General features: G+C 42.8%; 1 protein-coding gene across 1 annotated transcript; it reads left to right on the plus strand.

Moving 5' to 3' along the window:
• Positions 1 to 9493: 9493 nt before the first annotated feature.
• On the plus strand, positions 9494 to 42309 carry LOC124561213 (vegetative cell wall protein gp1-like). Its single transcript, XM_047130935.1, has 3 exons — positions 9494 to 9536; positions 13004 to 13417; positions 41933 to 42309. Exons 1-3 carry the CDS (start codon positions 9494 to 9496, stop codon positions 42307 to 42309), a joined length of 834 nt encoding a protein of 277 aa, XP_046986891.1.
• Positions 42310 to 72089: the final 29780 nt, after the last annotated feature.

Genomic DNA, 72089 nt, shown 5'->3' on the forward strand with positions numbered 1-72089 from the left:
GTTACCAACTGTTCGTCTAAAATTGTGAGTCATATGTTTGTGACTATTACAGCCCCACCTATCACAAAGCGAAAAAAGTGATTCAACTAAAGCATTCATATTTCTTTACGTACTACACGAATATGTAATACAAAATGGGTGTTCCTATTGAAGAAAAAAACGCAGTTGATATCCGTTTACTTATTTCATGAGATATTTGGCCCGGTTACCATCAATGGACCACTGTGTATAATGTATTGCATATCAGGTACTTTTTAGCTGCGTTTTTAAATAAGTATATTTTTTTAATTTCTTTAATCTCTTTTGATAATTTGTTGTACAGTTTTTTTCCTTGGTAGAAAATGCTGTTTTCAGCCTTATGTTTATTTTTTCTTGGTAAATGTAAGTTGAGTCTATCTCTTGTTGCATGATCATGGACAGAGCTGTGTGTGCAGTAATTACCAATGTCATTTTTAGTGTTTACAACTGACTGGTAAATGTATTTACATGGAGCAGTTAAAATTCCCAGTGGTTTGACAGATCTTCACAATGAGCTCGCCTTGTATTTTTGGTTGTTATTCTTGTGACTCTTTTCTGGAGTTTGAAAATCGTGTTCATATTATGTGCGTTTGTTCCCCAAAAAAGAATGCGATTGCTAAGAATTGAGTGTACATACGAATAATAAGTAACTAAAACACACTGCATATTGCACACTGATGATAGGATTCTAAGGGCATAACATGCTGATAACTTCTGTTTGCAAGTATCTTTGTGTGATCAAACCACTTCGACTCAGAATCAATATTAATTACTAAAAATTTTGCATTCGTTACACAGTCTGTAATGGTGGCATCTACATTTAATTTAACATTGCCGTATTTCCTCTTCAAACTGACAATGTTAAATTAAATGTATACCAATGTCAGTCGATCATTCGTTTTGAGCGATAGAGAAGGTGTCACGCCTAGTTTGTGAACACCGGTTAGTGAGGTTGATGTGACATATCAGACAAACATTCCATCAATAGCAATGTCAGCGGAACTGCTGTGAAACATTAGGTATTAATGAGCACGGGCAGCCAGAGAGCCATAGCGCTCTGCAGGAGCTGCGGACACACGCGTGTTGCGCCGTATTGGCAGGCCGGGATTTGATTAGATGTTGCTGAGCGGCTCACCGGCTGCCTCTCAAGCGTCAAACAGCATTAGGCGTCGCCGGAGCACTGCCGACCCGTGCTAAGCCGTGCAGGGCTAATGAAACGAAATTACACGACACGACGCACAGCTGTGGATCAACCGCTATTGAATGTCGTACTGCAGTGGCATGACCGCTCCACATTCGCCTTAATTGAGTTAGAGAAATAACGGAAAACTTACTTGTGAACAGATGCACAGGTGTTTCAACACCACTTCTTAATCATTGCAGTTCATCTGTGGAAATGTACGGAAGGAGAAAAAAGTGTATTGATTTCTTATCGTCACCTGCGCGATTACTTTTATTTTGTTCTTTGAATGCTCTACTTAGAACAGTTAAAACATAGGTTTTATAGATTAAGCTGTGGTAATGTCACCTACTTAATACGTTAATATTAAAATGGTTCAGATGGCTCTAAGCACTATGGGACTTACCATCTGAGGTCATCAGTTCCCTAGAATTAGAACTACTTAAATCTGACTAGCCTAAGGACATCACACACATCCATGCCCGAGGCAGGATTCGAACCTGCGACCGTAGCAGCAGCGCATTTCCGGACTGAAGCGCCTAGAACCGCTCGGCTACAACGGCCGGCGTTTTTAATATTAACATGACCTCCTTTTACCGCGGCAGTAGAGTTACCTTTAGGTGGGAGTCATGCTTAGTAATAAACACTGATCAGACTTACGTCCGTTCTAAATAGCGGTTCTTTCCTCTAGGACTGGGCAAACGATACCCGTTTTCGATCGGGGTCGAAGTACCCCGATACGCCGCAAAGCTCCATACTGTATCGACATTGATCGAAGAATCAAGTGATGTTTGACGCACGTGGTGCATGTGTAAGCGGCTACGATAAATTACGGTGTAACTACAATAACAACAACAAGCTATGGCTCGGGTTACAATTTGATAGTTAGTGTAACGTTTGTGGACACAGCATTATATCCTCCCACTACGCCAACTCCTTTTTTATTTGAACAAATCTGCAATAAGTGTTCCCATACAGTAGGCAACCGGTATGCACGGACATACAATAAACATTGATGATGATTTTTCTGCAAAAGTAAAAGACAAAGGCGGAAATGTTGCCCTCCAAACAATATTACTCGGCTCAGTACAAAATTTAATTTGTTTATGAGAGGCGGTAAAGATTTGCCAGTTTGGTTGCAAATGAGCAGTTCAACTCCTTTTCACATGTTGCAATAAAAGATACAACGTTACCAAATTTTAATCAGTGTGAAAACAAGATATCAACATTGTGATGGAATGAAGAAAATAAATTGATCAATTATTACATGCCTAAGAAGAAAAATACGAGGGTATTTGAATAAGTAATGCCCCACACCTTTTTTTCTCAGAACGTATTTATTGTTAAGAGTGAGAATTTGGTAACCATGTACATCAGCATGTCTTGTCCATGTCCTATTTTTCTACATAGTCTCCATCACATTCTATGGCCGTACACCAACTTTGTAGAAGACCATGTATTCCCTGCTGGTAAAAGCTATTGTCATGTAGGCGAAGTCATGTTTTCACTACATAACTCATACTCTCGTCATCTTCAAAGTGTGTTCCCCGTTGGTTGGTCAAAAAACACTCCAAAAATTACTGCTACAAACGCACTTGTGTTGAAGCACATGAAGCAAACGATATTTATGTGATTAATTTCTTCTTAAAAGGAATCGATATGAATCCAACAATCTGAAATCGATCGTCTCAAACCTAGCCCTGAAGAGCTTTACTGGACGGCTCTGGACCACTAGAACTCTTTCTTCTCCAGCACAAGCGAATCTAGATACCATGGAGTGTTCAAGAAAGATCATTAGAGCACTCAGACTTAATAGCTTTCACGTTCCAGTCCCACTGACATTACGTTTGACCATGAGGCTCACATTAACAGTCAAACTTGGGCGCAACTCTTATGACAGTATCCGGAAGTACTGAGTACGTGAGAAAAGTATTGAGAAAAAGTAATGAGATTGGTAACACTGCTGGCGATCTGGAAACACTGTGTTCTTCTACTTACGTAGGCCGGTGTGTTCATTCTTTCCAGATCCTTAGACCGAGTTTCAGTCCCGTACAGCAATTATGTGATTTCTGAGAGCGTCATCATGGAAGTTGTGTTGTATGTTACTAATGAGGAAAAGTGGAATTTAGAGCAATGTTATGCCATCAAGTTTTGTGTTAATCTTGGGGTATCCGCGAATGTGAGCTTTGACAAGTTAAGGATTATATGGAAAATTCCTTACCAAAAACACAAGTTTTTGGCTTGCAAAAATCCCTTTTATCGAGAGCCGAGGACACGTTGAAGATGAACCTCACTCAGGGAGACCTTCAGGTTTAAAAACCGACGACAAAATCTACTGTGTGCGTGCTCTTGGGATGTCAGACCGACATTTATTAATAAGGATGATGGATGACCTGTTAAACACTTCACCGTACATCAAAGTTTGCTGAAAACTAGCACATATGAAAGGTTTGTGCCAAAATTAAGCCGAGAGACGCCACAACGGATCGATCACAAGGACAGTCGAAGAAACGTATAGGTTGAACTTCTTGAGAGGACTGCCGATGACCACAGGTTCGGTCGTGTGATGAATCCTGGATTTTTGGGTACCGTCTGAGACAAAGTGGCCAAGTGAGGAGTGCACACTGAGACATCATCTCTACAGAAGAAAGCTCGAATAAGCAACCTAAAGATTAAAACAATGCTGATATGCTTTTTTGAAATTGGGGCTATCGTGTATAAAGCTTTTTTTTCCAAGGACAAACTATCGACCGTTTGGTTTAGACTTCCTAGAAAGGCTTAGGACAAAGGCGAACGAATGAGACCGGGCATTGCAGGCAAGTGGATGCTGCATCATGACCACCCCCTTGTCACACGTCCAGTTTGATCACGGATTTTTTGACCTCAGAAGCCATTCTCGCTTTTCCGCAGGCTCCTATTCAAATGATCTGAGTTCTTGCTACATTCCTCTCTTTCTCAAATTGAAAAATGTCTCTGGAGGAAATTCAAAAGAATACGAATGACATCTTAAAGGCCCTATCAATATAACCCCTTCAGCACTGCTACCAAGAGGAAATAATATTTCCACCTGTTTATAGCTGCCGAAATGTACTACTTTGAAGGGGACCATATTGCTTTTTGGAAAAATAAAAATCTAAGTAGATAAAAATTCAGTTTCATAATTTTTCACACGATCTTCGTTTTCCCCACACACCCCGTTTACCTATACTGACGGCTCCAGAACTAGTGAGTGTTACGGACACGCGCACTGTGTACAAGCTATTGAACTTAACAACAGGATAACATGACCGTGGAAACTCTTGCGATGGTAGAAGCCTTAATTTTTGCTTCCGGATGACAGTATCTCTAGATTTATTTCTCAGTGGCTCTCCAAGTGCTCTAAGAGTACGTAAAAATTTTAGCTCCTTTTGGACCGAAAACCCCTTAAGTAAAACTGAATTTTATGGTACATTCATTAACTTTCTCGTATACAGTGCTGTTTGGCTTAAATTGATTATCGAAGTGCTGGCATGGATGCGTGAAGAACGCTACTCCGTTAATTTAGCTTGGATGAAATCAGACTATGGGATCCTTGGCAATGAAGCTATCGAGCGCATAGCCAAAGAAGCTGCTGTCATAGGACATTTATCCCAAGTACTGATTACCGATGTCCTACACAGACGCATAGTAGAAGACTGGCAATGGTAAAGGCAGTAAACAACAAGACTCAAAGGCATTAATCCACGAAGTCTCATGTAAACTCAATACCTAGACACCTGGCCTCTCTAATAGCCAAACTCACATTTAACACGGACTTTTCGATAAACATCTTTACTGTGCGCTCATCGTAGTGACACCTTTCTGCTCGGGCAGAGAGGAAGAGGACGCAGACCATCTCTTCTTTGGACGCACCAAACTGTACACAAGTATTGCAATCTTTTTGAAAGAACTTTGATCATCCCTTCCCAATCTTCATGAGTGGTTTGTTAGCGATACGGGATAACAGAATTTTATACGGCATGCATGGATTTAGTTTGCCGAAGGTATCCGCATCTAAGACCAACATATTACTGACAATGGACTACAAAGGTGTTCTATTATATTTGATTTTAGAGTGAACATCAGGTTTTCGTCTGAACTTTATTCACTCTAAGACAAAAAATAAGAAATAGAACGCACAATGAAGAAATTATCCGAACGAGACCGAACCTGGTAGATGTGATGTGATCAAAAATTCAATATAAATTTGAAAAGTCAATAAATCACGGAATAATGTAGATAGAGAGATACAAATTGACACACATGCTTGGAATGACATAGGGTTTTATTAGAACCGAAAAAATACAAAAGTTCAAAAAATGTCCGACAGATGGCGCTTCATCTGATCAGAATAGCAATAATTAGCATAACAAAGTAAGACAAAGCAAAATTGATGTTCTTATGTTCTTTACAGGAATATGTCCACCATCATTCCTCAACAATAGCTGTAGTCGAGGAATAATGTTGTGAACAGCACTGTAAAGCATGTCAGGAGTTATGGTGAGGCATTGGCGTGGATGTTGTCTTTCAGCATCCCTAGAGATGTCGGTCGATCACGATACACCTGCGACTTCAGGTATTCCCAAAGCCAATAATCGCACGGACTGAGGTCTAGGGACCTGGGAGGCCAAGCATGACGAAAGTGGCGGCTGAACACACGATCATCACCAAAACATGCGCGCAAGAGGTCTTTCACGCGTCTAGCAATATGGGGTGGAGCGCCATCCTGCATAAACATCGTACGTTCCAGCAGGTGTTTATCAGCCAGGCTGGGGATGATGCGATTCTGTAACATATCGGCGTACCTCTCACCCGTCACGGTAGCAGTTACAAAACCAGAATCACGCATTTCCTCGAAGAAAAAGGCCCATAACGGTTGATTTTTTTAGTTATAATAAAACCCCATGTCATTCCTAGCATGTGTGTCAATTTTTGCCTCTCTATCTACATTATTCCGTGGTTTATTATGTTTTCAAATATATACTGACTTCTTGATCTCCCGGTACATCTACAGACAAGCAAATCACAATAATTTCAGAAAAAATTGGATTCTCTAATGGTGACAAAGACCTTCACAAAGTGAGCAAGTCAATAGCCTGTCGATCCATCTCTGGCCCTTGTGGAAGCAGTTATTCGGTTTGGGACTGATTTATAGAGTTGGTGGATATCCTCCTAAGGTTCGCAGGAGAGCTTCTGTAAAGTTTGGAAGGTAGGAGACGAGATACTGGCAGAAGTAAAGCTGTGAGTACCGGGCGTGAGTCGTGCTTCGGTAGCTCAGATGGTAGAGCACTTGCCCGCGAAAGGCAAAGGTCCCGAGTTCGAGTCTCGGTCGGGCACACAGTTTTAATCTGCCAGGAAGTTTCATCCTCCTAAGAGATATCTTACCGAATTCCGCCGACCTGCTGGTTTAGATCGCCAGAATCCCGAGGTGGTTGGAAGGCCATGGCCGTAATCCTCTCAATTGGAGAGAGATCTGGCGACCTTGCAAGCCAAAGTTGGTTTTCGCAAGCACGAAGACAATTAGTAGATACTCTCTCCGTTTAAGTCTAGGATGACTTGCCATGAAGGGCAACAAAAAGTGGAATGCCGCCTACGTACCGCTGTAAGTGTACCGCATATGATAAGCAAAGAGGCCCTGCTACGGAAAGATATGGCACCCTAGACCACAATCCTAGCTGTCGGGCCATGTAGCGGGCGATAGTCAGGTTGGTATCCCACTGCAGTCTGAGGCGTCTCCCCACATGCCTTCACTGGTCATCGAAACTCAGTTCGAAGCGGGAGTCATCACTGAGGACAATTAGCTAGTCAATGAGATTACAGGCCGAAGATATGTCTGGGGACGCCCTAGATAGCGCCAGCGGTGGGATACAAAATTGACTGTCGCTTACATGTGATGGTCTGGGATGACGTTTCTTATCACAGCAGGATCCCTCTGGTTGTCACCTGCGGTAACCTTACAGCATGGCGGTATGTTGATGACATTCTACTTGCTATTCCGTTGGTGTTCGTGGCAAGCCGTCGTGTGCTTACATTTCAGCATGATAATGCTCACCCGCGCACTCCAAGATTCTTACTACTTGTCTTCAGACTAATTCTAACAAGAAATTTTCTGTCAGTGCCTGTTTAAATCATATGAGTATGACCTGGTTATCTATGGGAAATTAATGAATTCAGTTTTTAAGAAAAGGTTTGTAAGTTTCGTGACAGAGCAGTTTAAACACGAAATTCAAAATTGTATCATATCTGCAAATTGCAAGAAGTTGCGTAATATTCAGAGACAATTAAAAGATGGTTTTGAGAAGTATCATTTATTCAACAGATGCTGAAAGACAAAAGATCATATTTTACACATACGAGTGCAATTCAAGCGCACTGACTTAATTAATATTAGCAAATCATGAATCAGAATATTAAATGATTAAGACCTGGGAAATATGGTAGGCTCATGAAATCTGAGAACAGTTTTGGAATTAGGACCAAACTTCCTTTAGTAGTTTATACATAATTGCTCCTTCGTTTCAAATTAGTTAGTATTTTATGCTTCTCACATAGCAGACACATTTCTGCGAATAACTATAGGCTCAAATATATTTGCAATCACATTAATACAAAATCAAATAAATTTAATATGCTTCTCAAAAGTGCTATTTAGTTAATACGCATATAAATTATAGTAGTTCTAGCCTTCGAGCAGATTAATTCTAGTATTATATACATATTTATATTTCATTTTGTGACAAAACATTCGTTTATCTAGTGAGGACAGATACGTATTTAAATAGGATTGGCTGGACGCCGAGAGCAACTTCATGTTTTTATTTACTGACATTTACATCGCACATAGTTACAGAACTTGACAGCACAAGTGAATTTCAGCACCAGAGACCTGGAGAAAACTAAAGTCATCAAATTCGTCGCAGTACATTGATGAAATCTGCAACGTCCTGTGGTAGTCTATATCGAATGGGGCCTCAGCTATATTTTACTCGACCACCGACATACATAATGCCACAACTTCAAAGTAGGCCTACCATTATCGAACCAGATGGGACAGAAACACTTACGCATATGACTGGCAAACTTATGTTCTTCTTGTTATATCCTAGCCAGTAATGCCACCCGAGCCCGCTGCCAAAAGGTTGGCAGCATCAAAAGTCCGGACGCCGTCCGCATAAGCAGCGCCAGCGAGACAGGAAGTCGCCGCAAGTCTGCGCCACCGCTGGCTTCTGGTTTCTTAAGCGCTGGAGTCGCGAGCGCTAGGACAGTTCTGTATTCGCCGCTCAGTTGTATACTCGCCACCGAATTGTGTACTTGCTAGTCAGTTGTGTGTTCATCGCAGCAGAGTTGTTGTTTGTCGTCAGTCGACGCTGACCTAGCCGCTCCGACTCGAACTAGACAGATCTCTGTGGACACGGAGTTCACTACTGTGTTTCTGTATCTTCGTTAATGAAGATAAGTACCGACTTTTATTTAATCAGAGTGTTTGGGTTTTCATCTTTCTGTTCACTGTTCCAGCGGACCGGTCGGCCCGCTATTAAAAGTGTGGCGGTGACTTCGTAAGCCGTTTCTACAGCGAATTGCTTGTCGCTACGAACGCCGCCACAAAACTGGCGACGAGGGCTTCCGAACTCGTGTGCAGGGCTGGTTCAACTTGTTTCTGGTTATACTAATTATAGCGATAAAATTTTGGGGGCTGGTTTAATTTGTGTTCACTATGTCTGCCGAATTACAACAGTTGATCTTGTTACAGAGTCAGCAAATACAAAGTTTGGTGGAAGCAATCGCCAAACAAGCGGCTAATCCTCCAACACAAAAGGAACAAGCACAGGCAGCACCACCGTTCCGTGCTTTTGATGCATCATGAGAAGAATGGCGAGAATATTTCGCGCAGTTGCAGGCGCACATGACTGTCTACAAAATCACGGGTACTGAGCGGCAGCTTTATTTAATTTCCACTGCAGGCGTGGAAGTCTATCGATTACTTTGTAAGTTGTTCCCGGAATCCAAGCCTGAAGCTTTAGACTATGACGTTGTTGTTAACAAGCTTGCTGAGTATTTCGAGTCGCGAGTTCATGTGGCAGCCGCCAGATTCAAGTTCTTCAGATTAAACAGTGGTTAACAGATTCACGGGGCCTCACCCGTCAGTGCCAATTTAATTGTGTGTGTGGAGCTTCCTACAGTGATGTCATGTTACGAGACGCTATTACTCAAAACATTGCAGATTCTCGTATTCGTGCTGCTATCTTAAAGTTGCCTGACCCGTCATTAGAGACTGTGATGAACATCACTGAAGCCCAAGATACTTTTGACTATGCTGAGTGTGAGTTAGATCAGCCATGTATTTCTCAAATTGCCTGTGCTAAGCAAGTTATGTCACGCCCGCGGCCCCACCGGCAGAGTCAGACTGTAAACACTAGCCAGCCGCGTCATGTTAAACACATTCGTCAGCCGCGTGTGCAAAATGATAGAGTTAAGTCTTGCCCTAAGTGTGTTCTTGCTCATCCTCGTGAGCGTTGCCCGTTGAGAGACGCGGTTTGTCACTTTTGTCAAAGGAAAGGACACATCCAGACTGTTTGTTTGCGTAAACGCGAGAACAATTCTAGTGCTGCCCAGCCCATGGATATTCATGTTCTTCAAAGCCAGCCCGCCCAGGAGGTCGCGTTTAAAGACTCTTCCACGGTTCGTGTGGGTAATAAACTTGTTCGCAATAAGCCACCCACCCAGCCCTCTGCTATGCGACCCAGGCGTAATTCAAACGCTGTAAAAAGTAATGTGAAGCTGGAGTTGTTGTTCCATCCGCCCAACCCACGAGTTGTCGTAAGCAGCGAACACGCGCTAAACGCGCTGATTTTGTGTCTTCCGCCTCCACTGCACCGATCCAGAGGCAGTGTAATAAACTATTTGTGAAGCTACACATCCAGGATAAGACCTTCAATTTTCAATTAGACACTGGTGCGTCTGTGACTCTCATAAATAGTGCTACGTATGCGGCTATCGGCCGCCATAAACTTTCAGCGGCAAAACATTCTTTGGCTACTTATAGTGGAGAACAAATTCCTGTGTTAGGTGTATGTAGCGTGCCAGCCACATTCCGTGGCAATACAAAAACAGTTTCATTCACAGTGCTCCGCGCTACCGACAGTGTAAACATTTTCGGATTAGACTGTTTCGACTTGTTTGGCCTGTCTATCCAAGACAATGTGTTGCAAATTAATTCTGTTGTTGTTCCTCAAGACAGCATAACCGATTTGTGTAAACAATACAGTGACATATTTAAAGACGAACTAGGTTGTGCTGCGAACTTTGCCGCTCATATTACGTTAAAAGATATGCTCAGCCTCGATTTTTTCGTGCTCGTCTAGTGCCTCACGCCCTCCGGGCACCTGTAGCAGATGAACTTCGTCGTTGGCAAAACAACGATGTTATTCAACCCGTTTCAGCGAGCCAGTGGGCTTCTCCCTTAGTTATTATAAAGAAACCGTCTGGCAAGTTACGTTTGTGTGCTGATTTTAAGTCGACAGTTAATCCTCAGACTGTCATTGATTCTTTTCCTTTGCCTAGACCGGACGAGCTGATGGATAAGTTAGGGGAAGCTCGTTTCTTTTCCAAAATTGATCTCCGTGAAGCATATTTGCAATTGCCCCTCGACGAGCAATCACAACAGTATTTTGTCATAAACACGTCGTTGGGGTTGTTCCGTTTTCTGCGTTTGCCTTTTGGTTGTGCGTCAGCTCCAGCTGTTTTTCAGCGTTTTTTGTCACAACTTCTGGCTAATGTGCCATCGTGTTGCAACTATTTAGACGATATTGTTGTGTCCGGTCGGACGCCTGCTGAACATTTCCGTAATTTGGAGTGTTTGTTTACAGTGTTGTCTCAGGCAGGCCTACGTTGCAACATCGATAAATGTTCATTTTTCCTTACGGAGATGGAGTATCTGGGACATGTTATTAATGCTCAAGGCATTCATCCCTCCCAGTCACATTTAGCAGCTATTCGTGATTTGCCCGCCCCTCGCAATCTGCAGGAATTGCAAGCAGTTCTTGGCAAATTGACATATTATATTAGGTTTATACCTAATGCATCACAGATTGCTGCACCGTTGCATCGTCTCCGCCGTAAGAATGTTCCGTTTGCGTGGTCAGCTGATTGCCAATCAGCCTTTCAGCAGCTTAAAGAGGCTTTATTGAATGATCGTTGTCTGGTCCATTACGACCCTAACAAGCCTCTGGTGTTAGCTTGTGATGCCTCTTCTTTCGGCCTCGGTGCTGTGTTGTCTCACCGAGTCGGTAACACCGAACGTCCTATTGCGTTCGCATCTAAATTGCTAAACAAAGCTCAGTGTAATTATAGCCAAATGGACAAGGAAGCGTTGGCTATTGTGTTCGGTGTCACAAAATTCCATCACTACCTCTATGGTAGACCATTCTATTTAGTAACAGATCACAAGCCCCTGACGTCACTGTTTCATCCTTCTCAACCAGTTCCTCAGCGGACAGCTCAGAGACTACAACGTTGGGCTCTTTTGTTATCACAATACCAGTATGAGATACTGTATCGCCCTACAGCTCAGCATGCAAACGCTGACGCGCTTTCTAGATTGCCGATTGCTGCGGATGATGTCTTCGATTCCTCTGAAGACTCTTGCCATCAGATTGACGCCGATGAGCATCAATCCCTCCGGGATTTTCCGATTGATTATCGTCAGGTGGCACGTGAGACAGCTACGGATCCTCATCTGAGTTTACTATTACGTTTTGTTCAACGTGGTTGGCCGTCCAAGGCAAAGGACATATCGGATCCTGTGGTTCGTCGCTATTATCCGCAACGTCATCTGTTGTCTGTTTCGCACGGAGTTTTGCTGTTACGCACCGAGAATCACCACCTTCGTGTAGTGGTTCCCCAAGTGCTCCAATCCAAGGTCCTCGACTTGTTGCATCAAGGTCATTGAGGAGTGGTCCGCACCAAGCAGCTTGCCCGCCGTCATTGTACATGGATCGGCATTGATAAGCAGATTACGCAGATGTCTACAAAATGATCGACGTGTGCCGAACACCAAGCTGCTCCGCCTCAACGCTATTTTGAGTGGGCACGCCCTGACGGTCCCTGGCAGCGAGTACATATTGATTTCGCTGGTCCATATTGGAATTCTCGTTGGCTCATCGTGATAGATGCATTTAGTAATTTTCCGTTTGTTGTGGCCATGCAGTCTTCAACGTCTGCACAAACTATACAGGCGTTGACTTCAATTTTTTGTATTGAGGGTCTTCCCGAAGTTTTAGTGTCTGACAATGGTCCACAATTTACCTCTGCTGAATTTGAAAGTTTTTGTTCTGCCAATGGCATTCGCCATGTTCTTACTCCGCCGTTCCACCCTTAATCGAATGGTGCAGCGGAATGTTTTGTACGCACATTCAAGGATCATATGGACCGCCTTCGTGCTACGCACTCTCGTCAGCAGGCCCTCATCACGTTCCTGTCGTCGTACCGGACCACGCCACGCGACGGCCCTTCGCCTGCGGAGCTTCTCCACGGCCGTCGTCATCGCACCCTACTACGGTTGTTGCACCCCCCGGATCGACCCGCCGCTTCTGAGCATCGCACGCGTTTTCAGCGCCGTTTTTTTCAGAGTTTATCACGGTCGCCGTCGTTGGGAACGTGGTACCGTGATAAGTGTCCAGGGTCGCGGTTTTTATACTGTTCAAGGTGCTACTGGGGTGCACAGGAGGCATCAGAACCAGTTGCGCCGCGCTGGCCGCCCGGATTCTGCCGCTCGTTCTTTGTCCACAGATTTGGTCCGCGGCGGGTTCCAGCCGCGCCTTCCGACTTCGCTGCCGCCCCCAGGGCAGCAGCAGCAGCCGTCGCCGCTACCACGCCGACAGCCCGTCCCGTTGATGCCTCCCGCGCAGCTTCATCCGGGAGCGCCCCAGGTGGTCGCTCCGGCGCCTGCGGTCCCTCTTCAGTCGCCACCGCCTTCGGACCTGATGGACGTCGACCCCTCAGCCGGGCCGCCTTCCCAAGCGGTGGCTGTGCAGCCTGTCCTGCAGCCGCTTTCCTTCGGCACCCCCAAGGAGTCTGACACCGCAGCGCCTTGTCCGGCGCCCACTCAGCAGCCGTCGACGCAGCGTCAGGAGACGCTGCCTCTCTTCATGGGTCCCGACGCCCCGTCGCGTCCAGTACCAGAAGCTGCGCCCGTGGTCACAGGCGTGCACCCTGACCTCGGTTTTCAGTCGGTGTTTCCCGAGGCCCCACGCAGCCAATGCTGGGGTGCGGACCGGGGCCTGCCGCCGACAACAGTCTCCGCCCCGGTCTCTTCTGCTACGCCTGCGGCCAGACCCCTCCCCCGCCGTCGACGCTCGCGACGTCATTATTCAACGACAGTGCGGCGATTTGGGGGGGGAGGAGTGTTATATCCTAGCCAGTAATGCCACCCGAGCCCGCTGCCAAAAGGTTGGCAGCATCAAAATTCCGGACGCCGTCCGCATAAGCAGCGCCAGCGAGACAGGAAATCGCCGCAAGTCTGCGCGCGCCACCGATGGCTTCTGGTTTCTTAAGCGCTGGAGTCGCGAGCGCTAGGACAGTTCTGTATTCGCCGCTCAGTTGTATACTCGCCACCGAATTGTGTACTTGCTAGTCAGTTGTGTGTTCATCGCAGCAGAGTTGTTGTTTGTCGTCAGCCGACGCTGACCTAGCCGCTCCGACTCGAACTAGACAGATCTCTGTGGACACGGAGTTCACTACTGTGTTTCTGTATCTTCGTTAATAAAGATAAGTACCGACTTTTATTTAGTCAGAGTGTTTGGGTTTTCATCTTTCTGTTCACTGTTCCAGCGGACCGGTCGGCCCGCTATTAAAAGTCTGGCGGTGACTTCGTAAGCCGTTTCTACAGCGAATTGCTTGTCGCTACGAACGCCGCCACAAAACTTCTATCCACAAAATGAATTATTTTCCACTGACTTACATAACCGCTGCGAACTGTTCACTTTTCCCAAGACGAAAAGACCGCACACACACTCCAAACTGTTTTTTTTCCTCCAAAAGTAATCCTTCGTTATGTCAAGATACACTCCTGGAAATTGAAATAAGAACACCGTGAATTCATTGTCCCAGGAAGGGGAAACTTTATTCACACATTCCTGGGGTCAGATACATCACATGATCGCACTGACAGAACCACAGGCACATAGACACAGGCGACAGAGCATGCACAATGTCGGCACTAGTACAGTGTATATCCACCTTTCGCAGCAATGCAGGCTGCTATTCTCCCATGGAGACGATCGTAGAAATGCTGAATGTAGTCCTGTGGAACGGCTTGCCATGCCATTTCCATCTGGCGCCTCAGTTGGACCAGCGTTCGTGCTGGACGTGCATACCGCGTGAGGCGACGCTTCATCCAGTCCCAAACATGCTCAACGGGGTACAGATCCGGAGATCTTGCTGGCCAGGGTAGTTGACTTACACCTTCTAGAGCACGTTGGGTGGCACGGGACACATGCGGACGTGCATTGTCCTGTTGGAACAGCAAGTTCCCTTGCCGGTCTAGGAATGGTAGAACGATGGGTTCGATGACGGTTTGGATGTACCGTGCACTATTCAGTGTCCCCTCGACGACCACCAGTGGTGTACGGCCAGTGTAGGAGATCGCTCCCCACACCATGATGCCGGGTGTTGGCCCTGTGTGCCTCGGTCGTATGCAGTCCTGATTATGGCGCTCTCCTGCACGGCTCCAAACACGCAAACGACCATCATTGGCACCAAGGCAGAAGCGATTCTCATCGCTGAAGACGACACGTCTCCATTCGTCCCTCCATTCACGCCTGTCGCGACACCACTGGAGGCGGGCTGCACGATGTTGGGGCGTGAGCGGAAGACGGCCTAACGGTGTGCGGGACCGTAGCCCAGCTTCATGGAGACGGTTGCGAATGGACCTCGCCGATACCCCAGGAGCAACAGTGTCCCTAATTTGCTGGGAAGTGGCGGTGCGGTCCCCTACGGCACTGCGTAGGATCCTACGGTCTTGGCGTGCATCCGTGCGTCGCTGCGGTCCGGTCCCAGGTCGACGGGCACGTGCACCTTCCGCCGACCACTGGCGACAACATCGATGTACTGTGGAGACCTCACGCCCCACGTGTTGAGCAATTCGGCGGTACGACCACCCGGCCTCCCGTATGCCCACTATACGCCCTCGCTCAAAGTCCGTCAACTGCACATACGGTTCACGTCCACGCTCTCGCGGCATGCTACCAGTGTTAAAGACTGCGATGGAGCTCCGTATGCCACGGCAAACTGGCTGACACTGACGGCGGCGGTGCACAAATGCTGCGCAGCTAGCGCCATTCGACGGCCAACACCGCGGTTCCTGGTGTGTCCGCTGTGCCGTGCGTGTGATCATTGCTTGTACAGCCCTCTCGCAGTGTCCGGAGCAAGTATGGTGGGTCTGACACACCGGTGTCAATGTGTTCTTTTTTCCATTTCCAGGAGTGTATTTTCTGAACTATCTGCGAAGTAAATGCGTCGCTGCAGACGTTCTGTCTCTATTACTATTATAATTGCGATAATTGTAGTAGACTAAATATCATCCATATTTTTCAACTGAATGTTTTCTGTAGCAACAAACATGTTTTACCTGCTCTCATTATTTATCATCAGTGGCCTTAAGATCGTAATTTAATAATGCATATTTAGTTAACACGCATAGTTTTTCCTAGCGGCACATCGAGGTTTTCTTGCTATTTACTATCACAGAATTATGACTTAACAATTACTTTTATGTTTATGAGTGCAAACTCTAGATGAACAAGCATGCACTGTCAATTGGTTTCATGTAATTTATTTTATGTGCGCCCAGTGTCCACAAAAGATGAAATGGATGCAAGAAAAAAATAGGAAATACAAAAGTAAGTGATAAACCATAGTCGTATGCTCGTATATAGTAAGACAGCTTTAATTTTTTACCACCAACACTACACGACGCAACAAAATACATCTAGCTACACAATTAAACTTTGTTTTATGTGCAACTGATGACGCTTAATGCGAACTGGTGCAATATATTTGATTGAAAACAAAGTAGAAATTAAGTTTTAAACGACGGATAGTATTTGTTTAGATCTTTATAATAAGTATTGGCGTACCAGTAACAGAGAAAGAATGGTTACGAATATTAATCACTGGAATACACATAATTTTCAGATATCCTTAGCAGAAAAAATAGTGTTCTTTGGCGCATCTGTGTGGTTACTTAAAAGTGGAATAGTGAACGGTGGAAACATGAACTTGAATTGATCAACCAGGTTTAAGGACACGCCCACTGATGTGGCTAGATAGCACTAGAACAAAGATTGCCCATGTCAGGTACTTTACCGCAAGCTTCCAGAGTAGGCTTGACTGGTACACACGACAGTGGTCACATCAAGTCTAGAAATAAGAAAACGCGAAGGCAGCAAATTTAGTTGAGAATATGGCAGCATTTATAAAAATGTTTTACAGCGTGTGCAAAACAACAGATCCTAAACCAAATGTACCCGTTTTCGTTTTTCTCGTCGGTCTGCGAACAATAAAGGCTAGTCACCAATAGCTAGGAGCTACTACCCGGATACACGCGCAGTTAAGTCATTGTTAGATCCGGTAATCGACAGGGAAACCAAAGCAATTTAACATATATGATAAAGTGTGTGTACCTTCTCAGTTATCCCGTAACACCTGTGAAATCGTAGTACCAGATTTAACGTAGAGTGAGGCATATACGGGTATAAATCCGTCTCAACCTACTTCGACTCCGGCGATCAACTACAGGAAACCGTTGATATATTTTCACTCTAAGCATTCTGTCTCTGAACCTCGACGCACACAATCATTCACTCGGTCTGCCCAAACCCTCCACCTCCCACACGGCCACATTGAGCTGAGAGAGAAGGGATCGACTTGTTTTCGCGGCCTTGGCAGTAGGGGATGGATGCAGGCAGATTATGGTCTGTTAAGCCACAAGGGGGGATAAAGCACCACACCGCACTCTGTTCAGATTCCGCCAGGACTGCAGGCGAAGTTTTGCTCCCCCGCGCTATTTATCAACATTAGTGTCGTCGGTCAGCAAGTTAAGGGTGGCTATATCCTCACCCGGGCTAGCACCACCCCAAGTCGTCTCCAGAGGGAATCGGAAAGCCGAAAGAACCATTAAGGGTGTACGCCTCTAAATATTCCATTTGCGCTTTTTCCGTTACTCTAGGAGACACATCGGCAGGAAATATAACTATAGCGAACAGTTTATCAGCGGTAACCGTTACAGCCTTCGGGGTCATTCTGCACGAAAGCTAACGTTACTGAATAAAATACTCTCTAATAGCTTTAGAGCGAAACGTATGGCGTAGAGAGAAACTACATGTATTACCATGAGGTAAGATCGTTCCAAGTGCGTCAAATACAGCAAAATGCTTGGATTAGACAATTATCGATGTCTTGTTCAGTGTTGTTCGATTTGTTTCTTTATTTACTTTTTTTCATTCTCAGTAGTGCCAGATTTTAAATTACTCTACGGTAAGAACTAACACACATGCACAGACACACACACACACACACACACACACACACACACACACACACAAATATATATATATATATATATATATATATATATATATATATATATATATATATGTATATGTATATTCCAATACTTATTTTCCACTTGCCAACAAATGAGATGATGAAGTATGAATGCATGGTCGCAAAGCGGTTACTGTATCCTGTGAGGCATAGACCTCTTAACGGCCGATTGCATAAAAATCGCTGACTGGAGATCAATTTTGAATTTAGTTCAGAAATTTAACTCTGTTCAGGATTCCCCACTACTGTAAAACACTCAACTTGGTTCCATCAAAGGTGGTTCAATGTTGATCTAACATAGAAAGAAACGTATTTGACAACACCGCAGAAATCGGCTATCGAAACTGTTTTCATTCTTCAAAGGCAGATAGTTTTCGCAGATTGTAGATACACAGTATTCAAACGTATTATCGAACTGTTCGTATTATGAAGATGCAGGAAATAAACAGAGAAAGAACTTGAACTTCGAACTTGCCGCTATACGGGAAAGATTTTTTGCTAGATATCGTATTCGAGCCAATATAATGATACGCTAGAATGGAAAAAAAAAATTCCTGTTTCGGTCAGTAGGCGGCGGCGGTGAATGGATCAGGTGATGTGAGTCCACAACGCAATAGACACGAGTCAAATCACCCGAACCGTTCACCGCCACCGCCCGTCATCCTGATATGACGGCCAGAGGACGGTCAAACGCTGGCCAAAACCGGTTACCATCGAAATTAAATGTTTTTTCGGTCGAGACTTTTGTAATCAATTGCAACTGAAAATTTTTTGCTAGTTTATTTGCAGGCAGTTGATCCATTCTACATTATTCCAGTTTAATAAAGTGGTATGTGTAAACTGTAATACTGTGCAGAAAAGGAGAAAATCAGTTTGAAAACACATATTGCATCCTGATCACTAGCTGGGTTGCGTGATCGGTCACATGAAAAGACTGAGAAATACCTCTCCAGTTCAACTATAAGGCTGCGTTCCATTTTCTAGCCTCTGACTGGCTAGCACCTGAGAAACGAGGATCCAGAACTGCCTGACACGGAGGGGCGCCGAATGTCTGACGGACAACGCGCATTACTTAGTCCGAAACTTTGTTTTATTCTATTTCAGTTGTATGTCAGTATCTTCAAGGTGCTTGTGGCACACCGTCGCTCAGAATAGTTCTCGTAATAAAGGAAATTATCATAGCATACTTTATTTAACACACTATCAATAGCCAAGAAGTCTACGAAACTTGTAGCGTTTGCCATTACAGTCAAGGTGAGTGCTATTAACGGATCCACGACCGTGTGGTATCTTCTGCGTAAGGGACGCAGCGATACAAGATGTGGAGAGTGGAAACAACAATCGTGACGTATGCTTGAAATGTAGATTTCCACACGTAACACCCGTATTGAAATGTCAAGCAGTCGCAACCAGCCGACATCACCTGTTCGGCTGTAATGACGAGTGGTGATGTTGCGTTTTTTTTTTTTTTTTTTTTTTTTTTTGTCATCAGTCTACTGACTGGTTTGATGCGGCCCGCCACGAATTCCTTTCCTGCGCTAACCTCTTCATCTCAGAGTAGCACTTGCAACCTACGTCCTCAATTATTTACTTGACGTATTCCAATCTCTGTCTTCCTCTACAGTTTTTGCCCTCTACAGCTCCCTCTAGTACCATGGAAGTCATTCCCTCATGTCTTAGCAGATGTCCTAACATCCTGTCCCTTCTCCTTATCAGTGTTTTCCACATATTCCTTTCCTCTCCGATTCTGCGTAGAAGCTCCTCATTCCTTACCTTATCAGTCCACCTAATTTTCAACATTCGTCTATAGCACCACATCTAAAATGCTTCGTTTCTCTTCTGTTCCGGTTTTCCCACAGTTCATGTTTCACTATCATACAATGCTGTACTCCAGACGTACATCCTCAGAAATTTATTCCTGAAATTATGGCCGGTATTTGATATTAGTAGACTTCTCTTGGCCAGAAATGTCTTTATTGCAATAGCGAGTCTGCTTTTGATGTCCTCCTTGCTCCCTCCGTCATTGGTTATTTTACTGCCTAGGTAGCAGAATTCCTTAACTTCATTGACTTCGTGACCACCAATCCCGATGTTAATTTTCTCCGATTTACTCTCAAACCATACTGTGTACTCATTAGACTGATCATTCCGTTTAGCAGATCATTTAATTCTTCTTCACTTTCACTCAGGACAGCAATGTCATCAGTGAATCGTATCATTGATATCCTTTCACCTTGTATTTTTATTCCACTCCTGAACCTTTCTTTTATTTCCATCATTGTTTCCTCGATGTACAGATTGAAGAGTGGGGGCGAAAGGCTACAGCCTTGTCTAACACCCTTCTTATTACGAGCACTTCGATCTTGATCGTCCACTCTTATTATTCCCTCTTGGTTGTTGTACATATTGTATATGACCCGTCTCTCCCTATAGCTTACCCCTACTTTTTTCAGAATCTCGAATAGCTTGCACCATTTTATATTGTCGAACGCTTTTTCAAGGTAGACAAATCCTATGACAGTGTCTTGGTTTTTCTTTAGCCTTGCTTCCATTATTAGCCGTAACGTCAGAATTGCCTCTCTCGTCCCTTTACTTTTCCTAAAGCCAAACTGATCGTCACTTAGCGCATTCTCAATTTTCTTTTCCATTCTTCTGTATATTATTCTTGTAAGCAGCTTCGATGCATGAGCTGTTAAGCTGATTGTGCGATAATTCTCGCATTTGCCAGCTCTTGCCGTCTTCGGAATTGTGTGGATGATGCTTTTCCGAAAGTCAGATGGTATGTCGCCAGACTCATATATTCTACACACCAACGTGAATAGTCGTTTTGTTGCCACTTCCCCCAGTGATTTTAGAAATTCTGATGGAATGTTATCTATCCCTTCTGCCTTATCTGACCGTATGTCCTCCAAAGCTCTTTTAAATTCCGATTCTAATACTGGATCCCTTATCTCTTCTAAATTGACTCATGTTTCTTCTTCTACCACATCAGACAAATCTTCACCCTCATAGAGGCTTTCAATGTATTCTTTCCACCTATCTGCTCTCTCCTCTGCATTTAACAGTGGAATTCCCGTTGCGCTCTTAATGTTACCACCGTTGCTTTTAATGTCACCAAAGGTTGTTTTGACTTTCCTGTATGCTGAGTCTGTCCTTCCGACAATCATACCTTTTTCGATGTCTTCACATTTTTCCTGCAGCCATTTCGTCTTAGCTTCCCTGCACTTCCTATTTATTTCATTCCTCAGCGACTTTTATTTCTGTATTCCTGATTTTCCCGGAACATGTTTGTACTTCCTCCTATCATCAATCAACTGAAGTATTTCTTCTGTTACCCATGGTTTCTTCGCAGCTACCTTCTTTGTACCTATGTTTTCCTTCCCAAATTCTGTGATGCCATTTTTAGAGATGTCCATTCCTCTTCAACTGTACTGCCTACTGCGCTATTCCTTATTGCTGTATCTATAGCGTTAGAGAACTTCAAACGTATCTCGTCATTCCTTAGTGCTTCCGTATCCCACTTCTTTGCGTATTGATTCTTCCTGACTAATGTCTTGAACTTCAGCCTACTCTTCATCACTACTATATTGTGATCTGAGTCTATATCTGCTCCTGGGTACGCCTTACAATCCAGTATCTGATTTCGGAATCTCTGTCTGACCATGATGGAATCTAATTGAAATCTTCCCGTATCTCCCGGCCTTTTCCAAGTATACCTTCTCCTCTTGTGATATTTGAACAGGATATTCGCTATTACTAGCTGAAACTTGTTACAGAACTCAATTAGTCTTTCTCCTCTTTCATTCATCGTCGTAAGCCCATATTCTCCTGTAACCTTTTCTTTTACTCCTTCCCCTACAACTGCATTCCAGTCGCCCATGACTATTAGATTTTTGTCCCCCTTTACATACTGCATTACCCTTTCAATATCCTCATACACTCTCTCTATCTGTTCATCTTCAGCTTGCGACGTCGGCATATATACCTGAACTGCCGTTGTCGGTGTTGGTCTGCTGTCAATTCTGATTAGAACAACCCGGTCACTGAACTGTTCACAGTAACACACCCTCTGCCCTACCTTCCTATTCATTACGAATCCTACACCTGTTGCACCATTTTCTGCTGCTATTGATATTACCCGATACTCATCTGACCAGAAATCCTTGTCTTCCTTCCACTTCACTTCACTGACCCCTACTATATCTAGATTGAGCCTTTGCATTTCCCTTTTCAGATTTTCTAGTTTCCCTACCACGTTCAAGCTTCTGACATTCCACGCCCCGACTCGTAGAACGTTATCCTTTCGTTGATTATTCAATCTTTTTCTCATGGTAACCTCCCCCTTGGCAGACCCCTCCTGGAGATCCGAATGGGGGACTATTCCGGAATCTTTTGCCAATGGAGAGATCATCATGACACATCTTCAATTACAGGCCACATGTCCTGTGGATACACGTTACGTGTCTTTAATGCAGTGGTTTCCATTGCCTTCTGCATCCTCATGTCGTTGATCATCGCTTATTCTTCCGCCTTTAGGGGCAATTTCCCACCCCTAGGACAAGAGAGTGCCCTAAACCTCTATCCGCTCCTCCGCCCTCTTTGACAAGGCCGTTGGCAGAATGAGGCTGACTTCTTATGCCGGAAGTCTTCGGCCACCAATGCTGATTATTTATCAAAATTTAGGCAGTGGCGGGGATTGAACCCGGGACCGAATACGTATTGATCATGAATCAAAGACTCTACCCCTTTTTTTTTTTTTTTTTTCTTTTTTTTTTTTTTTTTTTTTTTTGTAATCTCATTTTGTTCGTTATAGTTCGTTGCAATTGTTCGTGGCGGACGTTCCGAGACGCCCTTTGAAGTTCGTTATTGATCCATTCACTCAGTTTTTTTATTACAGAGGGCAGCTAACCCTCTGACCGGTCACGCTGAGCTACCGTGCCGGCGACCCTTAGACCACGTTTGCATAGTGAACCCGAACGGCAGTAACTTATATTCTGTTATAATTCTACATTATGTGAGCTAAGCTTTCTTCTATGGTCTATACATGCATTTCCCAAAATCGTCGCCGGCCGGTGTGACCGAGCGGTTCTAGGCGCTTCAGTCTGGAGCCGCTGGACCGCTACGGTCGCAGGTTCGAATCCTGCCTCAGGTATGGATGTGTGTAATGTCCTTAGGTTAGTTAGGTTTAAGTAATTCTAAGTTCTAGGGGACTGATGACCTCAGATGTTAAGTCCCATAGTGCTCAGAGCCATTTGAACCATTTTTTGAACCAAAATTCGTCAAGTCAATAATGTCTGACATAATAGAAACTCATAACCAAAACTGTAATGCACAGGTGCTGTGTTAGTAGCCTAGCTCGTGTCTATGTTCGTCTTTAACATACACCCTCTCAGACAGGCACATGAGCTACGAGCATGCAATGGCCTGTAGTTTTCAATTCCCAGAAGGAACATTATAGTACATAAAGGGCAGATAAATTTGAGGTTGTACAATGACAACATCATGGCTGATCCGAAGCCAAAGATACACTAACAGAAACCAAATTTGTTATACTTTGAAGCACCATTTTCACTCCATTCCGCGCTAATCTCCATCGAGAAGATGACTCCTGCAGGCATGAATATACAGTTCTATTTTCTGTGGTAAACAGCTTCCAAATTTCGCCATAAGGAGTTTTATGTATGCTTGAAACACTTACCACGGCAATTCAAGACGGTTGCTGCCTAGACGCTGGTGTCAAACTGCACGTGTTCTCACCTTATCGCACGTCAAGGGAATGGACAAGTCAGTCAAGGATCAGTAGATTCTTCAAAATGTTTGTGGAGTGAATCACAGTGTACGGAACTGAATTATCCTGCTTACCAGCTGGCACCCCATTGCTAAGGGGTGCAACAAAGGGATTTATCATTCTTCGCACAGACATGCAAGCACTCAGACTCCCTTGAACAATTACTAAATGTCATATCCAACAGCTCCCGACAGCATGATTCCCACGATATTTCACCACATCGTCTACGAACACGCTGAAGACTGCATGACTGCCATAGACAGAAGCGAGAATCATCGTTGGACACCACAGAATGCCATGCAGTGTCCTAGTTGATTGGTATTACACCATGAAAGTCTCTGTTGGCTATGGAATGGTGTCAGCGGTAACTGGAGATCTCAACCCAGCTTGCAGTAATCTTTTGGCGACATGTCGGTAGCCATTGCCAGGGTTTACGCTGTTGTTACTCATCTACTAATCAGAATCAGTTGGACAATCGTAAAATCTTTCCTTGGTGTTGTCAACCTGGAAGGACCTACGTCTGCTCTCACGACTACCCAGTAATTTGAGCACACATCGTTACCACCCGTGTTGCAGTCCTTGCACCGCTGCACAACTGACAGTGACGTGCGTATAATGATGCTGATTCTCCCATTCTCAAAGACCGAAAGATGCACGTACACGTCTTCCTGGCACGCTGTGTTGCGATCTCCACGTGGAAAGTTCCAGCAACGTTAGGCCCGTCCACAAGCCAACACATGCTCACACCGTTCTGCTTCTATAAGAATGCATTTTATCTGAGCTGAAAATGCCAAGAATAAGTGCGCAAAAGGCTGAACTTCTTGAGACATAAGAATGGGTTGTCGCTAAAGCTGATATACCCTTCTATCATTTAACTCTCAGTTAATACTTACTAAGGGAAATCCGAGTTTAACAAGAAGTCAGTTGCCAACAAATCTCCAGAGAAGGACTGAAATTTGGATGCTGTATCTTGGATAGAATAAGTACCCACAAGAACAGCTTCAGATCTTGGTGAAACAGAAATAAAAGTAGAGTAGAAATGAGAAAATGGGATGATCATATGAAGAGAACGGTCGAAAGAGTTCCCAAACTAATATATCAGACGAAAAGACCGAAGAGACGTTGAAAGACCTCTCCCATGATGGTAACAAATGTCTGAATGAAGCAGGAATACGGTTTTGCCAAGAATGTGGAGTGAATAATAAAACTGATGAACAAGAAGAAGAGGAAAAACATGATCATTACAATTCGCACTTAGTCTATTTGTCTGATTTCATAGTCAGTATGACGGCTACAGTGATTTTCCTTTCCTTCTTAACTCTTAGCTGTCAGATTTCTTTTCTTTACCTACAAATTTACGTTTTAGTTTACTAGATTACTCGTCACAAAACTGTACTAACCTGAATTCTGGCCAGATTAGCAGTATTTATGAGACCATCAGCTGAATTCTGTATATACTACGGGAGTCAGACATTACTGTACAGATAGCAATAGCATTGTGACGACGGCAGTTTGAAGACAAGCTGACTGGAGAGGCGTACGTCAGATGGCACTCTGTGTGTGAGCGAATGTAAACACCACATCATAGTGGCTCATTGCAGAATGTTGCACAGGACTGAAAGATAGCTGTCTCAAGTGAAAGTTGAACGCAACATACTCCATAGAATCTTCTCGGATGGAAGTACGCCTAAGAAATTATAATACACTTTGTGTGACGATAAGTAAAGCAGCGATGGACGTAAAAACGACGGTTGCACCACGTGCACATCAGAGATGTGCGTTTAGTGAGAGGGGTACAGAGGAGAGACTTGAACCAGTTCGATGTGAACAAAATAGTCGCAAAAATATAGAACAGTGATCAATGTATCGCCGGTGGCGATGTAATTGCAATTGGAACAAAAGCTTAAACTGGACAATGCACGCGGACTGGCAAGTAAACTTATAGCGACCTACATTCCTATAAATCGGTCTGGGAAAACCATGTGGAAAAAAAATTTCGATGGTCGGACGAGGATCTGGATTTGTTCCTCCTGCATACATCCAGTGCCCTATTTCGCCATGATAGCGGGGGACTGAAGGACTGAGAGGTAAGCGAAGGAACGATAAGGTGAGTAGCAAACGTATTTTGCTTACGTAATGTTGATGGCGCAGAAAGGGTTAAGTACAGTTCGAGGAAAAAGGAACTATTCTCACGGAAGGGTCATCGTCAATAGTGTCCGAAGCTCTGACCTAATAAGGCAGTGTGGAGAGGTTTTATATTCAGATATGGGCATGAGGAACTTCAAGTAGGAATCCTAGTAACAACTGCTGGTCAAACACTGGTGATGGCACCTGTTGTCCATCATCAGAATTGAATCTGTGAACACCGTATATTCAATATCACGTAACAAGTGTGTGTTAATAAGAGCTATTGCGCAACAAAAATTAAACATCACGAACGCGCCAAGTTGCTCTTTTATGTGAGAAACCGACTCCTATTGTAAACTACATTATGCATCTACATCTATTTACAGCATTTCAGTGTAATAAATTAAAGTTTCTATATGTCTAATGCTCCTCAGCTGTAATATTGAGCGGCTACGACTAAAATTTGGAAACGTGAAGAAGCTGTGTTACCCACGACGTTCATACCAATAAAAGAATCTCGCTTATATGTACACAAACGAAGATGTTTCTCAACAGAGCTGAATTCACTGAACAATTTTTTCGCATTCCATGCTGTGTTTGCTTATATAGTAGATCAGAAAATTTCTCATAACGTGCAAATATTGGGATGAAAAGAGCTTGACTCACCTTGCAACAAAATTTTGGAAAATAAGAGGAAGTATTGGAATTAAGCTGTTGCGTAAATTTTCTTCTGTATTTATTTTAGACAGTGATATTACAAACGCGGAATATAAAGTGAATAAAAATCGGCTACAAATTTATGAGGATGTGCTGAAAAGTAATGCATTCTTTTATTCTGTTCTCAGTACCATGCATATCAGTCTGCCGATTTTCCCGCTTTGTTGACACAATCTGCCGGCCTCTGTCGCTAGAGGGCTCTTAATTATAGGGCGTAACATTGCAGGGTGAAACGCGAGTATGTCGGTGCGTGAGAAGTGGCGTGCTGGAACCGTGGAAAACTCCGTCCACAAACAGAGTATTCTCTGCTCCAGCATGACATTGCCATACCACACTAGAGCGCTGCGACATCTGCAACAATACATTCACTCTCGTACGCCATCCTCCATACAATACCGATTTGGCCTCATCCGATTTTCATCTGTTTCCAAAGCTTGAAGAACACCTTAGAGGACTTCACTTTGATAATGATGAGGCGGTGCAAGCAGAGGTAAGGTATGGCTTCGTCAACAACAGGGGACGTATCTACAAACTGGTCTCTTGTTGGGAGAAATGTCTTCATTGCCACGGCTATCAAGTTGAGAAATCTATCAGCACGAAGAATAAAGGTGTAGAATGGTACTAAGGTTTGTACATTTAAATAACTTTAATAGTTTTCATATAAAAAATTCGGTGTCATTACTTTTCAGCACACAATCGTAGATGACCGAAATTACCACACTAGTGTCTGGGTACAGGGGGAGCGTGGAAGTGTAGCGCTAGTAGTAGTATTTAAATTTTAATTATCACCTTAAAAATACAGTTTCGTATTCAATAGGAGCAAAAAATATGGCGCCCTCGTTCCTTGATATAGTTTCCTGGATTTGAAGGGATATAATACTGGAAATATCCATGTTGATTTGATAGAAATCTATAACATGCACCATCATATTACACAATGGTTAGCTTGCGCAGACTTTCCCAGTGAGGTAAAACAAATCTGAATGACGAAAAATTAAGTCGATCCAACGGACAACGTCATGAGATGTGGGAGCCAATGTGCTGTAACACAGGCCGTATCACAATGGAGGACACAGTGGAAAAGGAGAAGTCCAGTCATCGATGAATATAAACTTTATTTGCTTAGGTCACGAGTTTAAAAATTAAATGACTGGTTTCGACTGTGCTAGCGATTATGAGATACCGCTACATAGTCGCTAGTCACGCTGTACATATATGTAATAACTCAACACTTGATTGTACAACATAACGTGTTACACGCAGTATCGATATTTTATTATCTGAAGACGACTGCTATTACAGTTGAAACCTGTCATATAATTTTATAAACTCGCGATAGAGGGAAGTGCGGTTATACTGAAAATTAATATCCCTTTTCCACATTCTTGACAATGTCTAGTCTTACAACATCACTGATTAGGTTTCAATACTTCAAACACGATGAATGTCACTGGCCGCTGGGTTGCGTGACTGCTAGCATCTACTAATGCAGCCCACGGAACTGACACAACAGCGGAAGAACTGCAGCTGTTTGCCACCTGATAACCACGAACGAGTGCTGATTGTATCCCTGTGAACTCCATCAAAAGAAGAAAGCAATTAGTGAAACATATCGATTCACCACCGTACGAAAGGCGAAGACCCAACCACAATCAGGCGAGGTGGTGCTCTTTGGGGACTGTCATGCTCTAGTGTTAACAGATTATGGTCATATGTGGCAGACTGTCAGAGATATTCTACTGAAATCTAACTATGTTACAGGAGGCTTCACAATAATTTCTTTACAGCTGCTTCTTTGGGCCATCAAATTCTCCCTCACTCCGCACCCATCTCCCTTCCCCTGGCGGCTGGCCCATAGCAACCCCAATACCCTCACCCGGTGTTCTCCCGAAATGGCAGCCAATGACGTCTTCCTCTGATGAGGAAAGTATTTGATAGCTTGCATTTCCATAGTGAAAATGAAGTGAGTTTTTGAACACTCAAAATAAGGATCTATTCACAAAAAATTGGCACCAAGTCGTCCAGCGCTCGGAAAAATATGTCACGTTGAAAGACGAAAGTATAGAGGCAGAATCTATCTAAAGCATTCAATAAATTTCGGACATGCAATCTCGCAAATAAAATTTCCTCCACTGATACTTCGGCTGCGCTTCATCCGGCCCTCTTCAGTATGTCTCCCAAGACTGACGACAAGGTGCCAAGCGCGGCCTTACATGGTCCAGCACGGCGGTACTGTGCAAGCGGGTCACAGACGCTGGTCAGCGACAAATAGATACACTTACACACTCGCCGCCTATGGCGAAGGACTACAGACGTTCGATTCGCTTATCCAATTATGTTCGGCGGCGGTAACACCATAACGACTTCTATGCAGTTTAATTACTCCATGAGCCGGATTCCATGTTTTGTCCAAATCAAAACCACTATCTCCATTTAGTAACTTATTAGCTAATGTAATCTCTATATATTCCTTGAAGATAGAATCCCGATTGGAAGAGGTGGATGTTTAAATCTTCACATCACTGTAGTTCAGGGAATGCCCTGCATCAAAATAATGTTCGGACACAGCCGACCTGTCTGGCTCTGATAAGGGTATGTAGCTTCGATGTTCCACACATCTCTCATGAACGGTGCCTGTTGTCGTTTGACCTATGTATGACGTCTCACAACTTCCGCGAGGAATCTGATACACACCCGCCTTACGGAACAATAAATCGTCCTTCACAGAGCCGAGTAAAGCTCCAGTCTTCGTGGGAGGCCAGAAGATCAACTTAACGCAGTGTTTTTCAAGAATACTGCCTATCTTCGAGCAAAGTGCACCCACATATGGAAAAATCCTACTTTATGCGAATGAATTGCTATCTTCTTCCCCATCACATACCTGCGTTCTAGGTTCTATATTGAATGCTGTACGAATTGTTGGGTAGAAATCTATTCGCTTTATCAAAATTTTCTTGAGGTAAACTATGTGATCAAACCTATCCGTACACCAAGTTTAAAATGTTTACAAGATCGTGGCGCCATCCATCGGTACTGCTGGAATTCAGTATAGTGTTAGCCCACCCTTAGCCTTGATGACAGCTTCCACTCTCGCCATCATACGTTCAGTGAGGTGCTGGAATGTTTCTTAGGGAAGGGCAGGCCATTTTTCAAGGAGTTCTGCACTGAGGAGAGGTATCGATGTCGGTCGGTGAGGCCTGGCACGAAGTCGGCGTTCCAAAACGTAGCAAAGGTGTTCTATAGGATTCCGGTCAAGACTCTGTGCAGGGCAGTCCACTACAGGGATGTTATTATTGTGGAACCACTCCGCCACAAGCCGTGCATTGTGAACAGGTGCTAGATCGTGATGAAAGATGCAATCGTCATCCCCGAATTGCTCTTCAACACTGGGAAGCAAGACGGTGCTTAAAACATCAGTGTAAGCCTGTGCTGTGATAGTTCCACGCAAAACAACAATGGGTGCAAGCCGCCTCCATGAAAAACACGACCACACCATAACACCACTGCCTCCGAATTTTGCTGTTGGCACTACACACGCTGGCAGATGACGTTCACCGGGCATTCGCCATACCCACACCCTGCCATCGGATCGCCGCGTTGTGTGCCGTAACATTTTTCCATTGTTCAGTCGTCCAATTTTTACACTGCTTACACCAAGCGAGGCGTTGTTTGGCCCATGAGCAGCCTCTCGACTATGAAATCCAAGTTATCTCACCTCCCGCCCAAATGTCATAGTACTTGCAGTGGATCCTGATGCAGTTTCGAGTTCCTGTGCGATGGTCTGGATAGATGTCTCCGTATTACACACTATGACCTTCTTCAAATGTCTGCTGGCCGGCCGCTGTGGCCGAACGTGTCTAGGCTCTTCAGTCCGAAACCGCGCGCATGATGCAGTCGCACGTTCTAATCCTGCCTCGGGTATGGATGTGTGTGATGTCCTTAGGTTAGTTAGGTATAAGTAGTTCTAAGTCTAAGGGACTGATAATCTCAGGTGTTGTTTCATAGTGCTTGGAGCCATATTTGAACTGTTGGTGGTCTCTGTCAGTCATCAGACGAGGTCAGCCTGTACGCCTTTGTGTTGTACGTGTCACTTCACGTTTCCACTTCACCATCACATCGGAAACAATGGACCTACGGATGTTTTGGAGAGTGGAAATCTCGCATACAGGCGTATGACGCAAGTGACACCCAGTCACCTAACCACGTTCGAAGTCCGTGAGCTCTGGGGAGATCCTCATTCTGCTCCCTCAAAATGTCTGATGACTACTGAGATCGCTGATATGGAGTACGCAGCAGTAGGTGGCATCACAATGCACCTAATATGAGGAACGCGTTTTTGGGGGTGTACGGATCCTTTTGATCACATAGTGTATGTGAGCTCTTCTTAGTAATTATCTTCATCGGATTTACAGTGCATCCTACACACTAAGGTCTTAAGGACACCTATGTTCTGTGAAGGATGATGGCAATTACTGGTATGTAGTTGTATGTGTTACGAAATACGGCATGTCTTGATGTGCCATCAATTTTACGGCGAACGAAAACATCCATGTTGACTTCTCTATTGATACTAGCATGGATAGAACTGAAATTCTTGAGTTTCTTACTGAAGTGCCAGGACCACGAAGTTGTTCCAAAATTTGCAAGTTTGGTTCACTTTGTCAAGAATGCTGCATTAAATAGAATTTTACGTAGGGCTGGCCCTGCTATTGTCAGAGACAGAGTTCATTTTACTGTTTGGAAGTTGGACATTGTTTCCGAACACCTGTATCATTTGCGTTTGAAGACAGCAGCTGCTTTGTCTCCTGTCTCGTGCGACTAGATTGATGGCACAACATGAGCTAGGTCTGACTGGAATCGCGAAGTGGCTACAAAAAAACATATTTCCAAGTACGGCCGAACAGGCCAGCCTTCTCAGGTGGATTCTGTTATTCGCCGTCATGTCATAAATTTGACTGATAAAGATCCGGATTCTTTGCGGAAATTTTGAGAATTTATGCATAGGTCTAACCCCATGCACAGTTCATGAGAGATGTGTGGAATATTGAAGATATAAACGCTTATCACAGCCATTAAAGTCAGCTCTGGCCGAATAATGTATGGACACAGCGCATTCCATGAACTACAGTGATGTGAACATTTTAACATCAACCTCTTCCTTTTGGGAGTCTCTCTTCAATGAAGCTATAGAGGTTAGATTAGCTAATAATTAGACAAATAGAGATAATAGTTTAATTTCGACAAAGCATGGAATCTGGCTCTTGGGGTAATTAAACAGCTGCCGCCGAACGTACATCGATAAGCTAATCAAACGTCTGTATGCCTTCGCCACAGGCAGCCCGTGTGTGTAAGCGTATCTCTTTGCTGTGAACCAGCATCTGTGATCCACATGTGCAGTACAGCTAGGTGGAGCATATAAGGTTAAGCTCGGCGCCTTGTCGTCCTTGGCTTCACCCTCGACTGTCATCTCATCTGGACACCTCATCCAGCAGAAAGCCCTTACCCATCTCCACCTCGTGAAACTCCTGTCCAGCTGGACATTAGAATTGCATCCTTCCACCATCCTACACACCTACATATCCCTAATCCATCCCATCCTCTGATATGCTAGCGTTGCCTGTATATCCGCCGCCCCCCCTCCCCCCAAGCCATCAAAATACTTGAACGCCACGAGCTCCACCTTCCCTTCTGTACCTGCCCACCCCCATCCCTGACTCAGTTCCTGTATGAACTCAACCCATTCCCCCACCTCCTCCTTTTCCTCCAACATATCCACATCCTTTACATTGTCCGCAGGCTAGATCCTGCCCAACGCTTGGTGTCCTTCTACCTCTCTAACCCACCACCCACTGCACATCTGTATCAGTGTATTTCACCCTCTCACTACCTGCACACCCTCCACATCCTTCATCAGGACAATTTCCAGCGCCTGCATCTCCCAGATGATGAACCTCGCCTTGACACCTACCGATCTTACCAACTGTAGCGTGGCCTTGTTTCCCCCCCCCCCCCTCACCCCTCTCCAGGCCCCCCTTTCCCATCCCCATTCCCATTCCCACTGACCGGTTTTTCCTCCTGCCGCACCCCCCTCTCTGAGTCTCCCTCCTCAGCTGTTTCCCTCTGCCATCCCTACCCTCCCCAGGCCCCTTCAGTGCATCATCCCATCTCCCATCAACCCTTCTCTCCCACCTTTGTAGCACTGCCCCCTCCCCCCTCCCCCACTCCTTTCTCCCTCGTACCCCATCCCTGTCAGATTCTCCCGTTTTTTGATTCATCATCGAGTGTGCTGCATCAGTGTTGTGTTCGGTGCAGTTCTACAGTGTAACCAAGTGCTGTAGTTTTTAATTGTGTGCTCGACTTGTATAATGTTTTGCTATCCATGGTTTTTCCTTGCTATGATGCCCACTGCGTAGCTGTTTTATTCGGTTTGCAATTTTGTATGCTCTGGCCATATTTGGATTTGTGTCTTTTAATTCTTACAGTGTGTGGTTTTTTGTGTACAATATTTTTTTTGTTTTTTATCTCCATTTTACAGTCACTCTTTTTGTATTCTTTCTTTCATTATGATCTCCCTTGTTTATATCTATGTTCCAACATCTTTTCTCCTTTTTATTGTTTTAAATTTCCTCCTGTACACTTGTAACGTCTCTAGGCTGAAGAGCAGCGCCTATGCTGCTGCCAGCCCACCCCGTATGGGGAATTGTAAATACAATAAAGGGAAAAGAAACCTTGTCGACAGTCTTGCGACTCACTCTGAGGATGGATTGACGATACGTGGCCGAAATATCAGTGGAAGAAATTTTTCTTTCGCAGCAGCGTGCTCGGAATTTAATTGACAGCGAGAAGCTGAAAATGCATGTCAAGAAAACTTTTGTATTTTTGTGTGTCCTTCTCTCGTCGATTAATTCAAAGAAGTCTTCTTTCATACAAAGTTTAGGCACAGTTAACTTACTTGTATATATATATATATATATATATATATATATATATATATATATATATATATATATATATATTCTGCTCAACTCCTCTGCGTGCCCCTTTTGTTAATTTCCACACATGTTCAACTATGCCTGCTACTGCGTTCATTATCGCAGTATTTACAGCCCTAGAGAACTTCGAACGTATCTAATCTTTCCTCAATACTTCAGTGTCCCTTTTCTTTTCACTCTGATTTTTTTCCTGGACTATTAAACTTCAGTGTATATTTCAACATCAATAAATATTGGTCCGAGTCTATTTTTACTCCTGTGTGCGCATTACAATTGATGTAATCCAGCTGGAATCTTAGGCCTACTGTGTCTCCAGGCCGTTTCCAAGTACATCCCGTCCTCTTGTGATTTTTGAACAGTCTATTTGGTATTATTAGCTGTGATTTATTGTAGTAGTAAATTAACCATTCTCGTATTTCATTCCTACTACCAAGTCCATATTTCCTTGTAACTTTTTATTACTGTCAGGTCTGTAGTACCGCCTTACAATCCCCTTGATTATTAGATTATTGTTTTCCTAAACCCACTGAGTTACGTGTTTACGATTCTCACATGCATTTTACATCTGTTCATGTTCTGCTTCTGATGTCGGCATGTATACCTGAACCATTGTCAACGAGGTTGGTTTGATGTCGATTGTGGTGAGAGAAACTGTATCAATGACGGCCAATTTGTCCCACATTTCTGTTGATAATGAATTCTATCCTCGTTGCAAAATTTTCCGTTGCTGTTGAAACCATACTGTATTCGGGTGATCAGAAACCCTTACCTTCTTTACGTTTCAGTTGTCTCACCCCAGCTGTATGTAACTTCAGCTTTTAGATTTCGCTTTCAGATTTTCTAGCTTTCATACCACGTTCAGACTTCCAGACTCCGACCCATAGAACACTATCTTACAATGTCAACTTTATTAGTGTTAAAACAGGGTAATTGCAGAAATTAGCGGATTGATTTTTTTTATTATCCACTTAAGCTAAAGAGATGTTAAGAAAGGAAACTTTGTCTTACTGTTTTAGTTCCATGATTTTTGTAGACTTTCATAAAAGTCAAACTCAAAGACGACGTCTTGAATCGCTTCGTTCAACTTCTGGTAGTAAAACCGCTTAAGAAAATATTGTTTACAACAGACAATATAGTTCTTTTCAGTCGTGTAGGGTTCAACCGATATGGTCACGAGCCCAGTGGCAGTATGTCAAAGTCCAACGGGCACACTATTTCAAAACGGGGCTTCGTTCCAGTCGCCATTTGCGCTGAAGATCTGACTGCTGAGAACTGGCGCGGCAATTAGCATAACAGGAAATGAAGCTTCAGTATATTCGTCTGATCAGGAAACCCAGCAACAATCAACGATTTTGGCTCTGCAAAACGAACAAACACCGGTAAAAATGGTTTGATCTCGAAGTGCTTCCAAAAAAATCATTGGTTGTTTCTTTGGCTAAATTGGATATCTGGCGACTATTGAATGAAAAATCGTTAAACAGTTAAAGCTAAAGGCTGCGCATCAACTTGTTTCCCTTAACTTAAGGACGACAAAAAACTTCTTATAATTCTTCATTACGACGTTGTCAGATAGCGTCCTTAAGTTAAGGGAAACAAGTTGATGCGCAGCCTTTAGCTTTAACTGTTTAACGATTTTTCATTCAATAGTCGCCAGATATCCAATTTAGCCAAAGAAACAACCAATGATTTTTTTGGAAGCACTTCGAGATCAAACCATTTTTACCGGTTTTTGTTCGTTTTGCAGAGCCAAAATCGTTGATTGTTGCTGGGTTTCCTGATCAGACGGATATACTGAAGCTTCATTTCCTGTTATGCTAATTGCCGCGCCAGTTCTCAGCAGTCAGATCTTCAGCGCAAATGGCGACTGGAACGAAGCCCCGTTTTGAAATAGTGTGCCCGTTGGACTTTGACATACTGCCACTGGGCTCGTGACCATATCGGTAATTGGCAATGAAAAACACCGAATTCCTCTGAGGTGACAAAAGTCATCGGATACCTCCTAATATCGTGTCGGACCTCCTTCTCCCCCGGCGTAGTGCAACAGCTCGACGTGGCGTGGTCTCAAAGACTTGTTGAAAGTCCCCTGTACAAATTTTGAGCAGTGCTGCCTGTATAGTAGTACATAATTGTAAATGTGTTGCCGGTGCAGGAGCTGACTCCCTTACATCTCATAACGTTCGATGGGATTCACGTCGGGCGATTTTGGTGGCCAAACCATTCGCTTGAACTATCCAAAATGTTCTACAAACCAATCGCGAACAATTGAGGCCCGGTAACACAGTGCACTGTGATCCGTAAAAATTCCATCGTTGTTTCCTAACATGCGATCCATGAATGGCTGCAAATTGTATCCAAGAAGGTCAATATAGCCATTTCCATGCACACCATTATGAAGCCACCATCAGCTTCCACAGTGCCTTATTAACAACCTAGATCAACGGCTCCGTCGGATCTGCGCCACACTCGAACCCCTTGTACCAATTCTAATCGGTTTTCAGTCGTGTAGGGTTCAAGCGATATGGTCACGAGCCCAGGAGGGGTGCTTCGGCGATGTCATCCTGTAAGTAAATGCACTCGCGCCGGTCGTCAGCTGACAAAGCCCATTAACACTACATTTTGCCGCACTCTCTTAATGGATACATTCGTCGTACGGCCGCCAGTGAATTTTGTGGATATTTCAGGCAGTCTGTTAGCACTGATAATTCTACGCAAATGCCACTACTCTCGGTCTTAAGCGACAGCCCGTCGACCACTGCGTTGTCCGTGATGGGAGGTAATGCTTAGAATTTAGTATTCTTGAGACTCTCTTGACAGTATGAATCTGTGAATATTGAATACCCCAGCGACTTCATATATGGAATGTCCTACGCATGTAGTTCCAACTATCATTCCGCATTCAAAGCCCGTTCAATTCCCGTCGTGCGGTCATGATCACTCCGGAAACCTTTCTATCTGAATCACTTGAGTACAAATGACAGCGACGCCAAAGCATTGACCTTTCATACCTTGAGTATGGGATATTACCACCATCTGTTATGTGCATATCGCTATCCCACGACTTTTGTTATCTCAGTGGGGTACCACATTGCCCGCGTTATGTAGTTACATACTAAATGTGTAACCTAACGACACCTTGCGGTTCCTCCAGGTCAAACAAATAAGCGTCTTAATCATTGTTTTTGAGATACTAATACAAAATTAACCGAAATGGTTAGACTGAGGCAAAATAGATAGAATAAAGCGATTTTTAACAGAAAATCCTTTCATTATATATATAGACACCTTAAAAGGCATCCCTCGTAGTTGGTTCGTAGCTTTCAGTTGCTTTCTAATGAAATAAATTTTGCTGCGTTCCTTCAGAGTCATTAGCATGCTGCTTGAACTGTACGCTCTTTTGATTTGAAAGTCGCGCATGTTACATTGTGCTGTACAATCACGAGCAAATGAATGACAGAAAGGTACCAGATAGGTGTACAAGATCTTTCGCTTTGGGAACAGCGGGAAGCCTTCGTGACTGCGCAACTCCCTGCCATTAGTCTGAGCTCATTTCAATGCGTACCAAATGCTCGATGTACTAGATGAGATCCATACATATTACGCGAAGACACTTGTGCAAGTGTAGAAGTATGTTCGGGTGTTGAAGGAGGAAGAGGATGGGAGGGAGGAGGGGGGGTGTGGGGGGGAGGTGGGAAGAGACTTGAAGATGACACAAGAACACTCTGACGTTATAAGGCGACTGTTTTGTTCCCATCTCCGAATTTCTTGCTGTAAATCTAATTTGTTTAACTTTTTCTAATATATTTGAATTGAAGCCTACAATAAACAGATCGCTCAAAAATAAAGCACAGACGGAAACGCTATGGTTCCCCAATGACTAATTTCCCTATCAAAGGGATAACACCAGTTTCAATACGCCTGAGGTAAGCGTAATTGGTACACATACAACACATACATTCTCAGTGATATTACACAGAAACCGCTGAAATAAAATGCCACGGATTTAAAGTAACAGATAACTAAAGACTAGTGGCGCAATCTATTTAGAAACAGGAATGCAATTTTCACGGTTGCTTGTATTATGACTTCCGATAGCAGACTATTGTGTGAAGTAGCTCTAAATGATATTCAACACCAATAGCTTCAAAACTACTTGATTAACATTAACTTCTTTCTGCTCCGTTTTACTCATTTGTACGAAACAATAAATGATATTACGATGCTGTTCAGTTTGAATGGTTTCTCGACTGCTGTTGCCAACTCGCCATTCAAATGCTTATTGTTTGTATTATGTAATTTTCAACGTTAGTATAGCGATAATTAATTTTAATGTTTGCAATACTGATGTGGTCTCTCTCTCATATGAATGCGTGGTGTCTGTTCTTTCGGACTCCCTCGTCATGCCTCACGGCCGATCCACATTCCCACCGAGCGCCATCTATCCGCAGTCCCAGTCCATTTCACATCCAGTCGCTGCGGATTGTGTGTCGTGTCTGAAGAATAAATCACAGTCCGATATACCTCAGCATCTAATTAACGACGTTCGTAGTTGTTATCAAAAGTTCTATCTTATTAAATTTCAACGTCCCACAAAGTTCTGTTTCATTGCGGCGTACAAAATTACTATTTAACGTTGTGTTTATTTTGTCAAATACAACCGAAAGGGTCCCTGCAGAACCATATACAAAACTGCTCTCGGGTCAAGCTCAAATCTGTTACAAAAAAAAGTTTCAGAATGCCTGTAACATTCTTCGCGTGTACTCTTCCCGATACACTACCCTATTTCTTTTCCTTTCAACAACAAAACATCCTACATTCTGACAACATTTCAAATAGATATACCATATACCAGTAACTAGGCCTTGTAATGTCTTGCATACATAAAAATATTTTCAGATAATGTTACAATTACAACCTACAATTAATTACACATGTGAGAATCAGAATATAAAGCTACAGTTTGTCAAAAAATATTCATAAGCGATATTTACGCAATACATTTCGAAAATGAAGAAATGATTGTAATAGAGATTGATACGTACATGTTAATGAAAAAAGTTAGCCGTTCCACTACAAGCCAGTTTGCGGCCCGTATATGCTTTTTGTTACTAAAAAATAGATTTGATAAGAATTATAGTACTGCAAGCTTAACAGCTCTTGTATCCAAGCTGATGAGAAGAACAATATGCACAAGAATAGAAAAAAAAACGGGGGATCAGTTAGATGACGATCAGTTTGGATAAAGGAAAAATGAAGGGACCAGAGAAGCAATTGGTTGGCAAGTGACGATCGAAGGGGTCGTTGTGTGTCACTGAATGCTGTCCCCTATCCCCTATTTTGACTGGTAACAGGTGGTACTCTTCAGTCGGGGGGCTTGGAGATGGCATAATGTAGCTCTGATACTGGTAGCTCAAATAAAACACAGTTAGAAATATTTTTATGGCTAAGTTTTTCATTCAACCTCTGATACTGGTCGAGTTCTGGCAACCATCTAAATAAGGATAAGGTAGGAGACGAGGTACTGTTACAAGTAGCTGCGTGTGGAAGGATCAGGGAGTAGTTGTAGGACAGTTCAGTAGGTAGAGCAAAATGGTTTAAATGGCTCTGAGCACTATGGGACTTAACTTCTAAGGTCATCGGTCCCCTAGAACTTAGAACTACTTAAACCTAACTAACCTAAGGACATCACACACATCCATGCCCGAGGTAGGATTCGAATCTGCGACCGTAGCCGTCGTGCGGTTCCAGACTGTGGCGCCTAGAACTGCTCGGCCACTCTGGCCGGCGTAGGTAGAGCACTTGTCCGTCATAGGCAAAGGTCCGTGATACGAGTCCCGGTCCGACACAGCAGCAGGCTTCAAGTAGGGCTAAGACTGTTGATAAAATATCGATATGTCAGTATTTCAACTTTTTGTACAAGTAGCGTCGATATATGCGGGAGATATTTCTTCACCGACATATCGATATTCAGTATCCAATGTGAAGAAACAGCACACAAGCTGCGTTAAGAAAAATTTTAACGCACCTAGTGTGCTGTTTCTTCACATTGGCATTCTTCAAAAACAGCTGCTGAAAATGATGAACAAAACCAAAAATGGCAAGGCTGATCTTTCACCACGCGATTTTGACATTACAGCTGTCAGGACGCTGGCATTGGCAGAAATGAAGAAATAGGGAAGTCAACATTCAGTGTTCCAGACGAACCCGTAATGTACCGAAAACGAACGATGGACCCATCGGACAATTTCTATTGCGCCACTTACCTGAATTTGCCGTTGTTAGCAAAGTGTTTATCGCCAAGCGTGAAGTTCATCATTTTCCTTTCAATTCTCGCACTGAGGGAGATAATCGGATTGCTAGCTTGTTGATGTATAAAACACTGCATACGAGGGTAATCCCAAAAGCAAGGCCTCCTATTTTTTTATCAGTACATAGACAATATAGCAGGTCAGCAACTGGAAGCAGTTAATTCCATAAATTATCTGGGAGTAGGCATTAGGAGTGATTTAAAATGGAATGATCATATAAAATTAATTGTCGGTAAAGCAAATGCCAGAATCAGATTCATTGGAGGAATCCTAAGAAAATGCAATCCGAAAACAAAGGAAGTAGGTTACACTAGACTTGTTCGCTCACTGCTTAAATACTGCTCACCGGTGTGGGATGTGTACCAGACAGGGTTGATAGAAGAGATAGAGAAGATCGAACGGAGAGCAGCGCTCTTCGTTACAGGATCGTTTAGTAATCGCGAAACGGTTATGGAGATGATAGATAAACTCCAGTGGAAGACTCTGCAAGAGAGACGCTCAGTAGCTCGGTACGGGCTTTTGCTGAAGTTTCGAGAACATGCCTACACCGAGGAATCAATCAGTATATTGCTCCCTCCTACGTATGTCTCGCGAAGAGATCATGAGGATAAAATCAGAGAGATTAGAGCTCACACAGAGGCATACCGACAATCCTTCTTTCCACGAACAATACGAGACTGGAGTAGAAGGGAGAACCGATAGAGGTACTCAAAGTACCCTCCACCACACACCGTCAGGTGGCTTGAGGATTATGGATGTAGATGTAGATGTAGAATTGTTTATTTCTGCAATGGTTTACATCAGTTTACAGCTTGAACAAATGGTTAAATGGCTCTGAGCACTATGGGAGTTAACTTCTAAGGTCATCAGTCCCCTAGAACTTAGAACTACTTAAACCTAACTAACCTAAGGACAGCACACACTCCCATGGACGAGGCAGGATTCGAATCTGCGATCGTAGCGGTCACGCGTTTCCGGACTGTAGAGCCTAGAACCGCACGGCCACCCCGGCCGGCCAGCTTGAGCGTTTAGCTATTTTAAGAGCTAATCACCATTTCTGTCGATGCATTTTTGCAGACGCTGAGGTACTTTTTGTATGTCCATGTCATACCAGCTCGCCGCCAAGCTGTTCAGAAAGTTATGAACCTCTTCTTTCACCTCGCTGTCGGAGCTTTCCGGCCAAATGTCCTTTTAACCTAGGGAACAATTAATAGTCACTGGGCGCTAAGTCAGGACTACAGGGTGTGTGGGTATGTTCCACTAAAACCGTTGCAGGAGAGAACGGATTGCCGAGCGATGTGTGGGCGAGCGTTCTCATGGAGAATGTGTATGCCCTTGCTCAACATCCCTCTTCTCCGGTTCTGAATTGCCCGTTTGAGTTATTTCAGAGTCTTGCAGTACCTGTCAGCGTTAATTGTGGTCCCAGAGATTCGGCTCCGACGACGAGGTGAAAGAAGAGGTTCATAACTTTATGAACAGCATGGCGGCGAGCTGGTATGACATGGGCATACAAAAACTGCCACAGCGTCCACAAAAATGCATCGACAGAAATGGTTATTCTGTCGAAAAATAGCTAAATATTTGAGCTATAAATTGATGTAAACCATTGTAGAAATAAACAGGTCTATTTCTATTGGAGACCTTACTTTTGGGGTTACCCTCGTAATAATAAATCGTCATTTCAATATACAGCTCTAAAACTTGAATATATTTACAATGTACAGTCGACATGTTTTCAGCTGGTACGTCGATATTTCTTCCGTTCATGTATCGATAGTGTTTATCGTTTTATATTGATGACCGATAGTGATCCTTTTAAATGTCCGCATCTCGTGGTCATGCGGTAGCGTTGTCGCTTCCCACGCCCAGGTTCCCTGGTTCGATTCTCGGCGGGGTCAGGGATTTTCTCTGCCTGGTGATGACTAGGTGTTGTGTGCTGTCCTTACGTTAGTTAGGTTTAAGTAGTTCTAAATTCTAGGGGACAGATGACCACAGATGTTAAGTCCCATAGTGTTCAGAAGCATTTGAAACTTTTTTTTTAATACTTTTAAATATCGATATATCTGATTTCCTCTATTTTTAAAAATGTCAACAGTCCTGGTTTCAAGTGTGCCCTAGATTAAAAGCTCGGACGAGGACTGTGACACCTGTCCTCCGTAACATGAGAAAAGGATTTTGGAACCAGAGAACCGTCCTCGGCTGGAGTCAGCTGGAGCCGCCGCGCGACGTACCTTCCGGGCGGTAGGCGGCCGCCGCGGGCAGATACCCGCCGTGCAGCGCGGCGCCGCGCGCACTGCCGCCCGCCGAGCATCGATCTGGGCGGCGGCGGCGGCGGCGGCGGTGGCGGCGGGCCCGGGCGCGCAGCAGCAGCAGCAGCAGCGGCAGCGGCAGCTCCGAGAGCGGCCGGCCTACACTCGCACATCGACCGCCGCGCCGGCCGCGATGCCGGCTGTCTGCCCACCAGGCGCGCCTCTGACGTCACCAAACACTGTGCGTGCGTCGGCGGTGCCGACTGGCGACGGCCGTGCGCCTCCACCTCGCCGCTGCCGCTCTCCTCGTTAATGACACGGCCGCGTTCTGCTGGCTCGGGGAACCACACGAAAGCGACAGTTACCGTCCCCCTTCTCCTCAAATTGTCCGCCCACTCTCTGGGACACGCAGTGAGAAGATCGTCGACCGCCGTATAACTGTCAACAGATGAGGTTTCGACACTTACAATGCAGAATATCGGTACCGCTGAAAGACTTGGTGAGTCTTTGACATTACGAACAAAAATTTGTTTCTATTCATCACTTGCGTATACATTCCACTCTATTCACACCTGTTTCCTTGTATTTTGTTTTCATTTGAACATGACATTACCTCCAAGGCGCTCGTTTGCATGTTGACACTTTGTCGTCTAGTTTCGTCTAATACATTTTAGGTATAGAAGTAGACATTGTTTAGAGCATGCAGCCCACAGAATATATTGAAATTCCGTCACAAAGTATAAATTAAGTGCACCATTTGCGCATTTCAATGCTCGTTACAGCAGCATCCAGCAGATAAATTTGACGATAAATCACTGCAATAACTTTAACTACTATCCTCAGTTAATTTGCTTGAACCAGCTGTTTTCTTTTCCAGTTTAAAATCTATACTCCTAGTTTTCTCTCCTCTTATTGTAGAACAGAATATAATTCGGAGCATTGCATAGTAATGTCACAAGCCTGTATTAGCTTGTAATTACTGTCAGATATTGTTTCATATAAAATAAACACTTCTCAGTTTATGTCCAAGTGTTGCCTGTGGTTTTATTAATACTAAAGCTTTCCTTTTAAAGATATCTGTAAATCTCGTTTTTAAACAATGATGTGAGTCTCGCTAAAATTAGCCACTGCAATACAAAAGATCAAAAGGTTTCCTAATATTCTGCCGTCTACATCCATCACAACAAGTTGTTTACATATGTTGTTTGCATAACAACGGGGATAGTTAAGATATGCGCACATTGTGCACTGACTACCGCTCCAGCTGGTCAACGGTTCGAAAGTTCCAGTTGTGCGACACAGGAAACTGTAAAAGAAAAATAAAAGCATGGGAGTTACAAGCAAGTTTCACATAATCATTCGTACTGTGTTGTGAAGATCGGTGCTCCTAGTTTTTATTAAATATGTGATCAATTGAAGCAACCAATGTCGAACTAATTAATTGTAGCGTCCTAAAGTTATCCTCACTTTCCTCCGGAGAATGTAGTTTTAATACACAAACACGAGCCAGTAAACAGATATAGGAGCCTCGATTGCGATAGCAAAACTTAATTTACAAATAGGAATACCATTGTCCTTTTGAATTTTGTTATCGGGAGTATAATGAAATTAAGTAGATGCAGAAAAGATAGACACAGCAAAGAAATGCGTAGTTTTTACAAGTACTTTCGCCGCAAAATGTAGTTCTAAGACACAGAGCAGAGCCAGTAAACAATTACAGGCACCTAGATAGCAATGGCAAAAGTTAATTTACAAATCTAAATCCCATTGTCTTCTAATATTTCGTAATCGGAAGGATAATGAGATTAAACACGCGCACAAAAGGTAGAGATATTAAAGAAGGGCGTAGTATTTACGGGTACATAATTATTGTATAAAGGTAAACGAAATCATTCCCAGAGATGACTGACTAAACGATTCCGTTACGAAGAAAGCTTGGGTATCGGGATTACAAAGATGTCTACATTTGGCTGAGTCGCTGTTTCACAGGGGTACACACAGGTATACCGGTACAACCACACTGACAGTGGATTTAGTTGCACGCGCTCACCCAATGAAGTGCGAGCACACAATCATAAACAAACAGAACTACACACGCGCACACACGCAGACTAACACTCACATACTTCGTAATGAAATTCACATACATTGGCATTTGAAGGAAGGTTTCGATAAGGTGAAAGTTTCTAGAAGTATGATATTGCAACAGATTTTACGAATATTCTGTCATAGTCCATGAAGTCGATATTTGTACACTCTTTATCATATGGTGATTGTTAAATCCGTCTCAAAATTTCATCTTATCCATGAATGTCAAATTTGTCCAAGTGAAACATTTTGTGGCACATAATATCTGCCAATATAGTCTGCGTGCTGGTGATAATTTTAACCGACTATTATGAATACCGGGAATATCCAACAGACGCAAGTATACAGCAAAGCTGTAGTCAGTTGTTAACACTGTAAGCGTTACAGGACAAAGTACTCGTTATAATTTGAAGACTAAATTATTTTATTTTCATTAAATGAAACGGAAATTATTATGATTTGACTACTATTCATAATTATTTCTTCCATTAGTCAGACAGAGAATTATGCTGTAAGTCAGTGAAGAGATACCGTTGCTCAATAACGCAAATAAATTTGCGTCATTTTTCTGAATGTCGGCTTCTTGCCCGGAAGACCAGATGTGCGGAATTCTGATAAATTCCCATGGAGTTCAGAGTACTGTCACGAGCGTGTTTTTTTTTGTCTTACTCCTACCTGTATTTGGTAATATACGCTCACTTACTTACTTACTTCCTCACTTAAGTGTTTCACTAGGCCATAGCAAATCCGCTTCCGACACTTGTCCACATGTGCCAGTGCATCTTTTGGCAGGGATCCCACGTTATGCGTCACAAAACAAAGGCGGCTCCCAGCGTCAGTTTTAAATAATAGCTCTGTGTGGGTGGAGGGTTGCAGAACTGTAATTTAAGAATTCTCTTCGTCAAGCGTGGAAAGAGGGCGCACGGTTTCGCTGATTTACTATGACAGGGTTTTATATGACTAAATAGGAATAAAAATAATAATTTTACAAGCGTATGCAGTTACTGTTCCTATCTGTTCACTGATCCCATCCTTTATCTTACCTACTGCTTGTTCCACGTTGTACCCAGATCATACTTACTATTGCTCTAGCTATTCAGATAACTGTTTCTTCTTCTGATCAGAAAGTCCATTTTACGCGATAGAGAATCCTAACACAACGTGGTGCAAGTTGGACGGTTTAGAAATGTGCTGAGCATAATGTGGTTAAACCTCCAGTCGACGAAGAAGCTGCTCCAGCCGGTGTGGCCGAGCGATTCTATTCGCTTCAGTCTGGAATCGCGCGACCGCTACGGTCGCAGGTTCGAATCCTGCCTCGGGCATGAATGTGTGTAATGTCTTTAAGTTAATTAGGTTTAAGTAGTTCTAAGTCCAGGGGACTGATGACCTGAGATCTTAAGTCCCATGGTGCTCAGAGCCATTTGAGCCATTTGAAGAAGCTGTTGTATTACATACATATTGTAACAAGCAGCTGTTTATTAGTGCACAGTCTCTACGAAAAGATACTGAAGAACACATTTGTGAAATCTGAAAACAAACTGTAAATCTGATACCACTCTACAGGCGACTGTACCTAAAGATATATCCTCAACATGATTGTGCTATATCTCTGGAAGACGAACAAGTCTCATCTTCATACTCGTCCATGTCAATGCAACAATAAAACTCAGTCTGCCAAGGGACAGACACTCTGAATGTTTTTTTGGGGAAACAGGGTACACGATTAAAGCCAGAGAATAATCATGTGTGTACACAAATTAAAGAATAAAATTCTTCCAATAGCGTGAGCAGCTTATTTACGTGTCGTGACGTAAGAAAATTAGCAACAGCTATTTATCCAAACAAAATAAATAGAGAGTGCAAAATTATAAATCGAAATCGTATTCGGAGACCTAAAAGATATTCACATATTTTGAAAATGAAAAGTTAAACGTGTCTGACAGCAGCATCTACAAAACGTGATGCACAGCCAACAAATGTATTACATAGAACTCGACTGTACTTTTTCAGATTCTCCAGTGGTAATTTGAAAGAATCGTTGTGAGTCGATGTCAGGGCATCACTGCGAGCGAACGCAAGGCTTGATGAAGAGACAACTAAATACAAATGTATTGACAGCACACAACTACAAAACATAACATTATAATACTATTTTTATCACTAACACGAATGTAATAGAAGAACTAATTATACTTGTTTCACCCCTCAGCGAAATCGTGAGCAATGTTTCGAGTTGTATAGGTAGCGGGAGGCATACCTTTTATTCCGTATTCTAGATACACTTTCGAAATACCTCTAAGAAATATGCACCGAGTTTCACAAGGAAGAGATTTTTCTGCCAAGTGTAAATTATGGAAATAGAGGAACCGAAAAATGTCCCTATCGGCATGTCTGATCGTTCTTTTAATAGATGATTTCAGTGGCTTCCACAACCGCTCGATGTTTGGAGTATCCAGTGATGGATCTTCAGAAGATACAAATTCTACCGTGTGGCTCACGAACTCATGGTCAACGCCCTCTATCTTCAAATTTTGGTAGTACTTCCACCCATCAGTTATGACGTTTGTGCCAGGTGGGACAGAATGCTTTACAGGGGACACGAAAGTTCTTTCGTCCATATAGAGCACCCGGACTATAAACTACTTCCTCGATTCTCTTTTCCTCCGAAAATACAAATAGGTTTCACTTCGATTTTCAGCTTGCGCTCCCTTCCGTACTTGGGAGTGGTGATATGCGTCTCATCAGTTACCACTACCTTCTCCTCACCTCCGACTGGGACACTTTCGTGTGCCACTAATATGTAGCATTCCTCCCGATAAAAACCACAATAATAACACACTGTATTGAATGAGACCTCACTTTTCCGACGCTGCGAATTGTTGCGTATAATCTGTTGTCCGGAAGGACCGATGGTGATGCTCTGGTCAATGCTCAAGTTGCAGCTGTAAAACCAAGTGTTCTTTTTTTATTGTAGTCCTTTTCTTGCATTTGGTACTATATAACTGAAACGGGAATTGTACTCTGGCAGTTTTTTTTTTTTAGTTTGACACAGCTTTCACTACGACAGTCTATGTAGTTTCCCGTCTCTTGGTTCGGCAACAACCCGAGTTTCAACAGAAGTCCACGCATTTATTTACGCTAAACATATGTTGAAATAAATTCTAACTACAGGAACTTGAAATTATAACAGATTCTCTCATCGCTATTGACAAAACAAACTACATCCAAACTTGCCGCGGTGTGAGTCGCGTTTATCTTTTGTCATCATCTTCGCCAATTTGCAAGTTCGATATATATAGCTGTAAGTGAGGCGGATATCGATTCGCAGCGATTCCTCCAAATTATCTTTCCAGTAGTTTCAATTTCGTATGTGCACCAGACGGTAAGGAATAGCGAAGATGTCGCGCAGTTTGGCGTAAGCAGTAGATACTAAGTACTCTCCGAAATACTTGCAGCGTCTGCATTTTCATTCAGATGATTTTATTTTATGTTCAACATGGGATTTCTTTGACATAATTACTGTAGTTTTCATAAATTATACCACTTCAGGCGTTTTATCACCAGAAATCTGTGTCTGTCTGTCTATGTGTCTGAAAGAATACTAATGAGGAGTAGTTTTCCACAGTTACAATAATATGAATGAGAGTGTTATAGCTGATCAGATCCAAACAGTAAATGTACCACACAATAGCGCCAGTCTCGAATAATGCCAACTGTGGCCGGTAGTAGCACTAGTGCACTACAACTTTGACGTTAAATATGAAAAAAGGACCCAAAACACTGGTTTTATGCACGCAAGTCTATGAAATAATAATATTTAGTATCGGTTAGTGTGAGTCTTTTCAGTAAATGTATACACCACTTGTTCTTTTTGTCAAACTAGGCTTACATGCAAATGTGTAACCTTAAATATGCACTAAAACTTGACGCCTCTCATATGTAAAGTTTAGACACACGAATTTATATAACAGCGCGATCTGTCTAGACCATTAAGGAAATATGACAAAGAACAGGTGTAACTTTCTTTGCACAACATCTTGATTAAGGCCGTGAGAGATAACTGATTTGCGTTAACTGTGTTAAACTATGATAAACGCATCAATTAGTACGAATATTGTGTGTAAGCAGTTATACTTGTTGATTTGAAGCGTGGAATGTACATTTTTAGCCCAGTCTCTTAGCAGATCATTAGATCCTTAAACCTGAAAAAACACGATAAAGTTACCACACTTACACGCCCTCAGTGACCACAGCAGACGAAGTCGTCTGGTACCTTCGGTCCTGTAAAAGTCTGCACAGAAAAGAACGAGCGAGTTGCTCATCGTAGCTTATTGAACTGTTTAATACCGATCTCAGTGGTTGTTAAGAAAATTTCTGTCTTTACGTTGACAAAATGCCCGTCACGTGGAACAACTTGATATAGATCACTAAATACCGCTCGGCGATTGGCATACCTGTATGTGAATACAATGGTAAGGTGTAAAGAAAGACTTCGAACAATGTTTGAGTAAGGCGTACATGCGTACAGCACACACGAAAACCCAAACACGCGAATTGTCTGCACGAAATAAAATCTATATACGTCAAGAAATATTTCAAGAAGCTCATTAAATGGGTATGCGACGTAGTTATGTGCCCCAATATTCGGATGGAGCAATGGAAATCCGATTCTGCACCTTCATGTGCAAATCCAGGAGCGTGACATCTCAAATACGGAAACCACTCGATAATGTTCTGAAAATACTTCGAATTTCATCACGTCAAACCTTGCACCACTAACAATAAAACAGGCATGTATTAATACAACCACAACTGCGTCTCAATGACTTCAGCTTCATAAGTACTAAAATGTTGCCGCGTGGAGTGGCCGCGTGGTCGGAGGCGCCATGTCAACGACTGCACGGAGGTTCGAGTCCTCGCTCGGGCATGGGTGTGTGTGCTGTTCTCAGAATACGTTAGTTTAAGTAGTGTGTAAGTCTAGGGACCGATGACCTTAGCAGTTTGGTGCCTTTGAATTCACACACATTTGAACATTTTTTTTAATACAAGCATGCAAACGTGCACGCATTGTGTTTTACACGTGCACGATGTTAGTCCATGGGATGGAGTTCCATGCCTGTTGCAGCTGTCGGTCAATACGGGGACGGATAATGCTGTTTGTGGATGACGCTGGAGTTGTCATCGGATGAAGTCCCATATGTGTTCGATTGTAGACAGATCCGGTGATCGAGAAGCTCAAAGCAAGTATCAACGCTCTGTAGAGGACATTGGATTAAAACAGCGGTATGTGGGCGAGTGTTCTCCTGCTGGGAAATACTGTTTATGAATGGCAGAGAAAGAAGTCGAATGACCAGACTGACATACAGTTTTTCTGTCAGGGTGCGTGGGATAACCACGAGAGTGCTCCTGCTCTTATAGGGAGCCGCACACCAGACCATAGCTCCAGATACAGATCCAGTGTGTCCAGAACGCACTCACGTTGCTCTTAGGCTCACATCTGGTCTCCTTCTAACCAACAGAGGGCCGTCACTGGCACCGCTGTGCGGCTGGTCCCGGCGGAGGTTCGAGTTCTCCCTCGGGCATGGGTGTCTGTATTTGTCCTTGGGATAATTTAGGTTAAGTAGTGTGTAAGCTTAAGGACTGATGACCTCAGCAGTTAAGTCCCATAAGATGTCACACACATTTGAACATTTTGAACTGGCACTGCAGCAGTAACAACTTTCATCAGCAAACAAAATAGACCTCTACTCTGCCCTCCAATGAGATTTTACTTGGCATCATTCAAACTGAAAATAGCGGTTGTTCGAGGTTATTGGATGCACGCTACACCATGTCTGGATCGAAGCTGTTCTTCAAGTAACCGATTTGTAACAGTTTATTGTGTCACTGTGATGCCAACTGCTGCTCAAATTGCCGCTGCAAATGCAGTACGATGCTCCAGAGCCAACCGTCGGACGCGATGGTCTTCCATTTTCGTAGTGTGACGTGGCAGTTCTGAACCCAGTCTTCCTGCGACCGTGTATTCTTGTGACCACAGCTGCCAGCAGTCACTCACAGTGGCTACATTCCTGCTAAGTCTTTCTGCAGTATCGCAGACAGCACATCCAGCTTCTCGTAGCCCTACTGCACAACCTCGTTCTAACTGAGTGACTTGCTGATAATGGCGTCTTGCTTGCCTTAAAGGCATTCTTGACTAGCATCAACTCACACGTCCATTCTCAGATGTAGTTAATGCTCACCACTTTTACAGCGCATATTTAAAGCAAACCTGATTTTTACTCTCATAGTCTTAAGCGACTGGATCGAAATTTGTAATGATATCATCTTTGGGATGTAGAAACACTGCCACCATTTTTCGGTTAGAATGTCAAATCGCTGGCTGGTGTGGCCAAGCGGTTCTAGGCGCTTCAGTCTGGAACCGCGCGACCGCTACGGTCACAGGTTCGAATCCTGCCTCGGGCATGGATGTGTGTGATGTCCTTGGGTTAGTTCTAAGTTCTAGGGGACTGATGACCTCAGATGTTAAGTCCCATAGTGCTCAGAGCGAATGTCAAATCAAACACCTCACAGTCCTCAAATATATAAACTGTTATTTCATTTTGTTATTAGTTTCAGCGATTTATTACACCATATTCAGGCCTTCTGACCGACGTGTGGGAAGATTCCGACTTCGGTTCCGGGCGAAAGAGGGGCCAGCAGACTAGTACCTGCAGACTTCTGCTTGACACAGCGATCTCTTCAAACAGCATCCGCCGACTTGGCTTATGCCGCACAACTCCTTCTTGGTGTTACGATTTTTTTCCGTCGTTGTATTATGTTTTACCGTCAAGACTGATTTTTTCATTATGTTTTCACTTACTTTTGTCTAGAACATTTTGCCTCAATCAAGCTCCATCAATGGACTTCTTATACATGCCATTCAGTTATTAAATATTTCTAGCGTTTTTATGTAAATTCCCAGGCCCTCACCAGCACCAAGAAACACAGGATCTAAGCAAGTCACTATGAAGGTGAACACGTATTACGGACATCTCTAATGAGTGAAACTTAGTAAAGATCAAATCTGTGTGCCGGTTCGATCTATGCCTTTCGCAGGCATTGCCCGCACTGAGATCTCCGGACACGACTCCCGACCCGACCAACGAAACATCAGTCCTATTCAGTTCTTATTCAGTACAAAACTCTGCAGAAGCTTGAGAGATAAGCATGCTTCGTTGTTTAATCCATGATCTGCAAGCCCCCTTCAGTAGATTCTCAAATCCACTGCTTATCATCGTTGGTTTGTCCAAGATTGCATATCGACCTCTTTATTTTATCTCTGAAGTGATTTAAAATTTACAGAAACACAAAGAAAGAATTGGTGTTATAGTTTAAAATATTGTTCAGTACAAAACGTGGACATCATACTCCATCTGGTTCAGTAAGGGTTGCCACTATACTACTTAATAAAATAGAATTATCAGTCGCCGGCCGGAGTGGCCAAGCGGTTCTAGGCGCTACAGGCGTGACCGCTACGTTCGAAGTTTCGAATTCTGCCTCGGGCATGGATGTGTGTGATGTCCTTAGTTAGTTCGGCTTAAGTAGTTCTAATGATTTCAGAAGTTAAGCCCCGTAGTGCTCAGAGCCATTTGAATTATCAGTCAGTGACGCAACTTACTGAACGTGCAGCATAGTTATCAAATTTTAGGAAATTTGTGGTAACCTCCAATGGGACTAACCTGCTGAAGTCATCGGTCCCCAGGCTTACACACTACTTAATCTAACTTAAATTAACGTACGCTAAGGACAACACACACACCTATGCCCGAGGGGGGACTCGAATCTCCGAGGGGGGGAGCCGCGCGAACTGTGACTATACGCCCCAAACCGCTCGGTCATACATTTCACCTTTTATTTTGAAGGCTTGGGCTGTCTTTCCCATCACGTCAAAGGAGACCTGCGTCAGAATTACTGTCTTAAGAATCAAATGAGTATTTCTGCAGTTTCTAATGACGCTGAAGGCAAAGATTTCGTTTGATGCAGTGGATCGAATAGTTTTCAGGGACCTGGGTTGAACCTAGTTGACTTTATTTCCTTGTTCGTCAGTCGTCCAACTGGTTTGATGTGGTCCGCCGCGACTTCCTCTCCTGCAGCAAGCTCTGCATCCCAGAGTTTCACCTACTCCCAACTTCCTGAATTATTTGTCGTATTTATTCCGTTTTCTGTCTTCATCTGATGTTTAACACATGACATGACACCATGTCCCTTAATATTGTCAGTGTCTTCCACACACTTCTTTCCTTGCAGGTTCTGCACAGAACATTCTCATTTCCTATCTTGTCAGCCCAGCTAATTTTCAACAACCTTCTATAACACCACGTCTCAAATGCTTCGATTCCATTCTTTTTTGGTCTCCTCATAGCCCGTGATTCACTTCTATATGGTGCTGTAATCCAGAAGTGCATTATCAAAAATTCTTTCCTCAAATTCATTCTAATGTTGGGCACGAATGCCGTCTTTGGCTGCGGCAGTCAGCCTTTTATTCTCCTCGTTTTTTCCGTCGTACGTTATTTTGCTTCCGAAGCTGAACTGCGTCACTATGTCTACTTTTGGGTCCGCATTTGTGATTTTAAATCTCTCAATTATTTCGTTTCTATTACTCCCGTTTCTTACATTTTCCTTCCCATTATAGTAAATCCGTATTCTTTGCCCATTAACGTGTTATTCCATATTATATTTCTTGCAATTCTTCCTCGATATTGATGAGGATTGCTACTCCTTTACCGATTCTTATCTTTCCCTGAACCTATCTCTTACTCCGGTGACTGCATCTTCTCTGTATAGGTTTGACAGTAGAGGTGGAAGTCTGCACCTCTGTTTCAGACGTATTTGAAACCAAATAGCTCGTTATTTGTCTTCAGCTCTATTATTTACCTCTTGGTTCTTGTACATACATGGTATTACCTGTCTTTCCCTACATGTTACATCTATTTCCCTGAGAATTTCGGCCGTACTGTACCAGTTTACTCTGTCGAGCGGTTTTTGTAGGTCGACAAGTTCAATGAAATCTTCATGTGTTTTAAGTGTTGCTTTCATAACGAAGAGCAGCATCATATTTGACTTTCTGTTGCCTTTATCTTTCCTAAATCCAAATTAATCTTATTAGATTTTCAGTCTTCTTCTCTATTATTGTGTACATAACTCTTGTAGCAACTTCAATGCATGAGCTGATAAAATGGATAGAAACGTTAAAATCACACGAAAACGACAATGACAACAATTCTGGCACAGTGAAAATTACACAGAAGACTGTTCACGCATTTAGTAAATTATTGAGTTTAATTACAGATTACACATCTGGTGCTGGATTTTTTTGGACAAAGTATTTCGTAAGTAATCGATGTGTATGCATTAATATTTCAATTAATTAATATTAACAATAACATTATCGTTTGCACTAAATACATTACCTGTAACGAGTTATTTTGATTTTGTACATCGACTGTGAGTCCGTCACTGTAGCAGAGGTCAGCACGTTTGCCTATCACGCGGGCGACCCGTGTTCGGTTCCCCGTACTACCAGGGATGTGAACTCAGCCGTTAAGCCAACTGAAGAGCTGCTCCACAGATTAATAGAGGTTTCACAGACAAGTAACATGACAACGACCGTGAGATTGGTGTGCTGACCTTATGCCTCTCCATACCGCATCCAAGGGCGCTATAGACAGAGGCTGATGCGGCAGGCGATCGAGCCCGATTGGTCCGTGTAGGGTCAGAATGCGGAACTTTATTGCTTAGTGTACATTGTCTGTGGTACTTCAGTAATTTCAGACTGCTTTTCAAAGAAATTATCGAAAAGTATTTCAAGCAGTGCTTCATGTCAGACTTTATAGCATTAGTTTATGGAGGCTGTGCTACGCATAAACTATTACGTCAGTGCAAATAATTCGTGGTTCTAAGCTTCCACAAACGTTTGCAACGCTGGGGATAATTTCTGAAAGGAAAACTAAATACGAAAACTTCAGTCACTTAAAGAAATAAGGTGAAGTAATTACAAATAATGACATGCTATATAAAGAGGTAGATAATATCTACCAATTTTTTTTATGTATTAGCCACAGATGTCTGTTACGTTACATCAGAAACAAATTTGTCACGACTGTGAGCAACGGGCTATCCTTCTGAAGCAATAGGATAGGAATAGATCGACTGGTCGCCGTCGATCTCTGATTATGAAAACGGCGACGAGTTTAACAGAATTTTATCGCAAGCTCTTCAGTGAACCATGCTGCGTAAGCATGTTAGGGGTGAAAGATGTACCTTTGCAACTAAACTTTGCCATAGAAAAACTATGTGAGGGGTGGAGTTCGTAAAACTGTAGCTAAGAACGTAGCATTGAGTCGTGCCTAGGTGGCGCATTCAATAGGAACATTATTCGGGAAAGGGATGGTAAAGGATTCAGTTGAACCCAGAGACTGTAATCAGTCAGGGAGTTCTATAATGATGCACACTCTCTTATGCTGCATAAGTGATTCAAGAAATTGCAATTCACATAGTGGTAAGCGTAACACATAGTAGTAGCGGAGCGGTGTCTACTTTATACTCGTAATTTGCTTAATATGCGGCCTAGTGCTGTCACGGGACTGTTACTGTGGAGGAGTTTTAACTGTAGTGCGGCACGTTTCCTGTGCAGTGGCGCCAACTTCGTGAAACGTTTCATTGCACACGTTTCCATACATTACTGTAATTACGTTTTAGAGGGACACTGAAAAAAAAAAAAAAAAAAAAAAAAAAAAAAAAAAAAAAACCAGCCTGTCACTGAGAAAGGACGTTTGGACGTTTGCATAAATATTACGGTAAGTAAAATGTTGCACTTGTTAACCAAACAGGTGAGAAGTAGCTCTACATGTCGTAAAAATTGTTGAATTTCTGGAATCTTTACGAACTATTTGAAGCTTCCTCCGTATATGAAGGATTTTCTTCCAGGTAGGAACCATATAGTTTTGCTCGTTGATTCGGTGGAGATCTCAGCTTACAAATCCTAACGTCTGTAAGGTGCTTAAGGAGTTTGTCATTTCCCTTATCGGCTCTGGCGATAATATGGCAATGCTAAAAATGCAACATTGCACCGTGTTGTAGCCACCTACGATTACATGAGAGTTTTAGTTTTATTTTACAAGAGTATCAGGGAAACAGTACCTAGATTTATTACCGCAGCGAAGGCTTTCATGACCGGTTTACGGAAGTTTCGTCCTCGTCTTTAGGAGACGCCTTCGAGGATAAAGCCGTTCCGAGTGATTTTGCTCTGAAAATTATTCCCGCAGATTAAGATGGAAGTCATAAAATAATTTTCTTTAGGCCGATAAGGGCTTCTCGACCCAGAGATATTGGTAGAAATATTCCTACACTTCCGTGACAAACTAGGCTATGTCTTCCTAGAATTCCACCACAGGGTCAATGAGTGTAAAGTCCTCCTAACTACATATCAAAGGCCGCTACACACGTAATTTTCGTCTTTTGGGGTACACACAGTGATTTTGTAGATTAGGCGAGACTCAGTTCAGATGTAGGAAACTCAGATGTGTTAGTGTAAGAGTGGTCCCCACATGCGAGAGTATTGATATTCTAGTAAACTACCGAAGTATTCGCAACAAGGACCAGAGCTTGAAGTCTCTTGGAAAGTAGTGAAAATGACACAATAGTAGGCACAGACAGCTAGTTAAAACCTGAGATGGACAGAGTGAGATTTTTGGGGAAATGCAATCAGCCTACAAAATTTTTTGCTAGCGAATCACTCTTGTGACCCATCCAACAATGTTGGAGCCCCTACGAAATACAACTGACAAGGGATGTTGAACGTATGCAGAGAAGAGCAGTACGAATGGCCACAGGCTTCTTTGACCCCCAGGAGGGTGGCTTAAAGATGCTGAACAAACTGAACTGTCAGACTTTAGAAGATAGACGTAGGCCATACAAAGACATTTTTCTCTTATTCTTCTTCTTTTTTGTTAGAGCCGGGCTTGGTGGCAAAATTGTTTTATCTACGGCTAGGTATCCTACTTCGAAAGTTTCAAGAATTTACTTTAAATGATGACGCGCTCCGTACGTGAAAGAAACGGGAAGAAGCCCTAACGAGATGTACACTGGGACATGCACCCTGCAGTGCACTTCACAGTAGTTTGCAGAGTATAGATGTAGATGTTGATGTAACTGTGTCACTATTCAATCGAAATGTATTTCGGAGAATTACGAGTGTTTCCAATTATTGTTTTGTTTTCTTATTTATTTTTTATTTTCACGTTTTTGAAGAAACCTGGGCATTGTAGTGGTCCTGCGTTTACAGTACATCCACTTCTTGCATTCGGTACCAACCCAAAGTGACGTAGACTACATTGTACAAACGCTGTCCTCTGTAATAGATTTGCAGCGATTTACAGGACTAGAGTGTGGCAACTGTAAGTCGTTTCCGTAAGCAGTAAAACATTTTGGTATTCCAAGTAAATTATCGCTCATAGCAGGAGTAAATGATATTCTAATTAGTCTACTTTTCCATTCTTCTCTACCTGCACAAACGGAGAAAATTTCTTCTGCGAGTTATAGACTAGGCAGAGTCACAACGAATTTTCCGAGCAAAAAGTATGAAAAGTTTTTCTTCACTGAGTCATGATAGTTTCTCTACTATGTCAGAGAACCTTCAGAGGTAAAATTTGATCTATGTCGACCAATTTGTTATTATTGTCCGTATCATTACTACTATTACGTATTACTCCTAACTGTTAGAATAAGTGTGACGAATACCATTTGCCGTTATTAATGTTGCTTTGTGTCCATGACATTTTTTCAACTAGTAGAAAATGTTATTCACAGCTACGTAACCCTGAGGAACTTAATTTCTTACTGAAATTGCTGGGCGAGCCCAATTCGTGGTAGAAATGAATTGTAGTGGAAAACACAATAATGGTAACATTAAGGTACGTCTTGAATATAAAATTACGTATACCAGGCATAAAATTAGTCCACCTCCTTACCCACTGGAGACATAACCCTAATGCCTCATGGGTTCTATTCATTGAGAAAGTCCGCAAGTTTCTACTGCTATGCCATATCCAGTCTGATCCATCTTCTGATATTTAGATTCCGTAGGACCACAAATCTTGGTGATTTTGATTGGTACTTTTCACCAAATATTTGAAATAATCCCAGAAATTGCTTATGTGGTTAAGGTCGTGTGGCACCTGTAAACTTGCTCTAAGGATCCCTAATGTTCATCAAATCAAAAACGTATGAGTGAAATTCTGTGAACAGGTCTGTTGTCATATAGAAAAATGGAAGTGTCCACCATGTACTCATCAAGATGAAGATGAAGAAAAGGCTGTATTTGTTCACTAGGAATTTTTACACAAACCTCCTGGTTCATTTCCACGGAAACTTGAATGACTGTGCGCAAGTCATGGTGCGATAAGCACACCCAAAACATAACAGAAACACTTCCGTTCTGAACTGCTCACTCCGCATGTTACTGGTTGAGTGCATGACTGCGAGGCCGGTGGATGCCACAGTGAAAAATTGAGGTATCCGACGACTGAGTGCTGCTCCTTTCGCAAAATTTGCTCAGGCACTTGTTAAAGTGGCAGTGGGGATTGTGATCGGCTTTGAAACCGATTGACAAAGGCGAGCTCTGACACTTGTCTTCGGTCCCAGTCAGTATCTTTTTACGACCACTGCTCTTACGCAGTGCTAAACGGGTGTGAGTGACATACCTGGTAGACACGCTGGACGGACCGAATTGCACCAACACATGGGACGAATTCATTCACGATGTTGTCCAGCGTAGGTGAAAAAGCCGGTAGCTCCTATCTGCCAATCTCTCACGTATCCTTATCGACCGATCTTATTGCGCTCATTCAACTACATTTATATCTACATCTACATCTACACCATACTCTGCAAGCAGCCCAACGGTGTGTGGCGGAGGATACTTTTTATACCACTAACTACGCTCTCCAGCTTGTTTCACTCGTGAACACGGAGTGGGAAGAGTGATTGTCTGTAAGCATCTGTATTTGCTCTAATTTACCGAGTTTTCTACTCGTGGCCATTACGTGAGACATATGTGGGGGGAAGTAATACACTGTCCGACTCTTCCCGGAAAGTGTTCTCTCGACATATCAGTAGTAAATCTCTCCGTGAAGCACAAGGCCTCTGCTGTCACCTCTGCCAGTGGAGTTTGTTCAGCATCTCCGTAACGCTACCTCGCGGGCTAAACGATCCCGCGACGAAAGGCATCGATTCCCATTTGAGCTTCCGAAGCCTATCCGTAACACTTGCAGACTGATCGAAGCTACCTGTAACAAATTTAACAGCTCGCCTCTGAATTGCTTCGACGTCTTCTTTTTCCCAATCAATCGAAGACCACTCGTCTTCCCTACCACAATCCATACACGTTCTTTCCATTTCATATCGCATCGCAATGTTAGACCCAGATATTTAAACGACGTGACTGTGTCAAGTAAGATGCTACTGGTCTTGTCTTGTATCCGAACATAATGGTTTTGTTTCTCCTACTCATCCGTAGTCCGCAGCTCGTGGTCTCGCGGTAGCATTCTCGCTTCCCGGGTTCGATTCCAGGCGGGGTCGGGTATTTTCACCTGCCTCGAGATGACTGGGTGTTGCTGTGTCGTCTTCATCATAGTCATTCATCCCCATTATGGTCGGAGGAAGGCAATGGCAAACCACCTCCACTAGGACCTAGCCTAGTACGGCGGTGCGGGTCTCCCGCATCGTTCCCCTATGCCCTGTCAAGGAGTAAGGGACTTCATCATCATCACTCATCCGTATCAACATTCATTGAGAGCCTGACGCCATTCATCCCACAAACTAGAAACTTTGTCTAGGTCATCTTGTATCACCCTACACTCACTTATCCTCGACAGCTTTCTGAACACCGCAGCATCATCAGCGAACAACCGCAGATTGCTGCTAACCCTGTCTACCAAATTATTTATGTATACAGAAAATAGCAACGGTCCTATCACACTTCCCTGGGGCAGTCTCGATGTTAACCCTGTATCGGATAAACACTCACCGTCGAGGACACCAAGCAGGGTTATATTAGTTAAGAAGTGTTCGAGCCAGTCTCTTACCTGGTATCCTATTCCGTGTGCACATACTTTCATTAACAGTCTGTTATGGGGTATCGTGCCGAATGCTTCTCCTAAATCTATAAATATAGAATCAGCCTGTTGCTCTTCATCCACAGTTCGTAGTATATCATACGAGAAAAGAGCAAACTGGGTTTCCCACGAGCGATGCTTTCTTAAGCCGCACTGGTTCACGGATATGAGCTTTTCTATCTCTAGAAAATTTATTACATTCGAACTCAGAATATGGTCTAGAATTTTGCCTCAAACTGATGTTAAGGATACTAGTCTGTAAATTTGGTGGTCCTTTCTTTTACCTTTCTTATGCGCTTTCCTCCAGTCGTTTGGTACACTGCGCTAGTCGAGAGATTCGCAATAAGTTCAAACTAAGTAAGGGCCAGTGACGTACAGTACTCTTCGTAAAACCGAATTGGGATACCATCCCGTACTGGCGACTTATTTGTTCTTCAACTATCTCTTAATGGATTAATCTTCTGGCCAGTGGTCTTACCTGTAAGTATATATGAAGATGCTATCTGTTCTTTCGGACATTTGCGAAAAAACAAATACCATCTCCATATAGATAAGGCTTAACGGTCAATGATGTTCTTCAGTGCGGATGCACTCACGTTGCTCAAACTCTTACGGGAATCGGTAGACTGACTGCCGCGACTAATGAGTACACTGGGCAGGGGAACTACAAATGTAGTGCATCGACAGTAAGTTGAAAATGTGGGTCTCACGGGGAGCGTGCCAGAGCTGCAGACGCATTATCCTCTATGTCCTCAGTGGCTCAGGAGGATAGAGCGTCTGCCATGTAAGCTTAGCGGAATGATGACCTTAGCAGTTAAGTCCCATAAAGTTTCACACACATTTGAACATTTTGAACAACACTCTATGTAAATAACAATTATGGAGCCACCACCAGCTTGCTCAGTGCCTTGTTGACAACTTAACTCCATGCCTTTGTGGGTTCTCCGACACACTCGAACGCTACCATCAGCTCTTACAAACTGTAAACTAGACTCATCTGATCAAGCCATGATGTTCCAGCCGTCTAGGGTCACGTCAGGAATCTTCTGAAATATAGCGTGAACATCAAATTTCGACACACAATCCTACGGATACGATCGTCTTACGTCCCAGATAGTTTTATGTGGTTATTTCACACAATGCTGCTTGACTCCTATCAGCAACAGCTTTATGCAAAGCCACTGCTCTCTGTTGTTGAGTGAAGGACGTCGCGCACTGTGTTGTCCATGATGAGAGGTCATTCCTGAAATTTTGTATTCTCGGCACATTCTTAACACAGAGATTCTCGCAATATTAAATTTCCCAGCGATTTTCTAAATGGAATGTTCCATACCCCAAAATCTTTAACTTTCCGACCTGCGGCCATAATAACGGCACGAACCTTCCATTATGAATCACGTGAGTACGAATGACATTCCGGCAACGTATGGCTCTTTTATACACGTTTTGCATCATTCCGGGTACCAGAACTCCTAAAGATAGACGTTGACTGCGAATATTGTACCACAGACACAGACTCTCCGACTGTTCAGAGATGTCACTAAATCCGCCCAGCCGGCCGATGTGACCGAGCGGTCCTACCTAGCTGCTTCAGTCCGGAACTGCGCTGCTGCTACGGTCGCAGGTTGGAATCCTGCCTCTGGCATGTATGTGTGTTCTAGGTCTAGGGGACTGGTGACCTCAGATGTTAAGTCCCATAGTGCTCAGAGCCATTTGAACCATTTTTTGAAACCCGCCCAAAGATGTAAACAACCATGCATGAGCAGCGCCTATCAGACTGACGGAGTTCGAAAGCCGATCTGTTCCAGGCATTCCACCACGGAGGAGGTACACCGCTCGTGTTGTCTGTAGTTCAACCACGCCCAGACGGTCAGTACCACGGTTCGATGGCGTCCGCATTTCTACTTTGTGCCACGAAGGGCTCTCAACAAGCGAAGAGTCCAGGTGTCTTGGAGTGAGCCAAAGCGATTTGTTCGGACATGGAGGAGATACAGAGAGACAGGAACTCTCTATGACATGTCTCGCTCTTTCCACGCGAGGGCTGCTACTGCAGTGGATGACTGCTACCTACGGATTATGGCTAGGAGGAACCCTGACAGCAACGCCACCATGTTCAATTATTCCTTTCGTGCTGCCACAGGACGTCGTATTACGACTCGAACTGTGCGCAATAGGCTGCATAATGCGCAACTTCATTACCGACGTCCATGCTGAGGTTCATCTTTGCAACAACGACACCATGCAGCGTGGTACAGATGGGCCCAACAACGTGCTGAATGGACGCCTCAGGATTAGCGTCAAGTGCTCTTAAGCGACGAGTGATGCATATGCCTTCAACCACACAATCGTGTTTTGAGGCAAGCTGGTGAGGCTCATAGCTTGAGACACACGATCCAGCGAGTTCAGCAAGGTGGAGTTTCCCTGCTGTTTTGGGTTGGCATTATGTGGGGCCGGCATAAGCCGCTAGTGGTCATGGAAGGCACCGTAACGGCTGTTCGAGACGTGTATGCCATCCTCCGACCGATTGTGGAACAATATTGGCAGTACATTGGCGAGGCATTAGTCTTCATGGACGACAATTGGCACCCTCATCGTGCACATCTTGTGAGTGATTTCCTTCAGGATAACGGCATTGGTCGACTAGAGTGGTCAGCATGTTCTCCAGACATGAACCGTATCGAGAATGCCTGGGATAGATTGAAAAGGGCTGTTTATGGACGACGTGAGCCACCAACCACTCTGAGGGATCTACGCCGAATCGCCGTTGAGGAGTGGGACCATCTGGACCAACAGTGCCTTTATGAACTTGTGGATGATATGCCTCGATATGTACAGACAAGCGTTAATTCAAGAGGACGTGCTACTGGGTATTAAAGGTATCGGTGTGTGCGGCAATCTGGACCACCACCTCTGAAGGTCTCGCTGTATGGTGGTACACCATCTGTGTGTGGTTTTCACGAGCAATGAAAAGGGCGGAAATGATGTTTATGTTGATCTCAATTCCGATTTTCTGTACAGGTTCCAGAACTCTCGGAACCGAGGTGACATAATTTTTTTTTCATGTGTGTACCTTGTGTTAGTGACGCTACCGCCATCTGTCTAGGTGCACATCGCTATCCCATGACTTTGGTCACCTTCGTGTATATTCATAAGCTTAGATATGAAAAACACACAGGAAGATAAGTTAAAAATTGCAAAATGGTAAACAGAACGCTATGATGTGGTGGGCTTGTCTGTGAAGGAGACGAAACAGGAGTCAACAGGGAAGAGATAGGGGAGCTATTATCAAAAGACGAATTTTAAATAGCTTTGGGCAAATGAAGATTAAACAGAGCACAAGTGATAGGTAAGATTCCATCGTAATTTATAAAATCATTGACGGAAGTGGCAACAAAACGATTACTCACACTGGTGTGCAGAACGTATAAAACTGGCAACATACCATCATACTTTCGGAAAAACATCATCCATACAATTTCGAAGATTCCAAGAGCCCACTAGTGCGAGAGCTATTTTCCTATTTTAAAAATATGCCTCGGATTGTTGTTATTCTGATTGATTATAACGTTTAAGTGGCATTTATGGTCAATGTTGTCTCAAAATATCTCTTATTTTTGTCTAATTAAATAATGCCGATTCGTTCACGTTATGGAAAACGCTGATACTCTTTTGACGTCAGACGCTAGGAGTAAGACGAAGCTATACGTTCTAAGAGGGTTAGTCGAAATTACGAAGTTTTTACGTTTCTGTAAATAGTTCAGCTATTTAATGACGGAATAATCAATTCAATTACAACTTTTAAGTAGCAATAGAAAGGAATTTTGTTAATGCTGATAATTGAAGTTTTGCAAAAGTTTTTGCGTTTATGCTCCCCAACTTGGAGCGGCGATATCTACAACGATGAAGTTTCTTTCAACCTGTTCCCTGCGACCACATTAACCTCGCTCAGAACTAAGGTCTGATAGAACTTTTTAATATGGTTACGTATATTATAATTATACTCTCGACGATAAGTCATAGAGCCGTGACCAAAAGCAAGAACAAGGAAATTAGATACTCAGCTGGGGAAATATTACTAACAGGGGTTCGGTGGCGCAACGGATGACACATCGGACTGGAGGAATAGATCTCACATGTGCGAATCCCGCAAAGATCACATATTCTGGAAGTTTGAGACGAAATGCTAACGATTGTGGGATGCATTAGGTATAGCTTCTCATTAGCCTTAGTCTGAGAAATGGAGGACGGAGTATAAACGCATTTGCTTTGCGAACTAACAATTCACGTTTTTCAAAAGCATTGCTAATAGTGAAGATTTCACTCTCAGTACACAGTGCAACGAGGTGTAGAACGATGAGGTTATACGGGGAGATATAAAGCGTGTACAGCACACAGGTGACACAAAAGTAAGGGCTGTGATGTTTGTTAGTATAAGCTAACGTTAGAGTGTGATGCAGACTTACCTCATCTTTATGTAAGATGGAGAAACTGCAAAAGTTTAAACAATGAGGATCCCAGCTAGACAGTACGAAGATAAAAACATTGTTTCTAAGAAAGTAACAAGTGTTTGGTCTCATGAGCTAGAAAACATCTTTCTCAACGTAAAGTGTGTGAATAGCGGTTGCAAATGTAAGCGCGTATGAACAGCAAGGAAAACAGAATACTATTCTGTTTTCGATCGGTGTGACGAAGTCTTGTAATTGTGATTTGGTTTTGATATGAGAGAACTGTCGAGTCGATTTGTAAAACTGGACGGTCCACCAGCCGGCCGCAGTGGTCTTGCGGTTCTAGGCGCTGCAGTCCGGAACCGCGGGACTGCTACGGTCGCAAGTTCGAATACTGCCTCGGGCATGGATGTGTGTGATGTCCTAAGGTTAATTAGTTTTAAGTAGTTCTAAGTTCTAGGGGACTGATGACCTGAGATGTTAAGTCCCATACTGCTCAGAGCCATTTGGACGGTCCACCGCTCAAACAATAGAGCTACCGAACAGTTGACGTGCAGTTGGGTGAAACGAAAATTTTCACAAGAAGGTTAATTTCGTTGCATGACACTATCCTTCTTTGTAACAGAAGGGATAAGATAATGTCAACTTCATAGTAGAGCACAATTTTTGGCGAAGTTAGTTAACTTGTGCGTCGACGTGGTGGCAGTTTGCCAGTACAGTGCAACCACATTTTATACAACACTCAAAAACATCTTTTCAGAAGGTTTTACAGATGTATTTCTACGGTATGGTGCTACGCCGCATTTGTAACCCATTTTCCGAAACGTAAATTTCAAAACAAGACATCACTGTGGATTAGCCTTATGACAGTATGGGCAGTGAGCTAACCAGTGACGTCATGTGACTCGAATGGAGTATTTTAGGGAGCTTTCAAATTATTTGAATTTCAATTTCGTTTTTATGCCAGTATACTGAAAATAAAGACGAAAAAAGCATGTTAGGAGCATAAAATTACATAATTAATCATTTAAGACAGTTTACAGAAAACAGTCAGATACTCTACTATGGCACAATCAGCTTAACTCCTAATGCATCCAGGTTACTGATAATAACAATACACAGAAGAATGCAAAAGAAACTTAAGAAACTATTAGATGACTATTAGTTTGGTTGTAGAAGAGGTAAAAGCACCAGAGATGCTGTTCTGACGTCGCTGTTGATGATGGACGCAAGCTTCAAGAAAAAGCAAGATACTTTCATAGGACATGTCGACCTGGCAAAAGCGTTCCACAATGTCAGCCAGCAGCGGTGGCCGAGCGGTTCTAGGCGCCTCAATCCCGAACCACGCGACACCTACGGTCGCAGGTTCGAATCCTGCCTCGGGCTTGGATGTGTGTGATGTCCTTAGATTAGTTAGGTTTAAGTAGTTCTAAGTTCTAGGGGACTGATGACCTCAGATGTTAAGTCCCATAGTGCTCAGAGCCATTTGAACCATTTTTAACCACAATGTCAAATGTTGCAAGGTGTTCGAAATTCTGAGAAAATAGGTCTATGGTATAGGAAAAGAAGTGTAATATGCAACGTGTACAAGAACCAAGCGGTAACATTAAGAGTGGAAGACCAAAAACGAAGTGCTGTAATTAAAAATGGTGTAAAACAGTGATGCAGTTCTTTCCCCCTACTGTTAAATTTAAGCACTGAAGAAGCAATAACGGAAATAAAAGAATGATTCAAGAGTGGAATTAAAATTCAAGGTGAAAATATTCGCTAATGACGTTGTTATCCTCAGTGCAAGTGAAGATAAACTGTGTGATCTGTTGAAGGCAGTGAACAGTCTAATGATTAGAGAATATGGACTGAGAGTAAATCGAAGAAGAACAAAAACAACGGGAAGTAGCAGAAAAGATAAGAAAGAGGAACTTAACATCAAACCTGTGGCTCACGATGTAGATGAAATTGAGGAATTGTGCTACCTTCGCAGTAAAATAACCTATGACGGACGGAGCAGAGAAGACATAAAAAACAGACTAGCACTGGCAAACAGGGCGTTACTGACTAAGAGAAGTCTTCTAGTATCAAACATAGATTTCTATTTCAGGAAGAAACTTATGAGAACGTACGTCTGACCACAACAGTGCATGAAAGTGAAACGTGGACTGTTGGAAAACTGGAACAGAAGAGAGTGGAAGTAATTAAGATGTAGTGTTACAGAATAATGTTGAAATTTAAGTATACTGTTAAGGTAAGGAAGAAGTACTGGTAGGTTCTGAGCAGAGCCGGAAGAAAGGTACAATTTGAAAACACTCTCAAGAATATACCTTTTAAGATATCGGAGAGGGAGCTGTATAGGATAGAACTGTAGAGGAAGAGAAAGACTGAAATACATGCATTAAATAAATGAGGAGGTAAATAGTAACTTGCACCAGTAGCACACCGCCGCAGATAAATGCAGTACCCACAAGGACTGTTTTCGGTGATATTAGTGGCTCTGAGCACTATGGGACTTAACATCTATGGTCATCAGTCCCCTAGAACTTAGAACTACTTAAACCTAACTAACCTAAGGACATCACACAACACCCAGTCATGGTGATATTAGTCCATAGTATATGGATACTGAGGGTTGTACTGGTAGTGAACCATTTATCACTACCATCGGCCCTCAATTGTTGCTCGGTAGGTCTGTGCCGAGCTTAGAATTGAACAGTGTTTGTAACGTTCTCTGTATTGCACAACCATGCCCAACCGATTAGTAAGTTCTCCTGCTGAACAACCTCAGCCAATTGAATGGGGACGTACTGTGGGCTTTCAGGAAGTTGGGTGGACGTGTTGCCGAATTGCTACAGTTGTTGGCCGTTGTGTATAGATGGTGTGTTGTTGTATTCAACACATTTCCACATAGTACCAGGTTCTGGACGTCCGTGTAATAGAGACGCCAGTCATGATATACGCGATGTACAATCTATGAAAGACAACAAGTGTCAGAGGGAACTGTCTGCTGCAGCAGGATTAACATAGCATGTCTCTGGCCATACTGCCAGCATGACACCACCGCAACGGCTAATTGGCGTCGCGAAAGAGTCGACTGGAGAGTGGAATGAAGCCCTGTTTCCGCAGGATAATGTAATCAGTGTCCGGTACATTCCACAGGTTGTTATATTGGTGCTATTGGCTTTTCCTCTATAGGAAGTTGATGTGCCTTTGCAGCAGAGCAGTGCACGTCCACACACAGCTATGGTAACACTACCAGCTCGCAGCCCCCCCCCCCCCCCCCACACACACACACTCACACCCTGCCCAACATCCACTGCGACATATTGTAAAAAGAATCGCTATTGGGAATAAACATCTCTGAAACGGTGAAGCCGGTCAGATGTTCTTATGCTAAGGTCTTGAGCATCTACAGGACGCTGTTTAAGTATGGTGAGAAAAAAATGTTCAAATGTGTGTGAAATCTTATGGGACTTAACTGCTAAGGTCATCAGTCCCTGAGCTCACACACTACTCAACCTGTATTATCCTAAGGACAAACACATACACCCATGCCCGAGGGAGGACTGGAACCTCCGCCGGGACCAGCCGCACAGTCCATGACTGCAGCACCTTAGACCGCTCTGCTAATCCCACGCGGCAAGTATGGTGAAGGCGACATTGTGCGTGAAATTTGTTGAAATTTGACATTTTCTATTTTCTACTCCATTACTTTGGACTTACCTGAGCATTTTGGAATATAATACATTAAAACCAGACAATTGTGAGTCCTTTAAATTGAAACGTCCCCTTTGAACAATTCTACACGAGACTGTGCTTAAACTGACACACAATATTTTGTTAGCGCAACGCAATCTGACTTTCAAAATTCCCTACAAAAGAATGGCCCTGACTAACATTAAACTATACCTTTCACAAATCACTTACCTCACAAAAATCTTCGCTGCCCAAGCTACTGCAATACAGCGAGCGCCACTACTGCCAGCTAAATAAAAGATTCAAACTATGGAAGGCACTAACTACTGATAGGGATAGTTAGCAAGTGAAAGATATTAATAGAGAACAAACAATGTATTTACCTTGATATTATCATATATAAATATAGCAGTTCATGACAAATTTCAAAACTCCGCCATCTCTCTCCCCACATCCACCACTGCTGGCGGCTCACCTCCAACTGCGCAACGCCACGTGCTGCCCACAGCCAGCTGCCCAACACTACAATGGCGAGTATTACAACAATGCAAAGCAGACACAGACTGCCCACAGCACAGCCAGTGATTTTCATACAGATGTGGCGTTACCAATAAAAAAACCTAAACAGCCTACTTACATAGAGAAAACATAAACAGCCTACTTACATAGCCCCCATGCTCCCCACAAAAAATTTTACAAAATATTTTTGGGCAGTGGCCAATAATGATTTGATAAAATTTTTCATAATTACAATAACAAACATATCAAATGCACACACTTATTGATACAATGTTGGTCAAAAGCTAAAATTTTCTCACAGTCCATAAAGACAGTCCTGATCATTCATCACGGTAAAATAGTAGTGTTTTTCTCAAAGTCTGAGCAGTAGAAGAAAATGCACACGGTAGTAGTGGATTTCCATGCAGTCTTGACTCTTGACATGCTGACAGGTAATGGGCCACAACAGAGCAAACCCACAGCAGAGTCATTCGACGTTTTGAAGAAGATTGGTAGATAGTTCATCACAGAGTAGACCCACTGCAGTCCTGGTAGAGATTACGGTATTAGTGGGCCATCAGAGTTGCAGACCCACTGCAGTCCTTGTAGAAATAATGGCATGGTGGGTCATCATAGATGCAGACCCACTGTAGTCCTTGTAGAGATAATAGTATTGATGGATCATCAAATATGTAGACCCACTGTAGTTCTTGAAGAGATGGCCAGCAGCCATCTGTTGTGACTGTGCAGGTGCACAATCACCACTGAAGAGTCTTGCGGATAATATAGCAAGTCCATAAACCACCACTTGTGCACTCACAAAGTTTCTGGAATTTTCCTTAGAACCAGCAATGCTGTTATCCAGTCCCTTGCTGAATCATTAACACACGTGCAAACACTATCAGTCCCTACTTCTCACATATTGTCCATGTACTATGACCAACAGAAACGTGTGCAGTGAAATGTAACTTAATTTGAAGAACTGGTGTCTATACAACTATAAATTTACAACATGAAAATACAATTACAAAAGTACAAAATACATCATTAAAGAACATAATAGTATAGATAACATTTGTAGCAATATGGGCTTTACAAAAGAATCGAAATAACATATACATCAGTGTTACAGGAATTATGACATGAGTACATACATAAAAGATCACAATAACTTTTGAAACATCACCTTCACATGTGAGCAACAAACCAGAATAAATAATGTCTGAACATCTTTACAAAGTAAATAACATATTATTAATGCCAATTATATTCGAGGATGACAGTATTCCTCATCATAGTGAATGTAGCTTAATATTAAAAGAAGAAAAAATTCTATGAAACTACACAGAGACAGGAAGAAAACAAATACACAAGGGTACACAAACACATAGTGGGATAACACCAATAGGAAAGGACAGGGTTCGTTTTCAGTGTAACATTTGGTACTGCAGTCCATCCCAAAACTTCATATATCTTTCCTCTTATTTCATCTTTTGTTTCCACCAAAAAAATTCTATCTAAGCATGCTTTCTGTATTTATATGTTCACACATTTCTTACCTCAACATTTATTTCCAAGAAAATCCTACCTAAACCTGTTTTCTCAATGCATTTCTTCCAATTCATCGCAACTCATTCTCTTAGAGGCTACCCCCTCTTAAGCTAACTTAAATCTACTGAGCTCAGATGCTAAACTAAGGGACGAGGCAATGCAGCATCACATAACAAATCAACACAAACAGCAATGCAAAAAATGGAAATTGGCAAAGCTAGCAGCATAAATGAGCAAAAGTCAAATTCAATAACACTATGCCTGGCAAACAGCAGCAACTTATACCTAAACATGACATAGCGCAAGCAGAGAAAATATTACACTAAAATGGCCATGTCTAATACCTATGTCACATCTTAACATTAGAGTGATGCATCACAAAAACTTACGCTAGTAGATAAGTTACCAAATCGTAAAAAAATTATTTATGCAAATCCTGTGAAGGGAAATGTCTTTTTGTGCTCCCTCATTTGTTTTGGATAGATCATAAAATTATTTACTGGATCTGTAGGCATAAAATATTTATATTAGTACATATATTAAATTTTATTTTAACCAATGCTGCAGTGCAGCTAGAAACTTGATATTAAACAAAATGTGTAAATAAATACATAAAGCAAGCCATATGACATTTTTCTTAACTAGCAAGACAATAGCTGTGAAATGTTTCTCATCGTTTCATTAGGCATTTCAGTAAATATCATAAATTACGAGCTCCACAGTATGCTTTCAACAAGGAGATGTCAGTAGCGTGGACAATGGCCTTCCCTTTCTTTTTTTTTTCTACTTGTGCTTCTGACGAGGCACTCACACTAATGGCTTGTTCTCCAGGCGTCTGACACACCTGGGTGCCCATGACGCATTATGTGCAGGTGGTCACTTAACTTTCGTACGGAAATATTTACGACAGCAGTTTCCGCTACAGTGACAGTCTCACATAAAAATATGTCACAGGTCAAGAATTAGCGTTGCAAATCTGTAGAAACAAAATCCTATGAATATAACAGTGTCCAAAAAAATTTTCAGTGGCATTGTGATACATTCACACATGATTCACACATGTCATAACTCTTAAAGTACGATTCTTGGTTTCCAACATCCTTTTTCACAAGTCAAGAGTCCCTACCCACTATTCATTACTCCTTACCTTATTACACATATACGGATCCATCGACACTCGTCAATATTTCGTCGTTATAAATATGAAGCATAATCAAATTCCTCATATAGCACCAGCTTATTAATCATAAACATACCTCAGCAGCATAATACACATCGTCGTCGTAAAAAATATCATAACACCTCAGTCAAATCTCAAAAACGTCGTAGCTTTCTGCAATAATTTCAAAACCTAAAAAAATTCTCTGCTCATGTCAAAAGTGTCAGCTGCCTCAAACGTACTTTAAAAATCATGATCCCATACCAAATACATCATTCAAAGCTCTCATAGTATCACAATGGCTCCGAAAAAATATGAGCATTTCACAAAGTACAGACAAAATACAATTTCATAAGTGTGAAGTTATCCAACTGTGTAATTGCGTAAACATGTGTCACTGATGTAGTAAAAAAATGTTTATCTCTCAGTTAAATGATCAGATAGCTGTGTAATTTGTGTGTTAGAGAAATATGGTACCGATGTGTAAAGTTGTATAAGCAAATACCATATTAGCTAAGGTTCCTTGTGGTTGCCACACACATGGTACACAAAGTAAGTGTGTAACCCCCCTGAGGATTAATGTAATTATACCCTCAGGTGTTACAGATTACAGCAATGGAATGAAATGTATGACGGAAAACTTTCTTTGTAATTCAAAAATCTTTAAAAATAAATGTCTTAAGTACAACATTAATCACTGAAATGCGTGTCCTGCAGCGCTAAATGTGCATCTTGTTGTAAGATAATCTCTGTGGAAGTGTCGTAGTTATCGTCCTCCAAAAGCTAAGTTCTGCAGAAGCCAATGTACTTACCTCATGATAAACAAAAGTGAAATGCTTTGCGTATAGATATCTTAGTAATTACGCTTATTGTTGTGATGAAGAAATTACTGTGCTGTAACGTATTGTTGTGCTACGGAAAGGCTGTCTCATTGTAGCTATATCACAAAAGTTACTACTAAAACATGTTTTACTTTCCAGAATAAAACAGAAAAACTGTGCAGATATAAAACAGAAACACCGCAAAAGCAACATTGTATATTGTCACTCATTAGTAGCGTCGTGATAAAATCGTGTAGCTGTCACATAAACTAACCACTGTGTCATCTGGTATCTCACAGAAAGTACTTTAAATCCAGAATATATTTTCAAGTAAACCAAAATGTTGCTTTAAAATCTCATTAGTAGTACTGTAAATGTTCTAAGTATGTAAGCCTTATAGTCGTTCCATAATCGTGCAACTAACAAGCAAGAATGTACAAATACAACACTGTGTCGTCTGTTCACTATAACAATGCATTCGTAATTTCTGTTTAAAAATGTTCCCTAGGTTCTAGACTGGATATTTAACTTCAAACATTGTTGTATGTTAACAGATTCTAAGTCTGACAATGCATATTAGAAATGTGAAGTGAAAAATTTTATGGCAAAGACTAAGTTAAAAAGCAGATTACCTTTCAATAAATGGTTTTACATGTGAAATGTGGTGTAAACCTTTACTCTTCCTAGTACGC

This window comes from Schistocerca americana, chromosome 1 (genome assembly GCF_021461395.2).
Source record: "Schistocerca americana isolate TAMUIC-IGC-003095 chromosome 1, iqSchAmer2.1, whole genome shotgun sequence".
NCBI classification, from domain to species: Eukaryota; Metazoa; Arthropoda; class Insecta; order Orthoptera; family Acrididae; genus Schistocerca; species Schistocerca americana.

Bases quoted from the DNA above. Each gene is read 5' to 3' on its own strand.
- LOC124561213 (XM_047130935.1), top strand. From the start codon at position 9,494: ATGAACATCACTGAAGCCCAAGATACTTTTGACTATGCTGAGT. The intron at 9,537-13,003 runs GTGAGTTAGATC...CTTTGTCCACAG, and splicing joins TACTTTTGACTATGCTGAGT to ATTTGGTCCGCGGCGGGTTC. The intron at 13,418-41,932 runs GCGTGCACCCTG...TTTTGGAACCAG, and splicing joins AGCTGCGCCCGTGGTCACAG to AGAACCGTCCTCGGCTGGAG.